Source organism: Leopardus geoffroyi, chromosome D3 (assembly GCF_018350155.1).
Source record: "Leopardus geoffroyi isolate Oge1 chromosome D3, O.geoffroyi_Oge1_pat1.0, whole genome shotgun sequence".
Classification (NCBI taxonomy): domain Eukaryota; kingdom Metazoa; phylum Chordata; class Mammalia; order Carnivora; family Felidae; genus Leopardus; species Leopardus geoffroyi.
Window position 1 is genome coordinate 38,118,620 of NC_059339.1, and position 72,089 is coordinate 38,190,708.

The 72,089-nt window shown below is 43.2% G+C and overlaps 1 protein-coding gene and 2 long non-coding RNA genes across 3 annotated transcripts; 1 reads left to right on the forward strand and 2 right to left on the reverse strand.

Moving 5' to 3' along the window:
- Positions 1 to 24,769: 24,769 nt before the first annotated feature.
- Positions 24,770 to 26,012, reverse strand: LOC123588154. Its single transcript, XR_006707735.1, has 2 exons — positions 25,625 to 26,012; positions 24,770 to 24,957 (listed from the first exon to the last, which is right to left on the reverse strand). It is a non-coding gene; the product is annotated as an uncharacterized LOC123588154 (long non-coding RNA).
- A 291-nt stretch (positions 26,013 to 26,303) lies between these two features.
- On the reverse strand, positions 26,304 to 29,446 carry LOC123588156. Its single transcript, XR_006707736.1, has 2 exons — positions 27,066 to 29,446; positions 26,304 to 26,835 (listed from the first exon to the last, which is right to left on the reverse strand). It is a non-coding gene; the product is annotated as an uncharacterized LOC123588156 (long non-coding RNA).
- Positions 29,447 to 30,080: 634 nt separating this feature from the next.
- TMEM200C (transmembrane protein 200C) lies at positions 30,081 to 36,266 on the forward strand. The gene is made up of 2 exons (XM_045458493.1): positions 30,081 to 30,551; positions 33,446 to 36,266. The coding sequence occupies exon 2, from the start codon at positions 33,541 to 33,543 to the stop codon at positions 35,443 to 35,445; it is 1,905 nt and encodes a 634-aa protein (XP_045314449.1). The 5' UTR covers positions 30,081 to 30,551; positions 33,446 to 33,540; the 3' UTR covers positions 35,446 to 36,266.
- Positions 36,267 to 72,089: the final 35,823 nt, after the last annotated feature.

Sequence of the window (72,089 nt, forward strand, 5' to 3'; positions counted from 1 at the left end):
TTTGTAGCTTATAAGGCTTTAGTCTTGCAGTTTATCGAAGTAACAGAGAAACCTATTTGCTCCTCAAATGGAAATTTTACAGAACTGCTAGTTAAATTGCCTGCAGTAAGACTGACAGCAATTTTCTATTGTTTATGTGTCTTGATCGTGTTGCCATGAAGCTTTCTTAGGTCTTGGCAAATAAGTTCAGAGTCTCACGTGGCTTGGAGAAGCTTAGAAAAACGGACTCTTCCATAGTTGGGGGACAAGGAGCTACCATTAATCAATGTCAGACCCTGTGCTAGGTATTTACATCATTGCATTATTAAATTCAGTATGCAGCTCTTTTTGAGAGATGTTCTAAATACATATGTTTAATAACTATCTCAGGATATATGAATGGGATCAGTTTTAGTACCAAGTAGCCTGTTTTAAAAAAATGAAGTGACCCTATGTAATAATTATTTTTCTTCCATACTGGAATTCATCCTTTTTGTAACTTTTTAAGTATCAAGACTAAATTTTAATGTCACACACTTTGTTTTTTTTAATATTTATTTATTCATTTCTTTATTTTGAGAGAAAGATCGAGTGAGGGAAGGGCAGAGAGAAAGGGAGAGAGAGAATCCGAGGCAGGCTCCATGCCTAGTGTGGAGCCCGATGTGGGGCTCGATCTCATGACTTCATGACCTGAGCTGAAACTAAGAGTTGGACGTTCAACTGACTGAGCCACCCAGCTGCCCCAACGTCACACACTTTCATGGATGACTGTTAATTGGGAAAAAAAAATATCCAAATGATCAAACCTTATTATGCCTTTAGGAACATTTTCAAGTTGATGTGAATTTGGTTAATCACAATGGTATTTATACTAGCTACACAGTCTTGGTACATTGGATTGTCAGGAGGCCCCTCTTGAGGAGGTGATACTTGAGCTGAGACATGAAGAGACTGTCATGGGAAGATCGGAAGAATGGCAAGCGTAAAGGTCTCGAGGCGAAACACACTGGGATGTTGAAAGGAGAGAAGAGGCCAGACTGAATGGTGTACTGAGCAAGGGCCAGTATTTGAGAGGCTGGCAGGGACCAGGCGCCACAGCGCTGTGAAATCAAGGTAGGAAAGCTGGCCTTGACTCTAAGTGCAGTCGGAAGTCATAGCGGGACGGAAGCAGGGCTTTAGGTTTTACTCGATCGCTCTCACTGCTGTGAGGATAAAGATTGTAGGGGACAAGGGAGAAAGCGGGAGGTCTAAAAGGAGGTTCCTGCCCTAGTCCAGGGAAGAAATGATGGGGCTTGGCCCATAGGAGGAGGTGACCAGGGAGGAGGGCAGAATGGGAACATATGCCTTACAAATGCGTACCATGCCACACCAGCACCAAATCAAATGTGCGCCATGATGATGCTACATGCATGGCAGCAACCACTATCCATTTGATGTCGCTGGTTATTTGTATGGAAACATAAGCTCCTTTCAATAACACCAGGTCCCTCTTGAGAACCACTGTGCTAAAATATTGCAGCAGTCATGGTGGGAGCCCCATTTGCTCCTTTGCATCAGTAGGTGAACTTTCAGAAGTATCACATGAACTATTTTCATCTGCAGAATATAGGAGGCAATTCTTTCGCATCAGTGCCTGATGAGGCTTAATTAGTTAATGCTTACAGGGTGGTTAAAATGAAAAATGAAAAATGTTTAAATGTCAACTATGACTCTGCTTAATTGTATTGTAAGCACTTAGCTCCGAAGCTTGCTGAGAATTCCTCTTTAAACCAATAGCTATTCTCGAGGGATGGGAAGAAGGCAGGAGCAGCTTTTTCTAACTGCAATCAAAAGTCCATCTATCACTTCACATTCTTTTCCAGAAAGGATGTAGGAATCAAGTCCTGTGGAGAGGTTCTTCATTATCTTCTAGAAAACCATGCCAGAGGGTCATTTTTATGAGAAGACTAGATGCCCACAGAAATACCACACTATTCGATATCATTAGAGAATAAACGTTTCCAGAAAATGTCTACCTCATAGCACCAAATCCTTTTTATTGTAACTCATTCTGATGGATATCTCTCTTAAATGTAGGGCGCACTTTCTTATATTTAGGGCTAGGTGTTCAGTATGACTTAATCTTTTTTCCACATTTTTAGGTTCATGATTCCAACAATGAATACTATGTTGTGTTGTGAGTGAGTGATACTTAACAGGACCTGCCACATTCCTTAGTGGCCATTCATTAAAAGGTCTGCCCTTTGTGGCTTTTTGGGGGGGCGGGGGGGGGGAATCTTCTGTTTTACAGTCAAGCCAGCTATTGTAACCATTATTACTTTCACTCCGATGACTCCTCATTTGCTGTTGTTAATCCGCTGCAAGCCAGATATTTAGTTACTGAAGTTCTGAGAATTCTGTGTGAAATAACAAGGGAAGGGGTTTGAAGTGAGGAGATGAGGCTGCTCTGTTTTGAGGGCAAGGGTTTTGAGTTTTATTGTCTCTATTGGGACCATGTGGAAGACTAGAACATTGGCATGGCTTTGTAAATGAAAAAGCAAACTGAGAAAGGATTTGTCATTGCCACTCACTCTCAAGGTGAGTTGACAAACTCTTAGTTTCCTATTTGCTGCTACAAAAAATGACTAGAGATCTACTGGCTGAGAACAACAAAATGTATGATCCTACAGTTCTGGAGATGAGAGGTCCCAATGGGTCTTCCTGGCTCAGGTCAAGGTGTCAGCAGTGCTGGTTCCTCCTGGACTCTGGAGAGGAGGCCCTAAAGGCCTTGACTCTTCCAGCTTCTAGAAGATGCCACTTTTCTTGGCTTATAGTTTCCTTCCATCTTTAAAGTCAGCAGCAAAGCATCTTCAAATCTCTCTCTGACTCCCACACTCCACTTTTGTTATCACCTCTCCTTCTCTGACCCTTTGAAGGACCCTTGTGATGACACTGGGTGCTTTCAGATAACCCAGGAGAGCATCCCCATCTCAGTGTCCTTACCTGCACCTGCCCTGTAAGGTAACATAATCACAGGTTCAGGAAGGGATTAAGACATGGACATCTTTGGCAGGTCGCCAAATCTGAGTCTTTTTAGGATGGTGTTGGGCATGGAAATAGGAGGCTGTTTATCATGTTTTTAAATAACCAAATTCCTTAAAGCTTACAAGGATCTAACAATCTAAACCATGTAAGGAAACTGGAAGATTTATTCCCTTTGTGTTTAAGTCAAGATGTGGGGATTCATTTACACCTGCTGTCAGGGCTAAGAGATTCCCCTTCACTTCCTGGCAGGGATAGGAATTCATCTACACTTCCAGTCAACTGTAGGGACTCAGAGGGCTCTCTTACCTCTATTAGATCCTTAGATGTCCAATCAGGGAGGCTCATCTACACACAGGTGACCACGGTGCTGTTTGGAGTGGTTTCCAGAAGCAAACCCTTGACTGCGTTGCAGAGAGAATTGGGTGCTGGGCACAGGCTCCTTCCTTCGGACGAGCAGCTGGCCAGAGGCACCTGTCTCCTATATTCAAAATATATCTGGCTCCTTGTTATACCTTCATGTCGTGCAGAGATATAACATGTATACTTGTGTTAAATGAATAATGAGGTTCTTATAAAAGTTGGGTAATTAAATAAAAAAATATTTCTATTTACTCTGAAAGAGGACAGAAGTTCAGCAACACAAATCTGGAAACATACTTCCATTTATTCACACATCTGCATGTTGAGAAATAGAGATAAACAAGACAGATGAAGTCTTGGCCCCTAGTGGGTTTATATTCTCATTTGGAGAGGCAGGCTCAAATAACCAAAACAAACACAAAAATTTTAATGTGATCGGAGATTGTCATTAGGACCATAAAATAAACACGGCTGAGACTGTCAACTAGTTGAACCTCAGGGAAAGCCGAAGGCAGGATAGTTACTCTGAGCTCTGAGAGATCTGGAGGCAACCATGTGGAGATGGCTATAGGCAGAAGGAACAATGCAAGACCCCCAGGGTGAAAAAGAGCCAATCAAGTTGAAAGAATGAGTACAAGGTCATTTCAGCTAGAGTACAGTGTGTGATGGGCTAAGGGTTATGGGACCCAGATCAAACAGGGCCTGTTGGTTTCAGTTTTATTTGAAGATTAACGGGGAACCATGAAAGTTTCAGGCAGACTATGATGTGAAGAATGACATTTTCTAAGACAGTTGTATGGAGGATGTGAAGGCGATCTGGCTGTGACATCTGTCACCCCATTGATCGCCAGGGTTGATTCGGCTGATCTGGCTGGCTTAGGCGGGTGTCCCCTTCCTCCCTCACCGTTCCATGTGCGTCCCTCCGGAAGCTGTGTGCTCTGTCGAAGAGGACCACCTTCCCCGATAGAGGAGGACCATTCTTTGATCAAGGGTATATGAGTAGCTGCGCTCCCCTGCTACAACCTCCAAACAAGCTCTTAAGACAGTTGTATGGAGATTAGATAGGATAAGAACAAGAATGGAAGCAGGAAGACCACTCAGGGAACCAGCACGGTCCCCCGGGCAAGATGGTGGGCGGTGTCCAGGAGATGAACCAGAGGGGATAAATGGCAAGATCATGTTCTGAAGGTGGAATTGACAGAAAGGCATCATGGATTAGATGGGGTGGGTAGGAAAAGCAAAGGGTTCAGAATGATTTCTCCTTCTTTTTGGCTTATTAACTGGATGGATGGTGGTGACATCTATCAAGGAGAGGAAAATCAGAGGCAAAACAGGTTTGTGAGAGAAAATGAAGAATTCCCTTTTGGATATTTATTATTCAGAAGCCTGCTAGATACACAAGTTGAAATGTCAAGTAGGCCGTTGGATGGGGAGTCCTCAGCACTGGAGGAAAGCGAACACAAAGCCGTGTTGGCTGTAGCACTATCTTCCATGACAGGGTTGCCCTTCCCCAGGCACCACTGTTGGCCCTTGGAAGTTTCCAACCAAGTTATCCCCACTTCTTCAGGTGACCCAGGTTTGCTTCTTGATGACGAAATATCCCTGAGTTGTTAAGAATGTGTTTGCCTCTTAGACCTCAGAGTGGGCGGTAGTCCCCAGAATTAATGAACACCCAAAGCTGTGACTGGGGACTTATGTATAAGGTGTAATGAAACAAACTACCAAATGTCTAGTGCACAGAGGGTACGTAAAGTTTTGTTGAATGAATGGTTTCCTGTAATGTTTTTACTTTTTATTGGGGTTAGCAAATATGAGTCTAATTTTCCCTCAAGTAAAAAAAAAAAATTATTTATGGGTCTGCAAGCTAGACCTATGTTTCTCAGACCTTAATGAATTGAAATAATTCTATTAATCATTGGGGGTCTTATTTTTGTTGTTTTGTTTTTTTTTTTAATTTTTTTTTTTTACATTTATTTATTTTTGAGAGAGAGAGAGAGAGCACAAGTGGGGGAAGAGCAAAGAGAGAAGGAGACACAGAATCGGAAGCAGGCTCCAGACTCCGAGCTGACAGCACAGAGCCCGATGCGGGGCTCAAGCTCACAAACCGTGAGATCATGACCTGAGCTGAAGTCGGACGCTCAACTGTCTGAGTCACCCAGGCGCTCCTGGGGGTCTTGTTAAAGGCAAGTTCTGATTCAATCAGTCTGGGCAGTGCTTGGAGATTCCTCATTTCTTTTTTTTTTTTTTAATTTTTTTTTTTTAACGTTTATTTATTTTTGAGACAGAGAGACAGAGCATGAACAGGGGAGGGGCAGAGAGAGAGGGAGACACAGAATCGGAAACAGGCTCCAGGCTCTGAGCTGTCAGCACAGAGCCCGACGCGGGGCTTGAACTCATGGACCATGAGATCATGACCTGAGCCGAAGTCGGACGCTTAACCGACCGAGCCACCCAGGCGCCCCATGAGATTCCTCATTTCTAACAAGCTCTCAGGTGTTGCTGAAGCTGTGGGCTCTCAGATCACACTCTGAGTAGCAAGGAAATATACTCAACCTACCATCTTCTATTTCATCAGGCAACTTGTCCTGAAATGGACATGATCAGGTAGGCAAGGCTCCCACAACCAAGTGTGGCCAGTGATGTTTTTGTCTCCTGTGGACTTCGACAGCACTTATTTCTGATTTAATCATTTGACACCCAGTGTTTATCACCATGTTGTTGGTTATCATTCTATGCTGTCTTATTTTCCAAACAAAACTAAAAGTGCATAGAGAGCAAGAATAAATCTCTGTCATTTTTTCTTTTTTTTTTATTAGTGGCCCCAAAACTCCACTTCCATACCTGGACAAGGTAATGGCTCAAGCAATATTTGTTGACTGATTAATGGATTTCCCCAGTAGGGATGGACCCATTAGCATTAGCTAGACTCATACCGAAATAGCAATATGGCTTTTTCTATGAAGCCTAAAATTGAAATCAGATAGATTTAGAGTCATACTTACACGTAATAAAGACACAGAATGCGTACATCTGTGTTAACAACCTGGGTTAATTGCAAAACAAGATTCTTCTAAAAGTTGGATAATTGAATAAAGAAGTATTTCAGAGCACCTGGACCCTCTAACTGCTTCTCAATTACAAAAGGATTACATAAAACTGTAAATCCATATTAAAAACAAATTAAACAATAATCATGAATATTATCCAAAATAATAAAGTAACAGTGAGTAGCTGCTTGAAGTGAATTATCGGGAACATTTTCATGATTATTCTTTAATTAATTGCTCCCTAATCTGAAAGCTTCTCTGCCTCTCAGTATGCATGGCAGCCTCATATCGTACTTTCCTCCCCAGAACTCGCCAGCAGCTGAACAGTTTGTTCGATACATCATGGCAGCGAAAAGAACATCCAGTTGTGTGGGATAACACTTATGTGTGGCTGCCACTTGGAATTCAGTATGAATTACATACTGCAATTAATACGAAGACCGCTGTCTGAAATGACAGCCGGCTCTCCAGGGGCCATCACTTCCCCCTTTGTGCTCACTGGGAACAGGGTTCCTGGCAGCCAGACAAGATTGCTCCAGAACGATGAGGATGGCCAGCTCTGATCTCTGCCCAGCAGTGGATCTCGGAGATGCTGCTCCAAGGGGTGGCCCGGTCGCAGAGACAGCTGAGAGGAAGTGTAACCACAGCTGACTTTTCTTTTCATTTTTCAGAAGTGTCAATTACCCGGTCAGTCATTCTTTAATCAACACTTTTCAAAGCGTCTATTCTAGGTTAAGCACAGTGCTCGGCTCTAGATAGAGATACGGGGACAGACTCTCCGTCTTTACGAGCTTGTCGTTCACTAACATGTAGCTCCGAGAGGGCTGGAGCTTTATCTGGCTCGCTCACGCTCTATTCCCCAAATCCAGGAGAGTGCTTGCTTTACAATAGGGCTTCAAAAAATATTTCTCAAGTGAATGGATGGGTGAATGAATGGGTTTGGTGGGGGCGCCCAGATGTATAAATGGTTAACGGAGTACCTTGCATAAATTATGCCAAAACTATAATTTACGGAGCCTCCACTAAGCCCCGGGCCCGGTACTCTCCTATCAGTTCTGCACATGATCTATTTTCATCCTTAACAATCACCTCTGAGTAGCTGTGACCAGCACACCACCGCACACGTAAGGAGCTGGTGCAAAGGAACAGCCATGCATGGTGCTACTCTGTTAGCGATAAAGAGAGAACTCAGATTCAGGTCTGCTGACCCTGGAATTCTTAACTGCGGCCCTGCACTGCTCTCTCTCCCAACTTCAGACAGTCAAGAGCCTCCAAGTTGTGGGTCCAAATCTAAAAAGGAAAAAGGAAAAGTGTGAGTAATTTTCTGCCATGGGAATGCTCAACATGATAGCAAAAGCAATCTCTATCCTGTTGTGAAATTGCTCTGCTTTCCTCGGGGGAAACTCGGTTTTTTTTTTTTCTCACAGCCTGAGCTCAAGGAAAATGCAGGAAGAAGACCCGAGCCGACTCATCCATTGGCTAGACGAGTCAAGATGGCAGTGCTCACCTCGAAGAGAATTCTAATTTTCATGAGCAGACAGAAGTCAGGTGGCACTCCCTCTTCAAGACAAGCTGCAGCAGAAAACCTCACCTTCAGCGGCTTTTAATACAGGGAATCTGCTATTGACAGCAGAATCGGAGGGTGAGGGCCAAAAACAGGTCAAGATTTTTTTTTAAAGTGACTTTTTTTTTCAGCGCGTTAATTTCCAGGTAGTATCGCAGCAGACAATTCTAAGTTAAATGACAAAAGAAGCAGGCTTCTGGATCACGATGTTTGACATCAGTCACAGACTTGTAAATTCTGAAGATTCCCTTTTCAGATTATTTACCCCACCACTGAAACTGGGAGCTGATTACAGAGCTGCCGGTGTGCTGGGGAAGGAAAGTCTGTGTGCAGAGCCAAAGTTGGGACAGTCAGAGAACCTCCAAAGTGCAGAGCCCTCAGGATGGCAGGGAGACAAAAAGCTAAAGAGAGGTGGAATGACACCCAAAACAAATGCCTTCCCCCTTAAAATTGTGCTGGGGGCTAATCATCGTATACTTTTATCGTTCGGTATCATACACAGAAAATCCCTTTTCTCTATACTTCCCAAAAAATCCTCAGGCATTTGCCCCATTCCACTCCACTCCACAGACTCCAGGCCTGTAGTGAAACATTAACACTGAGGAGTGTGGGAGTAGGAGGGGTGTTTAATTGAGAGCCACTGAGAGCAGTGGTTCTCAAAGTCACCCCCAGAGAAGCGGCACCTCCCAGAGCAGGGGTCTGCAAATATTTTTTCCGTAAAGGGCCAGAGAGTAAATATTTTAAGCTTTGTGGCCAAGAGGCAAAATTGAGGATATTGTGTAGGTACTTACAGAACCAGAGAGGAAGTCAAAATTCCACAGTTTTGTTGATGAAATTCAAACTATAATGAGTATAATTTCTTCGTAATACGGATTTGCTAATGAGAAGAATGTAATTCTCTTTGTAGGGGATATTTCACTTCATTGGGGCTCAAAGCTAGTGTTGCCTATCGTGGAATCAAAGAACCACGATTAGCTTGTGAGTCTTACAAACACAGGTTGCAACACAGATTTGGCTCTTGGGCTAGTCCTGAGAACTTGCTAAAAATGCAAATCTTAAGGCTCTACTCCCTACCTACTGAATTAGAAAATCTGGGGGTGGGGCTAATTGTGTCTTAACAAGCCCTCCAGGTAATTCTGATGCACCCTAACATTTGAGAGCTACTGCTAAAGGGCCAGCTAGCCCCACCCACCCTGCTGTTACCATGGTAACAGCCAGTTCCCAGTCCTAGTCTTCAGCCCTACCTTCCTATTGACATCATTTTAATGACTTGGATGTGTATTTTTGTTTCAAAATAACCTTCTGGGGCTTGGGCAACTCATTTAAGAAACATGGCCTCCCATGCCTTCTCCGAGATTTCTGAGCAGACAAGCAGGACTCCTTTGGGAAGAGGCTCAAAGCCAGTGAGCGGAAACCAAGGTGCCAGAAGGATAAATCCACACTTTGTTTTCCATAGAGATTCCGAATGGAAGTTGTGACCTTTCACCTTTTCACTCGCTACCTCAGAACTACCTTTGGCCAGTGAAAAATAGATGGAGGGGCATCTGAGTGGCTCAGTTGGTTGGGCTTCGGACTTCGGCTCAGGTCATGATCTCACAGCTTGGGAGTTCGAGCCCGGCGTCGGGCTCTGTGCTGACAGCTCAGGGCCTGGAGCCTGCTTCAGATTCTGTGTGTGTGTGTGTGTCTCTCTCTGCCCCTCCCCCACATTCATCCCCTCTCTCTCTCTCTCTCTCTCAAAAACAAATAGATGGGAAAGTGGGTGATGGGCATTGAGGAGGGCACCTGTTGGGAGGAGCCCTGGGTGTTGTATGGAAACCAATCTGACAATAAATTATATTTAATATTAAAAAAAAACTTAAAAAAAAGAAAAACAGATGCAGTTACAATATCAGCACTGTTTCCTGGTTGAATTGGGAGACTTGGCGGGATAATCAGTTCACACAATTCCTGAATAATATTTTTGCAGCCAACTCAGAGGGAAGAATTATAGAGACTGTCCCCTGGGTTCATTCTTATTGGCTCATCTTCTCTAATAAGCCACCTCAGTTTCTCCATGTGTACAATGGAATTAATCAAACCATACTAACAGAATTGTCTTGAGAATAAACAGGTTTGTGAAGGTCTCTGAAGTTGACAAATGCCCAGAATTATTAGTAGGTATTATTATCCTAACAAATTGACAAGATGATGTTTATGCTGACAGAGAGTACAGAGAACTTATTATTCACACAGTATCTCTCCTGTGGCAAAACTGATCACTTTATTGTCCATCTGGCACCTTTGAGGCATAGGGAACTTTCTGCTAAAAATTCAGCTCTTTAGACCCATTGGACAGGCTATCTCTGTAGACATTTTAAATACGTTCCACACTGGCCTGATCCCCCCTCCATTCACTATCTGAAACTCAGATCAGAAAACAAAGGGAGAAGTGGAAGGGATATCGTGTCTGGAAGGGCTTTGGTAAGTCTTCCAGGAGCAGCTTCCAGATGTTTCCCATTAATATCAGTTAATTGATCGAATTAGGTGGATGACTAGGAAGCCATAGAGATCCAGTCCCAGGTGGACAAGAGGTGGGATTTTAATTTTCCTGTTTTCGAATTATGGGGGTAAAGCCAGGAAGGCTGTAGATGTTTGAGGGGGAACCCTGTATTCTCCTACTTTGCAATGTTTGCCTAAGACAAGCAAGGAACTCAACTCTGAGGGATCTCAGCACCCTTTTCCTCATCAGGAATCCTAATCGAGCTGAGCTTCAGTTCAGTAGATGCAAAGGAAAGACCCACCCAACTACACACCCGAAAATGTTGGTGGATTACTGGAAGGCACATTGGAAGGAGAGTTTAGAAAATGGGTCCCAAGGCAAATAAGCAGCTCTGCGTCTACTTTAAAAATCTAAGACCTCAGAAGACAATTTGTTTTCACCAGCACTGGAACAAAGAAGGAAGTAACAGGGATAAAAACAAACAAACAAACAAAAACAACAAAAAAAAAACCCATAACTGATTAGAAGAAAGCAAGCCTTGGAAAGAACCCCATAGAATCGAGAGAACTATGTAATATTCTTAAAAAATAAAGATCAAGGGTGCCTGGGTGGGTCAGTCTGTTAAGCGTTTGACTCTAGATTTCGACTCAGGTCACGATCTCACGGTTCCTGAGTTCGAGCCCCACACCGGGCTCCACGCTGACAGTGTGGAGCCTGATTAGGATTCTCTTTTTCCCTCTGTCTCTCTGCCCCTCCTCTGCTCTTTCTCTCACAATAAATATTTAAACTTCAAAAAATAAGTAAATAATAAAGATAGAATGTATACAGAGTTGAATCCATAACTGTCTCAAAAACTTTTACGTTGATAGATGATATTGTCAGTTGTTATTTTTAATCCCCACTTCATGCTGTGCTTGGCACTTAGATTATTTTTACAGTGATGTATATTTTTCATTTTCTATTCTTTGGTTAGGAAGCCAAGAATTCCGGGGTGCCTGAGTGGCTCAGTTGGTTAAGCCTCCGACTTTGGCTCAGGTCATGATCTCAAGGTCCCTGAGATGGAACCCTGTGTTGGGCTCTGTGCTGACAGCTCAGAGACTGGGGCCTGCATCGGATTCTGTCTCCCTCTCTCTCTGCCCCTCCCCTGCTCGTTCTCTCTCTCCCTCTCTCTCAAAAATAAATACACATTAAGAGAAATTAAAAAAAAAAAAAAAGAAGAAGCCAAGAATTTCAGATGGAAAAGTACCTCAGTCTATTTCCATAAATAATCCAGGTGGCTTTTAGATGTTAACTTGTTGAGGCCAGTTCTATCAGGCGATAGTGGTTCTGAGAATCTCCTAGTTCTGAGCCTCAGGTAAACAAAGAGGTGATTTTTTTTTTAAATTTTTTTTTTAACGTTTATTTATTTTTGAGACAGAGAGAGACAGAGCATGAACGGGGGAGGGTCAGAGAGAGGGAGACACAGAATCTGAAACAGGCTCCAGGCTCTGAGCTGTCAGCACAGAGCCCGACGTGGGGCTTGAACTCACGGAGTGCGAGATCGTGACCTGAGCCGAAGTCGGCGGCTTAACCGACTGAGCCACCCAGGCACCCCAGCAAAGAGGTGATCTTAATGTGCTTCCTAACATACTTTCAAGTAAGGATAGAGGCACTGGTTAGAACCTCTAAAGGGGCACCTGGGTGGCTCAGTCGGTTGAGCATCTGACTTTGGCTCAGCTTATGATCTTGTGGTTTGTGAGTTTGAGCCCCTTGTTGGGCTCTGTGCTGACAGCCTGGAGCCTCCTTCAGATTCTGTGTCTCCCCTCTCTCTGCCCCTTCCCTGCTCACTTTCTGTCTCTCGAAAATGAATAAACATTAAAAAAAAAGCTTTTAAAAAAAGAACTTCCAGAAAAACGCTTTTGCTAGAACTTACTTCTTTTCTGGAAGTTTTAGGCACAGGATAAGTAAGCTTTGCTTCTCTCCCAGATTTAGAATCCTAAAATGACTTTGGCTAAACTACAAAGTTCCATGTGTCTCCATTTCTTCTTCTTTTCTTTCTTTTCTGTTTTTGTGAGCGGGGCCGGGGGCACGAGGTGGTTAAAAACCTTTTTGTTTTGAAATAATTACCAATTCACAGGAAGTTGCAAAGGAATATATAGACAGCAGGTCCTATGAACCCTTCACCCAGCTTCTCCCAATGTTTACAATCGCATCATTATATCACAATATCAAAACAAGGAAACTAACATTGGGACAATCCACAGAGCTTACTCGAAGTTTACCAGTTCTCTATGTACTTATTTGTGCATGTGTGTGTGTGTGTATCTGTATACAATCCTATCACATGTGTAGCTTCATGGAACCACCACCACAATTAACATGCTTAACCATCACCAGGAAGTTACTTGGGGCAACTGCTTTATGGCCATACCCACCCTCACTCCACTCCATCTCTGACCCGTGGAAATCACCAATCTGTTCTCCATTTCTATAATTATGTCCATTTCTTCATTTGTAAATGGTCTTGCCATCTCGTATCTTGTGGTTAGTTCGACATTTCCTTCACCAGAGCTGTTCTTATTAATATTTTCTTGTTTACTATATATAATTATAAAAAGTATTCACGGTCACTTTGAACATGAGTGGCAAAAATAAATAAATAAATAAATAAATAAATAAATAAATAAAACATGCAAAGAAAAGAAATGAAAAAAGATATCACCTCTGGAATCCCATCACTCAAAAGATAAGTGCCATGCAATTTTAACATGTTTTTCTTCACTCTCCTAGATTCTGGCTTCATCAGATGGAAAACTAAAGTTCTCAGAAGTCGGGGCTTGTCTGAGGCAGCATTGTTAATGTAGAATTTCCTTTCCATTTTGTATGAATTAAGGAATGCATTTGGACTCACCGTATAAAAAACCCAACCAATAATGCCCTGATCATATCGGGGGGCGGGGGTTGTTTCTCACATACAAGACAGCGGCAGGGTAGGAATGAGGCACTAGCTTAGGGATGCACCAGGGACGCAGGCTCTTTGTGTCCCACTGTCCTGAGCAAGTTGGATATCATCCCCAAGCTTGTAAGTACCCTTTAATCAATAACATTCAAAGTTTTCTCACTAACCATCCTTTGTAGACTTCTGCTCAAATCAAGTAGGCCAGAACTGGGTTACACAGCTACTTCGGGCTGCAAAGCAGGGCAGGACGAATATCTGTTTTCCCCGCGTCTAGAGAAAACAGCAAGGAGAAGGAGGTTAGTGTCCACTTTCAGGCAGCTAAACAGCAGTATCTGTCACCTTTCATCAAACTCCAAAATCATTTGCATTTGAACTTTAAATACATGTTTCCATGTGCGTAAAAAAAAATTCTGGTCTGCCGTTTTCACTTTCCATATATTTCATGTCAAAATCTCATGCAGTTACTGTACAGCAGGGGTCAGCAAACTATGACATGCATGCAGGGTAAAGCCGTCCCACCTACTGCCTGCTTTTCCCAGCAAAGTCTCACCGAAGTACAGCTACGCTCATTCATTTCCACACCGCCTATGGCTGCTTTCGCCCTAGAAGGGCAAGCTTTAGTACTCTTACAGAGACCAACCACATGGCTGGCAAGGCCTGACATGGTTATTATCTGGCCCTTGACAGAAAAAGTTTGCCTACCCTAACTCCACAGCACCTTTAATGAATGCTGATTTTCAATGCAGTGGATGGATAGCCCCGAAGTTATCAAACCAGTTCTCTACCTTTCAATATTGACATTGTGCTACTTTCCACTAATGCAGAGAAAGCAGCGAGGGACATCCAAGCACATAATTTTGCAAAACTCCTATTTCTTATTGTCATAGGAAGAGAGAAAGTATGATGTAGGAGTTAACAGCATCTTCTCTGGAGCTTGACTGCTGTGTGCAGATCCTGGGTTTACCTATCATTAGCTGTGTGACCTTGAGTCTACAGGACTTAACCTTTATGAACCTCGGTTTTCTCACTTGCAAAACCTATCTTGGAACTCTTGTGACGATTATATGAGTTAATATGTGCCTGGTGCTTAGAAAAATGTCTGTACATACTAAGTGCTGCGTTTATTAGTTAATATTTTTGTTGACGTTAATTTTTTGTCCTTAGTATCATTAGTAGTCATGGGTTAAATCCCTAACAGTGGAATTGCCCGAAGAGCAGGCAGATTTTAAAACTTGTACAAGTTTGGAAGGAAATACGTTTTCCTATTTCTGAGCAACAGTACGTATTACCTTTTGGAAAGAAGAGTTTTTTTGTTGCTTTGTTTTGCCATATTGAGAGATGTTTAATTGTATTGAAATGCAACTGTTATTCTTAAATTTGTTATTCTTTCATTATCAGTGAAATTAATCGATTTTTGCCTATTTGACATTTGAATTTCTTATTTTGTGATTTGTCTTTGTTTTTTCTCCTTTACCCATTATTTCTAATTAAGATCTTGTTTAGGTATTGGAAAAATTTTTTATACATTAAGGATATCAACTCTTTGGTACCTAGACTTTTCAATTATTCCTTATTTTGTCTTTGTTTTTGAATTTTCTTTTTGATATTCATTAACTAAAATATTAAACTATAAGCAGTACAAACTATCAATTTTTTTTCTTTATGATGTTAGTCTTTAATTCCTGATTGGAAAGCTTCTTACTATCCTGGGATCCAATATGTATTCACTCACATTTTCTTTAATTTTTTAACAGTCTAATTTTTTGACTTTTAAATGTTTAATTCACCTGGAATTCATTCTGGAATATAGTGAAAAGCAGCAACCTAACTTTTTTTTTTTAACTGAATATCAAACTTCACAGGATTTGTTTAAAATCTTGGCCTGCTGACAAGAAGTATCACCTTTCACGTATGTTAAATCTCTTTGATTGATTTACCCATGTATGTATGTATATACACATATACATATGTATATGTGTATATACATATACATATGTATATGTATATGTGTATATACATATACATATGTATATGTGTATATACATATACATATATATGTATATATATTCTCTATTAATTAATAGAACTTTAATAATTTAATTATAACTTTATAATATATTTGTGTCTGTGTAGTTATTTTTTCTTCACCAATTTTTTAACTTTTTTATTTTCAAATAGTCATAGATTCACAAGAAGTTGCAAAGATAGTAGACAGAGGTTCCCATGTACCTTTCACCCAGTGTTTCCCAGCAGTTACATCTTACATGGCTATAGTACAAGATCAAAACCAGGAAACTGACGTTGGTACAATGCGTGTATGTAATTCTATGCCATTTTATCACATGTTTACATGCCTATAATCACCTCTGATGTGCAGATTTCTGCAACTACCACCGCAATCAAATTGAAAAGCGATTCTATCACCACGGTCATCTCCCCTGTTCTACTGCTTTATAGTTATATCCCAGCTCCTTCCCTCCCCACTAGCCTGACCCCTGACTACCATCTCTAACTTCTGAAAACCAGCAATCTGTCCTCCATGTCTATAATTTTGACATTTAGGGAATGTTATAGAGATAGAATTATACTGTATGAACCCTTTGAGACTGGCTTTTTTTTTTTTCTTCACTCAGCCCAATGCACTTGAGATTTATCCACATTGTTGCATCTATCATTAGTTTGTTTTCTTTTATGGTTGAGTTGTCTTCCGTTGTAGGATGTACCACAGTTTAACTATTCATTTATTGAGGGACATTTTGGTTGTTTCCAAATTTTGGCTATTACATGTAAAGCTATGAACCATCGTGTACAGGATTTTGTGTCAATATAAGTTTTCATTTCTCCGGGATAAATGCCCAGACGTGTGAATGCTAGGTCATATAGCAAGGCTATGTTAATTTTTCTTAAAAGCAGCTAAATTATCCTAAGAGTGACTATACCATTTACATACCCAGCTGCAATGCATGAGAGACGCTGTGTCTCCTCCATGTCAGAAGCATGTGGTATTGTGATTTTTTTTTTTAATTTCAGCTGTTTTAGGAGAAATGTAGTGAATGCTCATCATAATCTTAATTTGCATTTTCCTATTGGTTAGTGTTGTTGAACATCTTTTCTTGGGTTTGTCATCCATACATCCTCTTTAGTGAAATGTCGGTTTATGTCTGTTGCCCATTTTCTTTCTCTTTTTCTTTTCTATTTGAGAGGGAGAGAGAGAGCACGCAAGCTGGGGAGAAGGGCAGAGGGACAGAGAGAGAGAATCGCAAGCAGGCTCCATGTTCAGCACAGAGCATGATGCAGGGTTTGATCTCATGACCCCGAGATCGTGACCTGAGCTAAAATCAAGAGTCTGACGCTCAACCGACTGAGCCACCCAGGCGCCCCTATTGCCCGTTTTCTGATTGGATTTTTTTTTTTAAGTGTTGAGTATGTAAAGTTCTTCATGCATCATAGATAGGAGTCTTTTGTCTGGACATGTGATTTATGTGATTTACAAATATTTTATCCCAGCCTGTAGTGTATCTTTTCATCTTCTTAATGAGTCAGTCTTGCACAGAGAAAAAAATATATACTGATTTTGATGAGGTCAAGTGTATGGATTTTTTTCTTTTTATTTATTTATTATTATTATTATTTTTTATGTTTATTTTTGAGACAGAGAGAGACAGAGCACGAATGGGGGAGGGTCAGAGAGAGGGAGACACAGAATCCAAAACAGGCTCCAGGCTCCGAGCTGTCAGCACAGAGCCCGACGCGGGGCTGAACCCATGGACGGCAAGATCATGACCTGAGCCGAAGTCGGACGCTTAACCGACTGAGCCACCCAGGCGCCCCTGGATTTTTTTCTTGTAAGGATTGTGTGTGTTCAAGAACTCTTCACCAGGTCCAAATCTGGTCCACAGAGTTTTCCTCATGTTTTCTTCTAAACATTTTTATAATTTTACAATTCACTTTACCATCTACTATATCCTAGGTTACATCTTATGTATGGAGTGAAGTTCTGATCCAGGTTTATTTGCTTATTATCAATATAAACTCATAAGCTCTTATTTACATAACATATTCCTCATCCCTTTTTCGGTGTACTGTTCAGTATTTTTTTTTTTTTTTTTAGCATATTTACTGAGTTGTGCGGTCATCACCACAGGCTCGTTTTAGAACATATTTCACCCCCAAAAGCAACCTTGTACACATTTACACCTCGGCCCCAGCCCTAGACAACCACAACTGTACTTTCTGGTTCTCCGGATTTATCTTCTCTAGGTTTTTCATACAAATGGAATGGAAGATTCAAATATGTGATCTTTTCCCCCTGGTTTCTTTCATGGAGTATAGTGTTTTCTAGATCATCCATGTTGCAGCAGCACTTTATTCCTTTTCACTGCTCACCAGTATTTCTTTGTATGGGTGCAAATTTTGGTTATCCCTTCACAAGCTGATGGGCATTGAGCTGTTTCCACTTTTTAGCCGTGATGAATAGCGCTGCTAGAAATGTTCGTGTACAAGTTCTTTAAAATATTTTTTAAGTTTCTTTCCTTATTTTGGGAGAGAGAGAGAGAGCGCGCGAGCACACGCAGGGGGAGGGGAAGAGAAAGAAGGAGAAAGAGAATCCCAAGCAGGCAACTCGCTGTCCATGCAGAGCCTGATGTGGGGCTCAAACTCACAAACCATGAGATCATGACCTGAGACAAAATCAAAGAGTTGGATGCTTAACCAACTGAGCCATCCAGGCGTCCCTCGTTTACAAGTTTTATGCGGAAATATATTTTCACGTCCCTTGGGTAAATCTCTAGAATAATTGTGGATATGGTCAGGTTTGTACTGGAATTGTTTTAAGCTAAGGGAATGATTCGCATCTTTGCAATATTCAGTCTTTACATCCAGAAAGATGGTGTGTTACTTCATTTATTCAAATGTCAGAACCTCCTTCCAATTCTTCCACTTATGTAGGCCCCTCGACTAATGGAATGCTGTACAATACTTCTAATTAATTTTTGTAGACCTCCCTTTTGCCCACAAATCCATTCACTGTCTTGTACATGGAAGGTGCTTGCCAGGCGCTTGCCAGGCACTTTCTTTGGTGTTCAGGACGCAGCAGCAAAAAGATCAAGTAGCGGCTCTCATTGAGCGTACTTTCTAGTCAAACAAAGGGACAACTTGCCTGAAATCCTACAATAGCTGGCAGAATGGCAGCACAAGTTAGCATAGTTAGTGAGCAAGACTGGGAAGTGGGGGACTTAGTGTTCCAGGCAGAGTCTGGGGCCATCTTTCCAATCCAGAAGGCCTCTGAGATGCAAATGACCCACAGTTTTTAGACTAACCCACCCCTGAGATTTTGTCCCAAACTGTCAGGCTTACAGCGCTAGGAAGAAGGCCTGTCAGGAAGAATGGGTAAGTGCAGTCTTTGCTGGTTGTAGGGCAGGAGATCAGGACTCTCAGATATCAAATGACCTGTGACATAGCCAATGGGACATGCATTCACAATCTCATCAGTGTGAAGGATCCTGTAATCCCTGTAAATTCCTAAGGTGTATTATTTACATTATGCTGGCTATTGGCCCAAGGGATTGACAGCAAAACTCTAAAGAAATGTTGGGCTGTTTGGAGGGAGTGAGAAATGTGATAGGAATAAACATCCCTCTCTGAGCATGAGTTTGGAGAGAGAAATATCCCAAGCAGGAGAGAAGAGAGATGGCAGTGGCTACTTGTAGAAGACAAGGCGTGGGTTGCCTCCGTGGCTCAGGCAGTTGAGCACACAACTTTGGCTCAGGTCATGATCTCATAGTTCCTGAGGTCAAGCCCCGCGTTGGGTTCTCTGCTGTCAGTGCAGAGCCTACTTCAGATCCTCTGTCCCCTCTCTCTCTGCCCCTCTCCCACTCATTCTCTCCCTCCCTCTCTGTCTTCCCTCCCCCTCAAAAATAAATAAAACATGAAGAAGAAGAAGGAGAAGGAGAAGGTGGTGGTGGTGGTTGGCGGGATCTCTGAGCCCTGCTGAGCAGATGACGAGGAAAGCCCAGAGAGGCTGTATAGATGAGGAAGGGCCTCCAGCAAAGGGAGAAGAGGCACTTCCTTCCAGAGGCACAGGGCTCATGCCCCTTTCGCCTGAAAATCCGAGGAGACTCAGGGTGGAAGCAGGACCCACCTGGAAAACCGCCAAGAGGATTTTGCAAACGGCTAGTCCATCACCATCAACCTCATACAGAGACGCTGTGATGAGAAAGTGTTAAATAATCTGCACGATGAACACTTCTGATGTGACACTCAGGATGGAAATGCAGAGGGGTGTTTGAATTCAACGTGAGTTTATTAGCTGAATTACGGAGAGAAATATTGCATGAAATGTTTCTTCAAAAACGGACTCAGGGGCGCCTGGGTGGCGCAGTCGGTTGAGCGTCCGACTTTGGCCAGGTCACGATCTCGCGGTCCGTGAGTTCGAGCCCCGCGTCAGGCTCTGGGCTGATGGCTCAGAGCCTGGAGCCTGTTTCCGATTCTGTGTCTCCCTCTCTCTCTGCCCCTCCCCCATTCATGCTCTGTCTCTCTCTGTCCCAAAAATAAATAAACGTTGAAAAAAAAATTTTTTTTAAAAAAATAAAAAAAACAAAAACGGACTCAAAGTGGGTTGAACTCTTGCTCTGTCTTAAAACAATATAGGTCTCTAGGTACTGATCCCTCTGAGAATAGTGAAGTTCTGAATACAAATAACCAGAGGAGAAATTCCCCTGGTGATCCTGAACCTTCTGTGAGTTCACTAATGATCAGGAGAAGGGAGTAAACAGTACCCTAACTAGGGCTGAGACAAGCGAAGGAAGTATTATAGACACCCATAAGGATAGAGCATGATAGCAGAAGATTTGCTTGGATAAGGAAAATGTGCTAGGGTGAAAAATACGAGGTTCAACTGGGGAAAAGTGCCAGCTAATACCTCTGGGGCATTGTCCAGAGAAACAAGGTAGTTAATGAGCTAGAGAAACCTGAAAAGCAGTGTTGCTGAAAGAGGCCAGAACAGAGAGAGAATAAGCAGGTAGGTGTTTGCTGTGTGATCCTGAAGGTCAACATGTTAAGTGGCAAAAGCAAAAATAAGAGCCAAAGACAAAGATCCTGGGTTGGCCAACCATGACGATAGCTAAGAGCATCTCTGAAAAATTATATTCTTGAAGAATACTGGTCCATAACTAGGTCAAGTTGTCCCCTGGCTCAAATAAACGAGTGTGTTCTTTTCCAGTTTTTAGGATGTTATCACACAAGCGTTCCTAGTTTCAAGGTTTTCTTCCCTAAGAAATTCCTGAAAATATTTGCTGCTTGCTATATTTCTATGTGAGAATCTATGTTAGAGGATTTGTGATGCAGTCCAAAATCATCTTTATTTTAAGTTCGGTATCTCAAAATGTTCCCAAGAAGAGCTCTGAGATTTTCAAATATGCCACCTCCTGAAGAAGTTTGCGAGTCACTAATCCAAGTGAGGCAGAGTGCAGAGCAGTAGAAAGCCAAACTCAATAGCTTCTCAATGTTTTGGGACATTTTAACGTTACTGTTTTGTACAAAATGATGTTTCTGGTTACACAAGAGAAGTAGAAAGCACAGTGGCCTATTGACATTACGTAAAGGACCTGTCTCCAATTTCTATGGCCTTAAGCAAGAATATGAGGGATCGGAAGACAAGAAGGAATCTTTCAAAGCCATCTAGTACTCCCTTCAAATCACATCATTCAATACCAACTATTCAACATTATGCATCATTTAAATAGCACATTAATATGTATTGTGTCCAAGAGGTTATGCAACATGCCCTTGAGATTTTTATGGCTGCACACACAAAGAGGGAATCAAATTATCTAGTTGACTTTCTACATCCTTTGTATAAATAGGACATTCTCAGTCTCCACCTCACCTTGCGAGGTGAAGCATCACCCAGGAAAAGAGGATGGTAATTACCATTTTGCGGTGGTTTAGAAGCCATCTTGCTCAGAGCTGGCAGACTACAGAGACTTTTGATGTCTCCACATGCCAGTGGAGACGGGCCCAGATAATCAGAGAGCTGGTTCCATTGATGAAGTCCTGGAGCCTTTTAACTTCCTCCCAGCTGAGAAGCAGTGCTCTCGCCCCCCACCCCCCCAACCACTGCCCCTCCCCAGTGCCCTCTGCATTAGCAGACACCCTGCAGAAATTCCCTCAGGGCTTACAGAAGGACCTGGCAGATTGTCTCTGAAATCTAAGACTTCTCAAGTAAGCCATTAAATATACGTTCTAATGTGCGGGCTCTTAGAGTGATGGCTGCAAATTACCGTCTCTTCTAATTCCCCTCCCTTGGGTCAGATGCTCAGTCTTCATCATAATATATTTATCTCTGTAAATGGGAAAAACATAATTTCATGGGGGGGGTGTAGGGGGGAAATGGAGCTTTAACACTGATTGATATCAAAATTTTCTATCATTTCGTTAATATTAATGTCATCAAAGCCAGAAGTTTTAAGTGATTGGGAGGAATTTAAAGGAAATGTGTGACAAAGCCTTCTCACTTTTGTGAGGTGAATATATTAAGCTCTTATACAATTTGCTGTAAGTACTCAGAACTCCACCCACCTTTCTGTAGCCAAACCCTGATCTTTGGAGAAAGCAGCTTTGGAAAATAATAAACATCAGGTATATTCTGAAACATTATCTCTGCTTTTTCTACGTATCATTTTCCAACATACCATACCAATATTTCACCTCTGTAAAAAGCTGTGTAATCAGTTTACTGTGCCTGTCAAGAAGTGATGTTGGCATCTTTCTTGACAGAAAAATATTTGTGATGCTTTCCTAAGGTAATGATACTTCAATCTTCTTCAGTATAAAGAAGCCAGTTTAGAGAGTTATCAGTAAGACTTTACAGAAATTCAAAACTAAATTTAGTGTAAAAACTGTTGCATGATTTTCACCATCAGACAGAAAACTTACATTAAGGTTCTTTTGAGCTCATTTTAATCATTGAACATGTCTTTTGTGGTTCTCGTAAGATCAGGAAAGTTCCATCAGGTACAAATATGCTATTAGTGCCGATTTACTGGTTTTATGTATTTAGACATATGTTTGCTTTGTGATGGTAACCTGGGTGATTCGGTTTTCTCTTTTGCTATGACTCTTAATACCTCGAAGAACAAAAATGCATTGTAGATGTTACGATGAGGTCATCTGAAAGATATGTGTCATAAAAAAAAATAATCGAGTGGCACCCTCTTCAGATGTGAGATTTAATTCTCCATGTAGCCCTCTGACTCCTAAGGATCTTGAGCCCCGACCATTAAGATTCCATGTTCAGTAACTCAGCGGTGGGGATGCCAGAGCCTTATGAGGCTCAGAGAGGCCCGCTACCCAAATTCCTAATAGTGGAGCACATTATTGGACTCACGCAATGGTCACAACGGCATGGCTGGGGGACTGAGGAAACCCACGCTTACTTCAAAACATAATTACCTAGGAGCTCAGAAGGGAAGGGGGTGGGGCACCTGGGTGGCTCAGTCGGTTGAGCATCCGACTTCGACTCAGGTCATGATCTCACACTCATGGGCCCAAGCCCTGTGATGACAGCTCAGAGCCTGGAGCCTTGCTTCGGATTCTGTGTCCCCCCCCCATCTCTCTGCCCCTCCCCCACTCTCTCTCTCTCTCTCTCTCTCTCAAAATAAATAAACATAATAATGAAAAAAAATTTTTTAAAGAAGGGAAGGGGCTGACAGAGTGGAGGCCAGAAAGCCACTGCCGTGTAGAATACAAAGCAATTTGAGAAAATCTCCCTGTCTCTTGTGGATCTGACCCAAACTTCATAGGTAGCCTTTACCCTCCGTCGCATCTCCAGTACCCAGCTCAGTACCCGACACATGATAAGGACTCTGTAACTATTCACCGTTACCATCACGACCGCTAACATCTGAATACAGCAGCACAAGCCTGGCTGCCTGTATCCCAAGAAAGCCCTACAGTGGCGGCTCCAAAATTTCGGCACAGAATATGCTTAGGGACAGTCATAGGCTGTGACGAGGAACACTGAGGTAGCAAGTACTCTTATTTTGCTTCTACACGTTCACTTAGGGGCACTTTCTGGGGTAGCAGAGGTAATGGGATCAGAGCACCTCTTCCTCACAACTACTCGTCTAAAGTGCCACCGATGATCTCGTCTCTTGCTCACAGCTACCTGAAAAGAGAGGAGTTATAAATCACCCTTTACAGACAATACAATTACATCCAGACACTTAAGTAACTTGCTCGATATCACATGGCCAGAGGGGGCCAAGTTACTCGAGTAGCAACAGGTAATCCAAAAACAGAGTAATTTGGCCTTTTACAAAGCTGGATCCAGGGCTCAAATCCACCAAAGTGATTTCTTAGACAGATGCATACACCTGAAATGTGATGGAGTCTAATTTCCTCTTCAGTGTGAGCTAAAACACCATGCTGGCTGCCCTACGGTAAGAAATGCATATCTGGCCACAGATGTTATACACCTCTGGGTTCATTATTTGAAAATATCAGTTAAAAGCAAAATTCTCTCTGTGTCACTCACGTATGCACACACACGGGCAAAGATGGGGATCTGGTCCCTCATCCCTAAAGTGGGAGGTCTGGACCAGAGCAGGGTCTCGCAAAGTTTGATGTGCGTAGGAAATCATCTGGGCATCTTGTGAAAACGCACATTCTGATTCAGTAGGTTTGAGACGGAGCCCAAGATTTTGCCATTTCTAGCAAGCAAGGTGCTGCTGCTACCGCTCCACAGATGATACACGGAAGAGGCCCCTTCCTGTTCCAAGTGTCTTGGCATGTCTACCAATGGCCTCTCGGCCCCTACTCCCTGGTCCCGGCACCTATCAGAGGGATCATGTCCATTACTGCTCCCCTGCCCAGCTGCAAGCCTTCACTCCACTTACCCACTTATCCAAATCTCTTCCAGGCCTGGGGTGGGCTCCACATCCGTGAGGTACTCCTTAACTCCTTTTTTTCTCCCCAGTGGTCATTTTCTTCTAAAGACCCCAGCATTAGAGGTTTACTCTCTTGCCTTGCATTGGTCACTAACGATTTCTGGATGAGATCTAACTAAATTATAGGCTAGTAAGGACACGTCCCTTCATTGTTTTCTCTCAGTAAGAATCCTTTCAAATGGTCACCTTTTTTTTCAGTGCTAGTTCTCCGTACACATGTCATTCCTTGGTGGCCTTCCCTGAATGCCCAATCTAAATTACTATACATCTCAACCATGATCTCGCGGTCCAGGGGTTTGAGCCCTGCATTCAGCTCTGTGCTGACAGCTCAGAGCCTGGAGCCTGCTTCAGATTCTGTGTCTCCCCTTCTCTGCCTGCCACCCACCCCCCCACCCCACCAAGTCACGCACTCTCTCTCTCTCTCTCTCAAAAACAAACATTAACATTTTTTTTTAATTAAAAAACAAACAAACAGAAAATGCTTTGTGGATCCATCAGAGACCTGTCACCGGAGCACTAATCTTGGGACTCTCGCGTGTCTTTATTCTTGAAAACCACTTCCTTGTCTGTGTTCCTTCTTTCCTGCTGGGTACTCACAGCAGCGCACATCACAACTAATTCTGAAAGGAGACCAGACATGTGAGCTCCTATCAGTTTCCAGTAAGTTTCCAGCAGGACAAATCTCTTCTCTCACAGAGCTTGTAGATTCTAAGAAGTAACAGGAGAGACATACCTGTGGACATTTAGGATCCGTTTGGGGAACACAGGGCAAATTTAGATGTCATCTTTCCTTGGCTTCTCCACTGACAGAGCCCTCTCTGTAAAGCCCTTTCCTAGCTCAGCTTTGATCTGCTCTCAGGCCTGCCAACACACCCGTTTCTCATCTCAGACCTCAATTATTTTATAAGACATACAATCTGGCTTTGATAGCGTACACGGAAAACGGTAGAAAACGCAGGCTGCAGGGGGAAATCTGAATGTGCAAAAATGAACCCACTTATTAGAGAAAACCTCCCCAGTTGGTCTCTAATCAAGAGCTTAGTGATTTGTAACGTTAAGAATGAATGAAGCCGAAGGCAGAAGCGAAGGCTGCTATTGCCATATGCCATCTATCTGCAGCGGAGGTAGAGACCCCGTCTCCTGTGTGCTAAGGAATGCTCTGTAGACTTTTCCTGATCATCATTTCCTTTCCTCTGTAGTGAAAGCTTTTGGGCTTGAACTCTTTGACACCCTTCAGACACACAAGAAATAGGCTTGATCGTGACCTTGACACTAGCATGAGTTTACCTGTTTGCAGACTGAAGTTCTAGAAAGTGGCACTGAGTTCAGTCTCTCGGGGGTTCATCTATGGGACTCGGAGGTGGAGGCAGGCACCCGTCCCTCCCCCAGGGCAGTGTTGCATGGGGAAGGGCTAGAAACGCCAACCGCGGAGCCTCTAACTGTGAGAAAACCCAAGAGCCAGGGCCGCCTGGCTGTGGAAATGCTGCTCTTGCTCCCTCCAGGGTCTGCTCAAGCTTTTTCTGCCTCTTCTGTTCCCAAGGAACTCTAACGAGGCCTTAATGTACTGTCGCATTTCACATTTTCTATCAGGCTCGTTTATCTTTTACACACGCCATGAAAAAAACCTGTGAGGCTACCAAGGTATGTTGTGTTGAAGTTGCAGATAGAAGGCAGGCGGCCCGGTATGTTGTGTTGGAGTTCCAGATAGAAGGCAGGCGGGCCCAGGGTGCCTGGGAGGCGCAGTCAGTTAAATGTCCGCCTCTTGGTGTTGGCTCAGGTCGTGGTCTCACGGTGCTGTGAGTTCAAGCCCCGCACTGGGCTCCACACTGTCAACCTGCTTGGGATCCTCTCTTTCCCTCTCTCTCTCTCTCTCTCTCTCTCTCTCTCTCAAAATAAATAAATAAACTTAAAAGGCAGGAGGCCCAGTTACATCTGAATTTCAGATAAACAACAAATCATTTTCAGGTTTATGCCCCCAGCAATATTTTTATTTGCTAAATCTATTGCTTAGCTTATCGCTTTCTTTTTTCACGCTTTAGTCTGTCATGTTGTCTCTTACTGGCAGGTGTACGAGGAGGGTGAAGGAGCAAGAAGGAAAGAGGAGGAATTTTCTGCCTTGTGTCCAGCCTTGGGATCACAGGTTCCTTCTTCTGCTTTCGAGATGCCAGAAGAGGGCTTGAGAGGCCTTCCTGTGATATCCTCAAACCTTCAGGCCAAAGAATGTTCTCTTGGTCGTGTTTTCACAGACTTCGAATTTGACTGTAGAGTGGTGTGAGTTTGAAAGCTGGGTTCTCCAGCAAAGTGAAATTAAAGGGTCCCGGTGAACCGCAAAGCAAGGAAAGCAGCCACAGAGAAAGGGTCTCCGTTCTCCTGGACACAGCAGGCTTTCGTGAGTGACACTGGTCCCATGCCACACGGATGCCACAGTTCACACTCGGCAGCTGATTGTGTAACTCCGTTCCGTGGAGGTTAAGTGCAGATACGGTCCCATGTGGATCCTGGCGAATAGGAACAGAATGGGAGAGTGAGGAAAACAAACTGGGAGAAGACGTTAGGACTAACAAGGTTGAAAGCTAAATTTAATGAGTGTTTACCGCGTGCTAGGCATTAATTTACAGGAACTAAACTTGTTGATTCCTCACGATAATGCTGTGAGGTAGGTGTTGGTGTCATTATCCCCATTACAAATGAGGAAACTGAGGCAGCCGAGATCAGGTCATTTACTTACTTAAATGAAGTAGCTGATTAGGGGAGGATACAAACTGGTTCCAGAACCCACTACACCAAACTACCTCAATCTCCTTCCTCAGCCTGAGCCATCTGTGACAGCAGGGCATGCGGAAAGGTCCCAGTTGCTGAGCTGTCGACACAAGCAAACCTGTTCCCCCTGCAAGCTTCCGGAGACCAAGAGGGGCCTGTGTGGACCCCTGGCCGGGCATCTTCTCCACTGAGCAGCCCCGGGAGCCCAGATAGGGAAGCCAGGCCAGGCTGATGAAATGATCAGGGGAAGCAAATGGGTTGTGAATAAATGATGAAACTGAAAGAATTACATAAGGATTGTTTTTAAGAAAGAACAAGACCAAATGACAGGTTTCAGGTCAGAGTTTAATCCAACTAAACGAAGCTCATCTGTTTCCTCTTCTTTTTTTTTTTTTTTTCCCAAGGCCTTCATTGCCCTCTTGCTACAACATGTTTCAAATATTGTCCTGAGCTCCGAGTTCTTGAGAAGCCAAGGAATGACCACGATTAGGTAGCCTTAGCCTGATAGTCCTTAGCAGGGTGACAGGGGTACCCCACAATCCCAGAAATCATCTCTACTGAAATGGCCAGTGAACTTAGGGAGAAAATAACTCCAGAAGGGCCAAGATCATCACTGTTGCTTTAAAAATAACTCTACGTAACTCAGAAACCCCTAGGAATGTATGCTGATACCATATTATTACAGAGGTTAAAGGACCCTGCTGGAAACAGATGGGATCTATCTGATTTCCTCTGATGCCCTGAGCTAACAACAGAGAAAATTACTGAAGGTGGTAACGCGCGGGTTAAATCGAACAGCGCGAAGTTCCAAAGAACTCGGTCTGGAAGGACGCCTCTGAGTAAGAAGTCATAAATCTTAATGCAGTCAGCAACATAGCTAGAAAAACTAGCTATGTCCAAGGCCTGTCCGTCTAGAAAAGGATTCTTCTCCAGATCACTCAAATGAGTCTTCAAGGTACAAATGATGGCTATAATATACGCAGAAATTAGAAACTGTTAATGACTGAATCCCTCTGAACTCCTAATGAAGTTCTGCAATATTATCCTCTGTATACAGCTTAGTGAACGGAGGCCCACAAAGGATAGGAGTCACCACCCGTGGTCCCCTGGCAGCCAGCTGTGTAATAAAATGAGATCTCAGATCCTGTCTTTGTACAAAACACCAGCTTATTATTGACATTCAGGAAATCTGGAAGCTTGGGGCCCAAAACCCTTTAAAGATGACAAGCTAGACTTAGTTATTTCTCCCTTGCAGTGATTTCTCTAAAGGGAAACAATCCAGTATGGAATTAAAACTCTCCCTTTATATGGCTTGTTTTCTAGCATTCAAAATCTGAGCAGGAACAGAGAGGTGGAAAGAGGTGTGCTGGGAACACTTTGATCGTCATCCAGATGCATTATTTGCTTGGAAAGGGTATCAGAGGTCACCTTTCAAACAGGCAGGTGCAGGGTTTCCTTTAAGGAAACACTTCTCCTTCAGCCCGGCCATCACTCCACAATCTCCACCTCGTATAACATGGTCCACATTTATATCATTGAATCTGTAAGTGTTAGTGTCCTTAGTGTTCTTTTGGGAAAGTGTCTGCTTGAGCTTTAAACACAAGTGAATGCTGTGTATGTGAGGAGGAACAATCTTGCCACCGGAACTGTGGCCAGCAAAGCCCTCCTGTGTGGGTTCTGTGGATCCTTAAACAGCAAAACTCAGTATATCCAATACCCACTCAAAACCACCATCATCACAAGATTTCTGTCTGGACCCCAAAGTTCAGACCGCCCTTGTCTGTCGTCTGCTCTTCTCTTCCTTTCTTCCTGAATCCTGGCTGCCTCACTTCAATAGATAATTAAAATCTTTCTTACTTTCTCAATACTCCGTGGGGAAATTCCACTTTGAAATTCTCTTTTCCCTGTCATTTTTACTTTACAGTTGGGAGGACAGGGATGAGCTAGGAAACAGGATCTCTCTCTCCCTCTCGCATTTTTAAAATGACGTAGAGAGTTTGGACATCCTCCCTACCCCCATCTCCCCTCTTTGATCCTAACCCTGATTCCTGGAGAATTATAGTTTTCCTTTTAATGCTTGCTGATTACCGCACGGGGTGGGAGCAGGACCGGCTGCCCAAGGAAGCGCCCCGGAGAGCCGATTCTAATCTCCGCGAAGCCCCAGCTGCCCCGCGTCGGGGGGGGGGGGGGGGGGGGGGGGAGGGGGACGCCGAGGTCCCCAGGAGGCCGGTCACAAAGCCCGGTTCTGCCGGAGCGCGAGAGCAGCAGACACTGGCTGCCCCGGGCCCGCGGTGCGCCCAGCGCGGCGGGGGCGGCTCCACTCCGCCGGCCCGAGTTCGCTGGGGGACAACTTACTGTGCTCGCTGTGCGTCCACACTGCAAACTCCCAAGCGGGAGGGGGAGAAACAGCCAAGGCTGTGTCGTGTCCGAGAGTAGAGGCAACAAAAGAGGAAAGGGGAGAGGGAGGAAAGGAGGGAGGGCGGGCGGGCTGGAGACGCGGGCACTGCCCCCTCTCCACCCAGAGCGCCCCTCGGATGCTGATGGGGAGACCCTCCAGGAGAGACGGCCCTTTCTTGGGGCCCCCGCCGGCCCGCTGCTCAGACAGGTAGTTGGAGGGAAAAGAACAAAGCTCCCAGGGCAGGCGGGCGACGGTCCCGGGGCGCCCCGGGGGCGGAGAAGGCAGAGGCCGAGGCGCCGCGCGCCCCGCGATCCCAGCCGGCGCCCCCCGCCTCCCACCCCGTGCCCGGGGCCCCTCGCCGGCCCCCCATCCGCCTCCCCTCGCGCCTCCGGTCCTCCGGGAAGCGCTTCCCCCGAAGGCACCGGCGGCCGGCTGCGGAGGAAGTGGGGGGAGCGCAAGGAGGGCGGCGCGGCGAGAGGGGGGGGGCAGCGCCGGGGAGGAGGCGGGGGGCGGGGCGGGGGGCGGGTGCGCCCCCGAGCAGCGGAGTCGGGCCGGGTACCGACTGCCATCCTGCCGCAATTTCCCTGTGTCATGGCTCCGGTCTCTTAGCAACAGCCACCAGTCCGGCCGCCCCGAGCAGCGCCAGCCGCCGCCGCCGCCGCCGCCGCGGGCTCAACTCCACCCGGAGGAGCCCGGCGCGCCGCAGCCACACAAAAGAGGCGCTGGGGCCGGCCCCGGAGCGCCGCGGCGGGGCTCGCCGAGAGGCGCAGGAGGAGCGGCGGCGGGGAGCACGGCTCCGAGGCAGGATGCGGGCTGCGGAGGACCTGACACTTCTTGGAAACTCTTGGAAATGGCTCCCGCCACGGCAGCGGGGGGAGCTGCGAACCTGGGGCGGACGCTCGCCCCCGCTGGGCTGCTGAGCCGCGCTCGGCTGGAGGGCCCCGAGGCGCTGTGCCTGCGCCCCGCCGTCGGCTCGGGCTGAAAAAGTTTCTCCATGGTTCCTTTGTGTCGCCCGAGCGCCCGTTCGCCGGCCCTGAGCTGCCCCAGCCTTCCCGGGTAAGTGAGCGATATTGTTTGCTTTTAGTGCTGCCATTTTGAGCAATTCCGTGAGTCCTCAGCCCCCGAGCCGCCCCTCCCCTCCCCTGCGGCCCCAAGCCCCGGTCCCCGGGCTGCTGCTGTTCGGGGAGAGTCGTTTTCCTAGGCGGGCTGCACGGGATGCGCTGCCCAGAAAAAGCGAGCTCGGGATTGCCCTCACTTCGCTCCTGCCTCTGTTCTTTCCAGAGGCGGACTCCCAGCTGCTGCACTCATGTGACTCCAACAGAAATAAGCAGACCCAAAAGCAGGGCAAGGGGTTCGCTGTCCAGCCAATTAGGGAGTGGGGGTCGAGGACCTGGATTGAGTCCCGGGCAGGGCAGGGCGCTCCCAGCCTGTGGGCTGGGAGTCTCAGACGCCGAGTGGAGCTTAATCCATCATGAGCAGAGAAACTTGAATGTCTCTCTTGGAAGCAGTTGTATTTTTAGACATCCCTCCTTTGCTTTCCCCCATGCTCCATTCCTTAACCACGGAAAGACCAGCACCAGGCAGTAAATTGCGAGGGCAGCCAACCTCGACTGCCAAGTTTGTTTCCCTTCATTATGTATGAAGAAAAGCCTCAAAGGTGGGTCTTCCTTGCCATCTGACTTTTGTCAGTATTTCACGTCAGATGGCAATACATTACAATGGAGTTCAGCTTTCATCAGAGCTGAAGGAATAAGAAACTAGGGAGTTAATTACTAGCTATTAAACTAATTTTAAAGATCTGTAAACGATTGTTGAAATCCATTCCAATTTTCCTTACATTCTGTCTACCCAAAGCCAAAGCCGCCTTATTGGGGAGAAAAACATGTGGATACCTTCTTTCCCAAAGATGCTCAGCATTCTGGTGCACCTTAGCAATGCCCAACAAAACGTTAGCCCTTCTCTCCTCTTGGAGAGCCACTGTGCCAACTGAGTCTAGGTTTGTTTCTAAAATGTCTGGCTGCTAAAACCTTAAAATAACTGCAGATCTCCAGATTATTGCATTAAAGATGCTGTAGTCTAGGGATCACTTAAAACAGCAGTCTCTATGTTACAACTACACAATAAATGTGCTTATTTTGGGGGATGACAGATGAACAGTAGCTACTCTTTTTTTTTTTTTTTTACAATCTGTTTGTACTTACTGGTGCAGCCTCTTTTTAAAACAAAATTGTAAAGGCTTATAGATGTATTCTCTAAGAACCCCTCTAACCTACCTAGTATTTCTCTTTAGTGAAAACCAACTAAGTTCCAAGGAGACATTGATTTGCAAACATTGCAAAGAGCTGATTACCATTTGCTTTTCCACCAGTGGAGAAAAGATTCTGCCTATGTTGATGTAATGGAGGGGATCAAGGGCCAAAGCTCTTTACCCAGGCACCAATTAAAAGCAAAATTCTTCCTAAGTAATCCCACATATTCAAAGGGTAATTTATTCGAAAACATGAATTATTTCATAAAGGGCAAAATACCAAAAGGCTTGTGAGTGGTATCTGAGCCTTTCAAATTCATACAATGCCCTTAATTTTAGCATCTCTATTATAGGAGAGAACACAACCAATGGAACAGAAAATGTTTTACTCTGGGGATCCAGCAGGATTGAAATTTTTAGAAGCTCACAGATATCTGCAAAGACACATCTGTGCATTTACCTACCTGGGCTTTATTATATTAAACAACCAACCTTTCTATAGGATAGTCCATGGATCCTTGCCGCCCTCCCTTCCTAAACACGACCTCATGAGAGAAAGATGAAGACAACAGCTCTCACTTGGGGAGAGGTCATTCTACAAATCATCATTATTATGTAGACTGCTGCACCTAATTAATTGCCTATTCATTTGAATATTGGGAATCTGAAGAGTGCTGTTGGCACATTAATAAGGGGTCAGAAAGCTATTATGGCAGCGTGGCTATTTTTTTTTTTTTTCTTTTTAAGATTGTAATTTTCCCACAGGAGGAAAAAAAAAAAGGTCTTTCTCTTAGAGATTCTAGGGGACTTCTTAAATTCCCTGATGAGGTTTAGCACATGATACCTTTAAGGGAGTTCCTCTGAGGGAGGAGAGGAGGCCAGAAGGAAGAGCTCAGTTACATAACCAGTTACCTAAAACTAAATATTCCACCCCAAGAAGCTGTCCAGATGTTGCAAAAAAAGTGATGAGGAAAAGGCTGCTTGTCTTTAGCTGTAGGAACATCAAGAGGTGGGAGACAACTTTGGAAAGGGATTTATTATCAGAGGATTGACGTAGTTCTGGTGTTCTCCCCGAAATGAACTCTCCATTAATTATCTGCAGTATATAAGCCGTCTGCCTGCCAGTATGTGACCTTTCGTTTTCATCCAGTGATGAAAATTGCTTTTGTCATTATAAAACAGTAACTTTTGTGACTGTTTTAGTGACTTTGAGCTAAACATTGACAAATTCCTCTGCTTAGAGACTTGAACCTCCTGAACTGCTCCCTTGGGCAATCTTCTATTCCCACAGGACAAAGGGAAAGGCTTTTGCCACGAAAGTCCTCAACCACCTCTTTGAGCCCCCACATTTAGTTTCTACTAATGGTCAGCCCTCCCTTCAGCTGCCAGCTGGGAGGGTTTGAAATGAGCCTTGCTGGAATATCACCTACAGAGTGTGTGGGATGAGGGAGGGGGAAGAAAGAAGGCGTTCTCTCAAATTGTTTTATCACCTCCTATCAGTGATTGCAACAGCGTTTCTCGGCCCTAATCCATCTACCCCACCCCCTGGCCTCTACATTCGGCACTCCAGTTAGTGGGTAGCCCTGGGCTGGGGGGGGGGGGGGTACACATGTGGCGAGACCTGGGAGCGGGACAGTCGCAGCGCGTGGGATGTTGCTGCAGCCAAGCCTATACCCTCTGACTGTCTTCCTCTGCTTTGCAGCAGGAGGAGGTGGCCGAGCAGCTAGTGGGCAGTTGGCGCCCCCCACTACTCAAGCCTCCGCCCCAGAAACTAGCCGCGCACCGCACCGGCTCACCATGATTGCCACCGGTGGCCTACTGAGGATTTCCGCCAGAAAGCAGGATCCCCTCCGGCCCCCAAGCCAGGTCCCCAAACGCAAGCGGAAAGCCAAGAAAAGGCGCAAGAACGACGTGGTGGTGGTGAAAGGCAAGCTAAAGCTGTGCTCCATCTCGGGGCTCATTGCCCTCTGCGGGATCCTGGTGCTGCTGGTGGGCATAGCCATGGCGGTGGTGGGCTACTGGCCCAAGGCCAACGGGGCCAATAGGGAAGGGGGTAAGCAGCTGCCGCCCGCAGGCAGCGGCCACCGCGTCCCGACCACGGCCAGTAGCAGCAGCAGTGGGAGCAAAAACCGGTCCAGGAGCCACCTGGGGACTCCAGGGGGTGTCAACTCCAGTTCGGTGGGTGCGCCCCGAAGCACCCCTCCAGCGCGGTCAGGCTCCCCTTCGTCCTCCTCCACGTCCGTGGGTTTCTTCTTCCGCATCTTCTCCGGATACCTGCACTCCGACAAGCTCAAGGTCTTCGGGCCCCTCATCATGGGCATAGGTATCTTCCTCTTCATCTGCGCCAACGCCGTGCTCCACGAGAACCGAGACAAGAAGACCAAGATCATCAACCTGCGGGACCTCTACTCCACCGTCATCGACGTGCACAGCCTCCGCGCTAAAGACCTAGCGGCCGCCGCGGCTGCGGCCGCCGCCGCCGCCTCCTCGTCCTCCGCCCCCACCTCGGCGACCCCCGGAACCGCGCCGCTCAATGGCTTCCTCAGCTACGTGCAGTCGCGGGGCCTGGAGCTGAAGCCCGGGAGCTGCGGCGGCGGCTCAGGGGACGCCTTCGGGGCGGCGGCGTTGCTGGCCAGGGGCTCGTGGCCTCACCCCGCGGCGCTAGGCGGGGGCGGTGGCGGGGCCAAGGAAGCCGCGTCCCCGCCGGACCTGGCCTCGTCTCCGCGCTGCCCGCGGGAGACCCCGAGCCTGACGGAGGCCGTGTACAGCATCTACCGCGAGCGCTCGGGCGTGGCTGGCCGTCGCCGGGCCGCCGCCGCTGCCGCCGCCGCTGTGGCCGCTGCCGCCGCCGCCACCGCGGCCGCCAGCAGCGGCGGCAGCCCGGCGCCCTGCAGCCCACCCGAGAGCTGGGGGCGCCAGAGCACCGCCAGCTCCCTCGTGGGCTCTTCGCTGAGCGCCTTCGCGTTACTACCCTTGCAAGGGGACCGCGACGGGGATGGGGACGGGGACGCGGAGGGCTTGAGCTGCAGCTGGCAGAGGCCGCCTGGGGAACGCGGCTCCCGGGAGATCCCAAGGGGCGAGCTCGACCTGAGCTTGACCGACCTCCGCGGCGCCCCGGGCTGCTCGCGTTGGGCGCCCAGCGAGCTGGAGGAGCCCGAGGGCGCGGCGGCGGCGGCGGCGCGCACCGCCAGGGGGCAGGGTGGCCGCCTGCCCAGGACCGGCAGGTACGCCGCCCTGCGGCGCCGCAGCACTAGCGGGCTCCCGGACTACCGGGCGCCGCCGTCCCCCGAGCCCCCACCCTCCCCGCGCAGCGCGGAGCTGGACTCGAGCCTTCTGGCCCAAGCTGCCTCCTCCTCCCCGCCCCTGCGGCTGGAGGACTCGCCCCCCGCCAGGCCGGACTCGCCGAGCTCCCAGTCGGACGACCCTTCCTGCTGCAATAAGGGCTACAGCCCCCTGCGGGAGGCTGGCACCTCTTTGGAGTCAGTTGTGCAAGCAGTAGCCAGTAAAAGTCCAGACTGCGAGGCCGCCACGGCCCCGGGTGCGGAGCCGAGCCCCCCGGAGGATCCCAGCCAAGGGCCACCTAAGGCCCAGCCACCTCAGCCGGTGCAGAGGCAGTTTACAAACAAGGAGAAACTCTTTATGATTTCCCGGTCTCGTGCCATAGGGGTAGAGGATGGAGAGCTGGAAAGTACTGGCATTTAGGGCAAGAGGGAGCAAGGGGGCGGGGGGGGGGGGGGGGGGAAGGAGTGAGAAAACTGGGGAAATGCCCACTTCAATCGGCGAATTTAACATTTCCCTCTTTCCCTGTGGACTCATCCGAGGAAATCGTCCAATACCCAAAGAGCTGCAGAATGTTATCCTTGAATTGCGTTCACAAGATTCCTGTAGATAACTCCAAGCAAAATTTTTTTTTAAAGCCAGCTAGTCTTTTATGTCCGATGGTGATTGTACGTTCCATGAAAACCAAATGTATTAAAAAGTCAGCAATCTAGTTCATTAGATAAAATTCTCTTAATTTTCTTAGGATCAAAATAATATATTTTTGACAGTAACTGTGCACTTTACTCCAACTTCCCACCCCCCCCCCTCCCCCTTCATTTCCCTAACCCTGTACTCTGCTGCTGGTTTTGTCCATAGCTGCTTGTGAATGACAAGCTTTCTTTCTCTTATGCTTTTGTGGAGCATGGAAGGGGTTGTCTGCAGTTCTTTTAGAACTGGCCTTACTAGAGGAAGTCAAAGCCAGAAGCAGGAGTATGTCAGGAAAGAGCACTTTCCTTGCCCTACCCCACACTGCTCCAATAGCCCAAAGGCCTCTTTATTTTTTAAAAGGGTATTTACATTTTGCTACTAGGGTATCTGATGGAGAAGGGGAGGGGCAGCATCTAGATGGACTGTTACATTCCTAAATTCACTCTACCAAGTACACGATACTTTCTTGAGTATTATCACACGTGTATTGCAAATAGCGTTATTAAAAATCTTTTTTTAATAAAAGAAGTTTCCAAACAAACAGTTAACCATAATATTGCCTCCTTTTGCCTTGGAACTAATGCTTCTAACACATTAAACATTTAACAGTTCAGCTGGTAAAATCTAAAATATTTTGCTATGACACTGTAATATGATAGTAGGTATCCGCCCCCAAAGTGCTCTGTGCTATCATGACTCCATCCATTTCCAGTATATTTTTAACTTTTAAATACAGGGTAGTTAGTATTGAACATTTGGGAGTTTCTCTTTCAAATAGAATGAGACATTAAATAAATAGTAATTTTCTATAATACTTCTAGTTTACCTCAAAGTATTAATTTATGGAGCACCAGGCTTAATGGCCCCTTTTCATCCTCTTGGATTTGACTTATTTGGTTTTGATTTTAAGTTCATGATCTCAAATCCATGGCCTACATAGGCTAAAAAGATAATGTTTTAATAATTTGGGAGATTGTTTACAGTTGATTTTATTAAAAGTCAGCTACTTACTCTGTAAGAATAGTAGACGAGGTACCATTTTGATGCCTCTTCCTTTGAATGTGAGAGCCGAGAATCTCCAGAATGGTATTACTTGCTTTGGGCCATTTGGAAATGAGGCCTCATTGTAGGAGGCTAAAATACAGATTTTAAAGGGAAAAACAGCCAAAGATGTCATGTTTGATCTCCCTGGGTGAAGCAGTGAGTGGGTCCAGTGGAAAGAGTGCAGATTCAGGAGTGAGACTAGACCCCAGCTCTCAGCATTTGCTAGCTGTGTAACTTTGAACAGAAACAAATGCTGAGTCTCAGTCATCCGATCTATGAAATGGGGATAATGAGACATTCCTCATAAAGGTATGAGAGTGTTGGACAAGGGGTTATATGTACAGAGCAGAGTACCTGGCTCAGAGTGTATACTCAGTAAATTGTTCCTGTAATTACTATTATCATTATAATAAGTCGTCTGCATGCACTGTAGAAGAGTAACTATTCCTTCAACTTGAGCTCAAGAAAGCCTGGCTAAAATCTGGAATATCCACTTATTATCTGCATAACCTTAGGCAAATCACTAATCCCTCTGGGCTTCAGGTGGATGATAGAATCTCTCTGATTGCCTTCAGCTCTAGAAGCTTTACTTCAATTCAGGGTATTTGTTTTGTCCTAGATATAATCATATTTGTACATACAACTTTGCAAAGTGAATGTACTTCATAAACTACCATTTAGTGTAACTTTGAAAGGACCTAATTTATTTCCAGATTGGATCTGCATTAAGCTATTAACTCACTTTAAAGCTCTGGACTAATATATTTGGTTCTTCTATATAGCATACATGAGCTTCCACTGGTAAGAGTGACAAGCAAGTGTAATGATACCTCCAGGCAGTGTTAAATTTCAAGCGTCTCTATTGTTTTATCACACTCCCCCCAAATTTCTAATTTCCTTAGTTTCTTTTCTCCATCATCTTGCATATTGTGTAATACACTGAGTTTGATGGGCTGTTTTAAAGGGAAAACAGGGGCACCTGAGTGGCTAAGTCTGTTGAGCCTCTGACTCTTGATTTTGGCCCAGGTCATGATCCAAGTTTGAGATCAAGCCCCGAGTCCAGCTCTGCACTAAGCATGGAACCTACTTGGGGTTCTGTCTCCCCCTCTCTCTCTGCCCCTTCCCTACTCCTGGTGTCTCTCTCAAAATAAATAAACATTAAAAAAAAAAAAAAAAAAAAAAGGAAAATAGGCTCCAGTGCTCTGAAATACTGTTTCTAGTCCTCAGAAAAATGTACTGTAAGACATTTAGCAAATAATAAAGCCCTACCTCTTAGTTTAAACAGAGGTGGGCATAATAACATTTATCCTTTACAACCTTTAGAAAGTTCAATCCAACCAATTGACTAGACTCAACAATGCCAAGTGCCTGGTTATATGAAACAGATTAAACAGACACTTGTAGCTCAGAAATTAAATAACTTCAGGGGAGCCTGGGTAGCTAAGTCGGTTGAGCGTCCAACTTAAGCTCGGGGCATGATCTCACGGTGTGTGGGTTCAAGCCCCGCATCTGGCTCTGTGCTGACAGCTCAGAGCCTGGAGCCTGCTTCGGATTCTCTGTCTCCCTTTCTCTCTAGCCCTCCCCCCGCTTGCACTCTGTCTCTCTCTCTCTCTCTCTCTCTCTCTCTCAAAAATAAACATTAAAAAATAAATTAAATAACTTCAACAAACAATTTATCTTAGTATTAAATCGTATCTATCTTAACCATTCAGCAATTTTACTGGATCTTTTTTCTCCCCCTGAAGATAAAAAAGGCTAAGCTCAGTTTTTCTTTTTTTTTTTTTTTTTTTTTAATTTTTTTTTTCAACGTTTATTTATTTTTGGGACAGAGAGAGACAGAGCATGAACGGGGGAGGGGCAGAGAGAGAGGGAGACACAGAATCGGAAACAGGCTCCAGGCTCTGAGCCATCAGCCCAGAGCCCGACGCGGGGCTCGAACTCACGGACCGCGAGATCGCGACCTGGCTGAAGTCGGACGCTCAACCGACTGCGCCACCCAGGCGCCCCTAAGCTCAGTTTTTCAAGTCTTGGGAGGAGTCCAGGCTTTCATCGGCCCTCAGAAGGAGTCCTCTGCAATTATGCCAATGGTAATTTACAATCCTCCCTTTTGCAGGAGTGGAGATCTGCGATAATAATGCTAGATTTTTGCTCACTACTTCCTGTGGGCCATGTTCTGTTCTACATGCTTTGTGTATATTATCTCAATTACTCCTCGCAGCAGCTCTGTTGAAGTAACATTATTATCCCCATTTTACTGAGAAAGACACTGAGGTCAGGATGGTGGAGCGCTTGCCCAGGTTCAAACAGCTGGTAAATGGAGGAGCCAGGATTTATACAGAGTTTTGAGGATTCTCTGGACCTGAACCCAAACTGGCATTTCTAGAGACCATCAGAATATCCCCTACCTTCTTAGCTTCCTGCTAGATCCTTTCCCAGAAACTATTCTTAGAGACTTGCAGAGAAGTGTTAGGGTGCACGGCCAGTTTAAAAGCTGGAATTTGCATTTAAGTCTTCAGGCTGGCATCAACAAAGCTTTTCTCGGTGCGACTTACAGGGTTTGTTGTACCAAAATCAACAGGACTATTTGAAGGGATCTTGGACATCATGGAACCCTTCCCTCCTTTATTTATAAATAAGATTGCTAAGAATTAGAAAGATGACAATCTGTTCAAAGGCAAATAAAATAGCAGTGGCAGGACTAGAAAGCTAAGACTGTTGTGATTGCAACAGTGGGCATACACATCCCCCCTCCTCTACCAACCAAAACTCTGTCCTGTACGAACCAGCTGGGTGAAATGGGCAAGCTGCTTAGCCTCTCTGTGTCTCAATTTCCTTTTCCATACAATGGTAATAATAATGCTCCCTACCTCTAGGGGACCGGACTGAAGATTCAATGAATTACCGTCTGTGTAAGAGCGTTTGCAACAGGCGTGGCACGTGGAGAGTGTCATAAAAAGGTTTTTTTTTTTTTTTAGTTTTATTTAAAATAGAATTAAACTGTTAAACCAAATCATTTTGTATGACTTTCCTTTTTATTCACAGAATAATTTCAGGTTTAAAAATCTAAAGTTTAAGGCGACATAGCATAGGGGCTCAAAGTATGCCTCGGAGGGTTACATAACACTTCACCTAGGTTTCCACATCTGTTAAAGGAGATAATAAATAGCATCCGACTCGTGGCATTCATTATTTAAATGAGGGCTAGATACACTAATATACTCAAAGAACTCAGAACCACTCCTGGCACAAATAAACCTTCAGTCACTGTGAATTACTGTTATTAAGGCAACATACAGAAAATTAATTAGTAGGCTAAATTTATTACTCAGTTGTTAGGGACAGCCATAAACTTACTGTGCTGAGAAGTCTTTATAGTTTAAGTATATTGGAAAGAAAAAATAGACCTTACGAAATGAGAATCGAGGCTACTGCAAGGTCCCCAGTAGAACGTAGAACTAATGACAGGTATGTGCCCCTCAGGGTCCCATCATCATAATATGTAACAACAAATGCGAGCGCAAACTGCTTACATGGCTGCACTTGGTCATGAGTATTGCTTTTCCGCTACTGAGGCAGGTTCCATCAGAAAGGCCAGGCTAGCCATGTAGTCTGGGCCCCATTCTGTCCAAGGAGTGCCCAACATGGGCCAGATGCCTGTTCATCTATTTACATTTCTAGACGAAAGTTTTTTCCATACTAGTTTTCTCTTTCATCATTTTGGGTTCTTCAAGATGCAGTTTTGAAATTCTCTTTTTGGGTTAAGGAACTTTAAAAAAAAAAAAAAGCCCTTCAGATGGCTCAGCCAGTTAAGCCTCTGACTTCGGCTCAGGTCATGATCTCGCATTTGTGAGTTCGAGCCCCACATCGAGCTCTGTACTAACAGCTCAGAGCCTGAAGCCTGCTTCAGATTCTGTGTCTCCTCCTCTCTCTGCCTCTCCCCTGCTCACACTCGTTTCTCTCTGCCTCTCAATAATAAATAAATGATGAAAAAAAATTTTTTTAAAGCCCTCCAACAACGTAAGATTAGAACAAACTAAATCTATGAATTTGTATTTGATGGGAATAGCATTTTTGTCTAAATGCAAAAATACATTTTATGGTCAAATAAAGGATAGGATTGATATTTGTGGAGGTTGTTTTCTGTAGACCCAGGCTATTTATTTTGTATTTTTTGGCTAAAAATCATTGGGTGAATATTTAGACTAAGTTTTTGAATGACTCACTCTGAAAAGTATTTTGAGACTTTTTTTTTTTCTTTCCAGGGAAATCATCTTTGAGCTTTTTTCCTTCAAAAAGGGATGAATCTCCTTAAATGGATGGCAAATTATATGTTTTTTAAAATATTAAGTCACTACAAATTGGTGGATCCATTTGCATTAACAACTTCAGTCAAACACTGCCTATCACTCTCTAAAACCGGATGAGCTCCTTATTATGTGTGTCATCTATTCCTTTATGATGTCAGAGAAGCACTGGGCTGGTGTTGGGTCTAAATATGGTCATGAACCACAGTAGGAGTTATAAAGCCTGCCATCCTGGGAATTTTGCCTTCACTACTGAGCCGGGGGCACATTAGGGTTTCTACCATCTGAAAATACATTTATTCAATTTTAAACTCACCCCGAATCCTTACCCCATCAATAATTGCTAGCCTGTGATATGGCCCTGCATGACAAACAGGACATTTGGCTGATTCATTGCTAAGATAACAGAGGTTTTTTTTTTTTTTGCTCAGGATGTTGCCAGTCAAAGACTAAAAAACCTTATGCAGATTCACCTGGAATGTCACAAAACATGTGTCTGTTGCAATAACGTGTGAGGCTTACCTTTGCTTAGGACACCACACTGTGAATCAGCCCTACTAAGGGCAGGAAGGTTGAAAGAAAACGGGGAAGAAAACGGGGCATAAACCCAGAGGTAGAAGAAAAAGAGAATCCTGGGGAAAGAAAAGAAGAAAAAGATGAAGTCAGATTAGAGTCGCTATGAAAGCTTTTTGTTTCACAAATGAGCACGTGATCATTTGGCTTGGAGATCGTTTGTTTGTAGACAAGTGTCTTTAACTGAAACATTACAATAACTTTTATTCTTTAGAAAATCTTTCAGCAAATGCAGAGTTGGACATTAATTTGTGTATTTTTCAGTATTTAAGAAATTCAACATAACATTGTGCTATTGACACAAATCCACTCGAGTCTAAGAACTGCTGAACATCTAAAAATGTTTAATAGCAGGAAAGAAACTTATGGTCAAATTTACAAAGAATTGCTTTTATGTTGAAAAATCTGAGGATCTTTATGTCTATACTGTCAAAGAAAGAAAATATGCTAGTTATTAGTTGTAATGGTGTATTAGGACAACTGAAGCAAAGCAGGCCAAAAATCTGCTTTGTCTTTGTGTAGGACTTTGGCCATGGCTTTGTTTTACAATTGCCTCATCACTCTATTTTGTACAGACATAACTTACAAGAGAATAATTTCACCTGTAGGAGTAAACAGCTTTGTTGGAAGCAGCTGCCCTTTCAGTAAAATACATAATTCATTTTGGGTTAAATTGCTTTCTTTCTTTTTCAAGATCCATTTTAACTGCCTATCATAAGTCAGGCAGGTGCTGTGCTAGGTGGAAAGGATTAAACCTTATAAGACATAATTCCAGACCACAGGATCTTGCAGATCTCGTGGACACAGGCACATAACCAATAATTTCAATACAACGTGAGTGTCACGAGAGAGTTACGATGTGGACCCTACAGCTGAATCTTGAGATATGAAGAAAATGTCAGCGAGGTGCAAAAAAGTGGAGAACAGTGGAATCAGCATGAGCAACTATGTGGATGCAAAATGCACTTCAGCAAGTTAGACTTTCAGAAGATAACTTACACTTGACTTTTCCCCTGAACCCCCATAATCTCAGAGTGAAATACTTATTTTGAAAAACAAAACAAAAAACCAACAAAACCCATATCTATCTATCTGTCTGTCCATCTCTCTATCTCCTCTTATAAGTAGTAGAAACATATTTGGAATTAAGATGAAAGTGATTTGGGTGTTAAAAGACTCAAAATGTATACTCTTTACCATTAGATATCTAATTGCTCCCTATTTATAACTGACTTCAACTGGCAAGAATTCTTGAATACTGAGAAGTATCGGTACATGGACGAATGAACCATATTCTCGTTGGACCCACACTATCTTCATAAGCAAGAATGATTTTTGCTGAATTATATACTGCTTTAAAATGACAGTTTAATTGAAATGTTCAGGTGTGGGAAACCATTTCTCGAGATGTAGTGTAAAGGGATAAAGCTGGGTGGGGAATCTGCTATTTGGGAACGCTTTGTATGTTTCCGGCATGGTGGGTAATGTTGCATTGATCCATGTACTGTGAGGATTGGATACACTTGAGGATATTTTCGCGGGCTACAGGGCATTTTTGCAGAATCTAGACCTGATAATTGAATGTATTTCTACAGCAATTTGCAACGTCACTTATATTAGATAAAAAATAATTTATCTTTGTTAATAAAGAATCCCATCGTGATCTTTTCCCTCACTTTCATGTTCCTAGCAAAAATGAAGATTAGTTCAGGCCTAGTTATCCTTTTATGAATGTGTACAAGACATGTACAAGCATTCTTTACAAATTGGCACCAAAAGACTGCTTTCTAATTTCTAAATAGGCAATAATTTTCTAAATTTTTAATTAAACAATTTTTTTAATGTTTATTTTTGAGAGAAAGAGAGAGAGAGAGAGAGAGAGAGAGAGAGAGAGACAGGGCATGAGTAAGGGAGGGGTAGAGAGAGAGGGAGACACAGAATCCCAAGCAGGCTCCAGGCTCTGAGCTGTCAGCACAAAGCCCAGTGTGGGGCTCGAACTCACGAACTGAGAGACCATGACCTGAGCCAAAGTCATACCTTAACAGACTTGGCCACCCAGGTGCCCCTAAACAGGCAATCATTTTGGGATAGTTACAAAACCAGATTCAGCCAGAATAATTGTTTGGTACTGTATACATGCAGCCTAAATACTTCGTTTACTCACAAAGCTTCTAACTAAAAGATACCTCCCCTCCAAGAATAATCAATTTTTCAATACAAATATTCCCTTAAAGTAAAAAAAAAAAAAAAAAAAATTAGTTTTCTTCTGTTTTTTTGAATTCCCCATATTTTGTTTTCTCCAAGATCTTTTTAGAGCTTCAAACAGTGAAGGCAAAAGTATGAAATGTGTTTATTCTTTTTTCTAATCCACCAAAGTGAGAATTTTGCCAAAGCACTTTCCATTGCGCATAAAGTCCAACAGATACTGTCAATTGCGGTTTTATTGTCACAGCCGCCAAATAAATCTTTCATGGAAGATATATTTATGGGTAAGAGGCTTATAATTTGGAAATACTGATAGATAAAGTACTATGGTTAATACAGCATGGTAAATGATGTCAGGAAGCAAATTGAATTCTTGATAGAGCAAGAAAATTCAAAAGACTAATTTGGTGATCTAACTGCTAATCCTTCAGCTTATATAACCACGCATCTCGATGTGTTTGGAGCACAAACACACGCAAAATATGGAGCACAAAATATAACCTCAGTGCTTGTGCACTTGATTGTACAATTTCTTCCACTTGTATTCTTAATCATTCAGAATCATCTGTATTCACTTCAGTTTCATGCCTGAGAACGTTTCTTGATTTATTAGTCTTGCTTGCTTGAGATTACTACTTTAGAAAAAAACGAATACATTTATAATAATAGTAATAATAATAATAATAACAATAACAACAACAACGGGCTTACAGGAGAACAAAAATAATCTGAGTACATTACTAATACTATAGTAGTCGCTTGCACCCAGTTTTGTTACATCTTTTCAAATAGAGAGTGAATTGGACGATATCTTCTTGAAACATGTGCTGCCCCAAAGCCAAAACACAACAAAAATGTGCCTCTGCAACTTCCTCATTTCTTAAATCCCATGAACGTTGGACTCGAGAAAACTTTACTTTCACGGCGCGTTCTAAGTTGAGATATGGGGGTGAATGCTTTCCAAGATTTCTTTTATCACAACATGAATGGAAAGGAAACTTAATAATGCTATAGCTGCTTTTTAAAAAATGCCAGTTTTGATGAAGTTGATGGCAATTAAACATAACACTTACAAATAAATTGAATAGAGCATCTGGCCAGCCAGTAAGTATGAATCATCTCCAATGGAAGTACCAAGTAATAGTAAAATAACTAACTAACTAACTAAATAAATAAATAAATAAATAAGGTGATACGAAAACAAACAAACAAAAACGTATTTCAGGCATGATTAGAGCCATGAGTAAAAACAATCCAAGTTGATGTGTAGCAATTTCTAACGCAGCATAATTTTTGAAAATTATTTAGTGATTGTATAAATGTGACATGACTGGAAAATGTTAATTAAACTGGTTTACACAATGGTTGAGATGTATAATTATTTAGCCATGCTCCCACAGTCATGAGCAAGGCAATTGTAAGCTCCAGTTCCACAAGGCTGTTTTGGATTGTAGCCCCTGGAGCTGGTGGTTGAATGAAGAACCTTTCTAGCCACTGAAAATGAAAAGGTCCTAGGAGTGTCCACCTCATTCGTCTTTGATTTCATTTACGGATGTTAGGAAGAACAACTTCAGTGGCGAGCCGAGGATCGCCTCGCACACTGAATTATGGAAAGACAGCAGTAAGATATTTGGTGGGGGTCAGAATGAAAACTCCAGCCATTGGAAATTTTGATTCACAAGCACTCCATAAACATCTTAAAGACAGAGAGGAAGGAGAGATTGTTGAGAAGATGAGCCAGAGGAACTCTTAAAATCTGGACCATTTTTGCCACAATGTCCTGAAACTGATCTGAATGCCTGAGATTGATTTCCAGATCTTGGCCTGGAATTAGGCCTGTTGAATCAGGCTGTTGAAATAAAAACTGGGATTGATGATGGAAGCATTAAGTGGAAGGATACCTTGGATTTTGAGTTGCAAAAGTTACAGACCAGAGGACATCTCAGACATGTGCACGTGTGCATCAGTAAACCCGGGGCAACATAGAGCAAGGTCATCTTTGCGACGCACTACTTTGTTTTGAGGTCCAGGAAAAATTGCCTGGTGAGAAGGTATGGCCCAGTCAGAAAACCCTTGCTTCAAGCCTCCGACATAGACTGTCTTACACAATCCACCAACACCCAAAGTTGATTTCTTTGCCGCAGAATTCTGTTACAGATCGGGTTTAGAAATGAATCTGTTCATATTTACGCTAGCAGAGTAGATACGTAAAGCTCAGTGAAGAATCCTATGGTCTTTAGATTATGTTTTGGCTGTCATATGGCATCGTTTACGTCCTCTTGATGCCCGCTATTGTCAATATTATGAGCTAAGTAAAGACCTGGACCCTGGAGAGCTCTGGGCCTTGCCAAGTGGGCTTCAGAAGACTAAAAAAAAACAAACAAACAAACAAACAAAAACAAAAACAAAAAACAAAACCCGAACGTGAAATTGAACCAAACAAATGTCAACTGTACAAGCCCTGGAATTGATTTCAGACTAAATTTGCATATTTAAATTAAAATAAGATAGGAATAATTCATTATGCAACTCTTCTGTTCAGTTTGAATACACAGGATTTTTTTTTTTCCTAGACTCTAATTAGAAAATTCAGATGTGGTCAAAATAACTTTGAAAGAGTTTATGCTTGTTCTGACGCCAGCTGGGGGTATTTGTTAGGGAAGATTTGCTGTGGAGAGTGTTCAAAGGACTCTTCCGGAAGTGTAACGCCATAAGCATTCACTTGTAGCGATGTCATACGCTTGAAGTGAACTAGATTCTCTCTAGTTTAGACTTCATAGAACAAGTCTATGAATTTCTTCTTGCATTTCAAAGCAGAATATAATCCTTCTTCACAAAACAAGCAAAACACAGCAATAGCGACGTAAATTTTATCTTACACTGTATTATGCCTAGGGAAGCTCATTTAAAGGGTATCATTTTTCACTCCAATTTTGGTTTTCCATAGACCACGATAAAGAGTTCAAGTCTGGGCCTAATTAGCAAAAAACATGGTGGGAATTTTTACCACCCTTAAAGAATGAATCAGTTAATTTAGGTTAAAAATAATCTATTCTGTTTTATCCTTATTTGAACACCTACACCTGATCATGGCCAAATCTACCTTGAACTGTGTGCTATGATGCCAAAGCTCTGGTGAGCAATTTCAAAACATTTTAAACACGTCAGTATTTAAAATATAGCAAGACCAAAAAAATAAAAAAATAAAAAAATAATAAAATAAAATATAGCAAGACCCCATTTTCCGACTGTTTTGTGTAAAATCACTTTCTCATGCTTTTATCCCTCCATGACTCAGATATCTTCATGCTTTTTATAGGAAGTGTTCTAAAATTTTAGATTTCCCTGCATCTTACTCCCCCTACTGTTCAGTAGATGCATGTACTCCTTAAAGTAAAATTAAGCGCCCTGGTCAAAGCATACGCTTTTATACATAAAATGAATGTCCTCCCGGGCTGCCCTCACCCCTTGGTTAAAATGTGAGGTAACCCAGATAATAAATATTTCTATCATCATTATTCCATCAACAACATAATCTCACTCTGTATTCTTTCTGAATTCTTTTATGTAGAGGGGCTCACACCCTAGAAATGTTAATAAATCCATCACCAGGCGCACAGCCAATTTTTCTTGACCAGAAGTACTACGCTGGCCGCATCTTCTACTCATGTTCCTTTTATGTGTGCATTTATTCAGCAAACATTTTTCAGAAACCTTCTAATTTTCAGATTTTATGTTTAACGGTGAAGATAGTAAAAGGATGTACTTCTTGACCTTGAAATATCATATTCTAGTGGCGGACACTGATATGTAAAGGGACAATTTTTCTGCGTGACAAGTGGAGACGAATTATGCACGTAGTTTTTGAGAACATGCATTCTCAGCTCTGAGCTAGCCCCAAACACTTTCTCACCTGCAAAATAGGATGGCGATTGTAACCTACCTCAGAAGGTCTGTGTGAGGGATAAGTAATGTAAGGTAGATAAGGCCCTGGGTCTAACACATAGTCGATGTTGGGTAAACACATGCTATTATTATTACTGGCCAGTGATAGTGCTATAAGCATCAAGGGCTATCTAGGTTTCCCGGAGAAGGCATTTCTCTCAATCATGTACTACTCGGAAATGCCTTCATCAGGTTTGGTACAGCATGTTGAACCAGTCAGAATTCAATCAGAAAGGTGGAGCATTGTGAGTCCTAGGGCAAGGGATTTAGTACAGGAATGGGACCTAGGACTTTGGAGAAGGAGGTGGGGAAAATGAAGTTCCAGAAAGGAATTCGGAGTGTCAGAGAAGGAGTCAGCAGCGTGGGAAGCCAAGCATGTCCAACCACCAGAAGGGGAGACTCCCGGGATTGCTGTGGGAAGCTATGTCTCCGGGTACTACCCTCCATGGGTCCACCACCAAGCATCGGGGGTGGGACTGGGGCTGCCATTGTTCCAAATGGTCATCCATTGGGAGGAAGAGTTGGGCATGGAACAGAGGAGGGAGAAGGTAAGCTGGATCCCACTGGCCCCTCTATGTCTGCTGTAACCCCACTGCTGCTTCGCTTCCCCCTTCTGCAAATTGGTCTTTTGGCCAGCTCTAACTCAGAAGCATACAAGGCAATATATTCCGAGAAAAATGGATCCAGTTTAACTGAGTTGACACAGTTAAAAAAACACAAACAAAAAAACCCACCAGAGTCTGGGGCGCCTGGGTGGCTCAGTCGGTTAAGCATCTCTGACTCTTGATTTTGGCTCAGGTCATGAACTCGCAGTCGTGAGTTTGAGCCCCACGTCAGCTCTGCGCCGACAGTATGAAGCCTGCTTAGGATTCTCTTTCCCTCTCTCTCTTTCAAAAACAAATAAACATTAAACACACACACACACACACACACACCAGAGTCCATCTGTCACTAACTTGGCATCCATACACACCCCTTTAGCCATATTTAACTTACAAATAAAGACATGAGAAAATCACCTAACGTGATACAATGATCTCTCACACAACTGAAAACACACGAAGGCTCTCTCTAAAAAAGACTATAAATTCAGCGCGTTCTTCTTTGAGTGATGTTCATTCTTCTCATAGCCAACCCTCTGCCATCCTGTAGCTTAAATACTGAGATACGACAAAGTTAACCACTGTTACCCTATCTTAAATTAGACAAATGAAGAGCCGAAGTGGGGGAAAAAGACAAGGACAATGTTTATATTTCATATTCCCTTCCCTTTCAGCAAGCAGACTGGCTGGTTGTGATTCTCTTTGGGTGATCCAAACCTTCATTCCTGAAAGTTCTGTGCCAGGAGCATTCCTGCCTACGTCAGGCTGTTGTCATTTTACATCAGAGGACATAAGAATTTGAACAGGCACCATCAGGACCTCCTGCATTCCAGATAACCTCGTTGCTAGCATTGTGTAATAGCAAATTTCCCCTTGACAGTCAGAATCAACAGCATCACCTAACTCTCATCATTGCCTGCAGGTTCACTGGCACAAAGATCCCAAGAACCCGCATGGCAATCTTAAATTCCAGCTGACTGGAACCAAAACGGTGTCTCTTGTTGAAAGCATTCCTTCCCTGAGAACTAAAATCTTTAGACCCAGCAGAACCCAAACTTGCAGCCTCTCAGAAGCAACCATGTCACTAGTAAGTCATTAGGGATGATAGTGAGAGGAATCACTCCCATTTCTGTCCCTTGATTATTGGACACATGAATCATGGCTATGGGAGAAACACCAACGCATACTGGCTGCTAACTCAGAGAATATGACACATTCTACAGTATATTCTCCAGGCCTATAAAGTATTGCCACATAGCTATTGCTGTGGCTTAGTCTTCAAAAGGCCATTCTACTGTTCTGTCAGGCCAGTTGTTTAATATTTTTTAAAAATGTTTATTTGTTTGGACAGAGAGAGAGAGAGAGAGAGAGAGAGAGTGTGTGTGTGTGTGTGTGACTAGGGGAGGGGCAGAGAGAGAGGGAGACAGAAACCCAAGCAGGGCCTCATGTCGTGAACCATGAGATCATGACCTGAGCCAAAATCAAGAATCTGACTCTTAACCGACTGAGCCACCCAGGCCTCCCAAAACTCTATAGCCGTTAAACAATAACTCCCTATTCTCTCCACATAACCCTTGACAACCACCATTCTATTATATATCTGTATGATTTTGACTACTTTTCAGTACCTCATATAAGTGGAACCATACAGTATTTGTCTGGATTGTTTCATTTAACATAACGTCCTCTAGATTCTTCCATGTTTAGCATGGGTCAGAACTTCCTTCCTCTTTAAGGCTGAACCAGATTCCATTGTTTACATTTTCCATATTTTGCTTATCTGTTCATCAATCAATGGACGTTATGTTTCCATGTTTTAGCTATTGCGAGTAATGCTGTTATGACTATGGATGTACAAATACCTCTTTGAGACCCTGCTTTCAATCATTTGGGGTATATAGCCAGAAGTGGAATTGCTGGGTCATATGTTAATTCTATTTTTAATTTTTTTTGAGGAACCACCATACTGTTTTCCGTAGCAACTGTACCATTTTAAATTAGCACCAACAGTGCAGTATAACAAGGGTTATACTTTCTTCACGTACTCACCAAAGCTTGTTGGTTTCTGGTTGTTGGTTTCTCCCTTTAGCAGCCATCCCAAAACTAAAAAATTAAAAACAAACTAACAAAGTATAGTATCCATCCCAATGGGTGTGAGGTGAGATCTCATTGTAGTTTTGATTTTCATTTCCCTACTTATTAGTGATATTGAGAACCTTTTCATGTGCTTATTAGCCATTCCTGTAACTTCTTTTGAGAAAGTCTATTCAATTTCTTTCCCATTCTTGAACTGTTTTTTGTTTTGTTTTGTTTTGTTTTTTTGTTTTTGTCTTCTGTTGTTGAGTTTTAGGAGTTCTCTATATATTCTGGATACTAATCCATTGTCAGATATATGATTTACAAATATTTTCTTCTATCCTGTGAGCTGCCTTCTTACTCTGCTGATAGTGTCTTTTGATGCACAAAAATTTTAAATTTGTATAAAGTCCTCCAATACATCTATGTTTTCTTTTGTTACCCATGTCTTTGGTGCCTATCCAAAAAATCACTGTTAAATCCAATGTTTTGAAGCTTTTTTTCTTATGTTTTCTTCTAAGAGTTTTATTGTTTTAGGTCTTACTTTTAGGTCCTTGATCTATTTTGAATAAATTTTTGTGTAAGGGTCCAACTTAATCCTTTTGCATGTAGATATCCAGTTTTCCCAGTACCATTTGTTGAAAAGGTTGTCCTTTCCCCATTGAATTGTCTTGGTGCCCTTGTCAAATATTATTTGACTGTATATGTCAGGGTTTATTTCTGGTCTCTCTCTTCTATTTTATTGGTTGAGATAGGCCAATATCATACTGCTTTGATTACTATAGCTTTGTACTAAGTTTTAAAATCAGGAAGTATGAATCTTTCGGTTTTGTTTTTCTTTTTCAAGATTGTTTTGACTACTCAGGGTCCCATGAGATTCCATATTAATTTAAGGGTCAGTTATTGTATTTCTGTGAAAAAATGTCATTGGGATTTTGAGAGGGATTGCATTAAATCCGTAGTATTGATATTTTAACAATATTAAATCTTCCAATCCATGAACATGGGTTGTGTTTCCACTTATTTACATCTTTAATTTATTTTGGTAATGCTTTTGAATTTTAATTGTACAAGTTTTCATCTCCTTGGTTAAGTTAATTCCTAAGTATTTTATTCTTTGCAATGGAATTGTTTTTATAATTTCTTTCTCAAATTGTTTATTTTTCATGTGCAGAAATACAACTGATATTTGTATGTTGAATTTGTACCCTGCTGCTTTGCTGAATTCATTTCTTCTAATAATAATAATAATTCTCGTGGAATTCCTAGGGTTTTCTACAGATAAGATAAAATCATCTACAAACACATCATTTTAGTTCTTCCTTTCCAATTTGGATGACCTTTATTTATTTTTCTTGCCTAATTGCTCTGGCTAGAACTTTTGGTACTACGTTAAGTAGAGGTGAAAGCAGACACCTTTGCCTTACTCCCCGTCATAGAGGAAAAGCTTTTAGTCTTTCACCATCGAGTATGATGTTCACTGTAGGTTTTCATATCTGTCTTTTATTATGTTGAAGTCGTTTCCTTCTATTCACAGTTTGTTGAGTATTGTCATTAAAAGGTATTGAATGTTGTCAAGTTCTTTTTCTGCATCAGTTGAGATGATCCATGTTTTTTCCCTGCATTCTGTTGATGTGGATCGTGTATTACTTTGATTTTCACATGGTGAACCACACTTACATTCCAAAAAGAAATCCCTCTTACTTAAGCTATACAATTTTTTTAATTTGCTGCTGAATTTGGTTTGCTAGTATTTTGTTGAAATTTTTTGCATCAATATTCATAAAGGGTATTGGTTTGTACTTTTCTTGCAGCGTCTTTGGTTTTGGTATCACAGTAATAAGATTTAGTAATACAATAAGTTAGGCAGTGTTCTCTTCAATTGTCTTAGAAAAGTTTCAGAAGAATTGGTATTTGTTCTTTAAATGTTTGGTAGAATTCACCTGTGTAGCCATTTAGGTTCAAGGATTTTGCTGTTTTCATTGGGAGATTTTTGATTACTGATTATAGGTCTATTTAAATTTTCTATTTCTTCATGAGTTAATCTTGGTAGGTTTTATGTTTCTAGGAATTACCCATTTCATCTAGTTTATCCAACTTCTTGGTGTACAATTGTTCATAGCACTCCTTTTTAGTATTCTTATGATCCTTTTTATTTCTGTTGAATGAGTACTAATGTCCTCACTTACATTTTCTATTTTAGTAATTTGAAACTTCGCTTTTTTTTATCTTAGTCCATGTCACTAAATATTTGTCTATTTTGTGGATCTTTTCAAGAGATACGCTTTTAATTTCATTTTCTTTCTTTCTTTTTAAAATTTTCTGCTTTATTTATCTCTGCTCTCATCTTTATAATTTCCTTCCTTCTGTGACTTTGGATTTAGTTTGTTTTTCTTTTTCTGGTTCCTTAAGTTGTAAAGTTAGGTTGTTGACTTGAGATTTTTCTTCTTTTTTAATGTTAGTGTTAAAAGTTGTATTTTTCTTTTTTAGCATCACTTTCATTACATCACATAAGTTTTGAAGTGTTGTGTGTTTGTTTTCATTTGTCTCTAAGTATTTCTAATTTCCCTTGGGATTTCTTCATTGATTCATTAGTTGTTTAAAAGTGTGTTGTTTAATTTCTACAATTTTTTTTTAATTTTCCAGTTTTGCTATTGATTTCTAACTTCATCCCACAGTGGCCAGAAAAGATTCTTTGTATGATATCTATCTTGTAAAATATATTGAGACTTAATTGGTGGCCTAACATATGGTCTGTCTTGGAAAATGTTCCACATGTACCTGAGAAGAATATGTATTCTGCTTCTGTTGGGTGTTCTGTATGTGTCTGTCAGATCTAGTTAGTCTATTACACTGTTTAAGTCATCTATGTCCTTACTTATCTTCTGTCTGGTTGTTCTATCCATTATTGTAAGTGGAGTAAATTCATGCTTGGCTTCTCAGATTGGTTGGTGACTTCTCTGATCTGCTAACTTAGCTTGCAAGACTTTACTTGCCCCAGCTCCTCCCACAATTATGTACAACCGACTTTCTGCATAAATACCTTATTCTAGAACTCGTGGAAATTCTGCTCCTCTCACTGAATCCTGATTGATGATTATTGGCACTGGAAGTGGTTTCAGGGGAGGAGAACCTAAATGATGAGAATCTGGAATAAGTTCTCTGACTCTATTAGATTTAAATGCATCACTGACATGTTTCCAGAAGTAGAGGGGGCATTGGTGGTCCACACACTTCCCGCCCCCAAGCACCTGTGTGCATATTCCTGGAGCAACTTGCAAAGAGCTTGCGGGAGCCATGGCGAGCTCCTCTGATTATCAGAGATCTCTGTTCTGATCACTGATTGCTGCTTCTGAACACAGAGGTGCAGACAAAGAGGCAGGTAGTCCTGTTGCCCCTCCCCCGATTGTCACGAGCCCCGGTCAATCCAAGAAACCAAGCATGTTCAGCTGCCAAAATGGTACTGAGGAGGGATGGCTCTTGGGACAGTCTATGGAAAGCTGTGACCTCTGTTTAGTTACTGCTTCCGTAGGTCTGCCACCGGCCACCTGGGGCCACTGTTGGAAAACAGGGTCAGTAGCTGGGAAGAAGAGCTGACCATGGAGTGGAGGAAATCACAGACAAACTGGAACCTGCTGGCACCCCTACATCTGTCTGTCATCATAACTTTAATGACCTTCAGGAGTAACTGTGGATGCCTTATTTCCACCTTCTGCACTTGGCTCTTTAGGCTACTCTCACCTGGAACCAGACATGGGAGAGGATCCTGAAATATCATTCAGAAATGTTACTGACGTGACATAGTATTAATTTGTGACCATGATGACAGTCCTTACTAAAAACTACTAAAAACCTAATTTTAGAATTTGTACCAAGTTGATTTTTACTTCTTCTTGTCTTAGGAGACATGTAGTTTTGTTGCCTTTTCCACTAGAAGAAATAGTCCACGTTTTCAAGAGCAATTTTGAAGGCACTGGCAAGAACCATCTTTTTTTTTTTTTTGTCATCAATCATAACACATAAAATGAGTCAATGAACAGTTTGAAAATATTCCTTGAAAAGAAAATCCCTTGTAATATTTTTTTAAATTAGCAAAGCGTTTGGTTAACATGCAGGAAAGGAGGAGGTGGATAAATAGGAATTACATAGTAAGGTAGGTGTGATGTGTTTTCAGACGGCAATTACAATTATTACATGAAATTATTACTAGGTATCTTGAGCTATTTAAACGGTCTCTCCCTTGTGCCATCATTGCGGTGATACAAAACAAACCCAACTACAGTGGACGCTGTGTTACCTAGTATTTTGTCAGATGAAAAGCATGCAAACAAGTCCACGTAGAATCCCCCATCTGAAGACATGGGATAGATACTACTGGTATTATTTGGCAGCAAAGGAACGTTTAATTCTTTCATTTCCTACCCTCCATTTGTCCTGAGATTTCATGAGTAGACATTATTTTCTTTGACTTCTTAACATGGCACACTTAAAAAAGACATTAAACGTTTGCCCATGTTTGTAGGGAGCACTATTCACAACAGCCAAAAGGTGGGAGCAACCCAAATGTCCATCAACAGATTGAACAGATGAACTTTTGTGCATATACATATAATAGAATATTATTCAGCCTTAAAAAGGAAGGAAATTCTGACCCATGCTAAGTAAGCATGGATGAATGTGCGAAGTGAATGAGCCAGTCACAAAAAGGCAAATACTGTATAATTCCACTTATACAAAGTACCTGGAATAGTCAAATCCACAGATTCAGAAATCAGATTAGAGGTTGCGAGAGCAATGGGAAGTTATTGTTTCATAGGTAATAGAGTTTTAATTGACGAAGATGAAAAATACTGGAGATAGAAGGTGGTGATGGCTGCACAACAGTGTGGATGTATTTAATGTCACAGAACTGTATACTTAAGGTGATTAATATGGTAAATTTTGTTATGTTTTGCCACAATTGTAAAAAAATAATAAAAATGTATTGAGCAATGTTATTCACTGCTCAGTGTAAGTTAACCCAGGCTCATTCATATACGTACTGAGCATTAGGAATGGCGGTCATGACTGTTGAGGAGAAAACAAAGGCTGTAAACTTGGAGCGTAGGACACTGACTCTGGAACAACACCTTAAGAGAGGTGATGATGTCGAAAGGAAGTGTAATTCACCAAAGACTACCTGGGAAGTCTTGGGATGCAACGTGAAAACGGTGTGCAGGGGATACAGTGTGGGATAGCTGCCCCACTTACAGCAATTCCTTCCTCCATGAGGCCACCACTGATAACAGGAGTCCCCACTGTCCACACCTACATGACATGACTTTAGCTTCCTGGCCATAGCTAATTGACCCAGGGGTAGTCACCTGCCCTGAGCTTGCCAGTCAGATTTTCTCTGCCATGAACTTAAAATGTGGAACGGGGAGAATCAGAGACCAGCAGCTCTTGAGGTTGGATCACATTACGTGATCAGCAATACAACACACAGAGGGTCCCCAGGATGGTCCAGTCGCAGAAGTTCTTGGGGTTCCCCTGGCTCCTGCAGTGGTAAGCCTGTTTGGTTTGGGTTTGGGTTAGATCCAACAGGGTCATTCCAGTCCCCCTTGCCTTCATTTCCCATTTTTGTTCTGTTTTGTTTTCTCTTGTTAGCTAGCATCGGCTACTGTGCTCACAACCAGAAGAACTTAAACCAACACGGGAAGGCACGGAGGAGCCTGATCGCGGCGGTCAGGGGGCCTTCTCTCTCTGACCTGTGCCGCCCTCACATTTCAATGTCAGGAAGGGAGGTACGTGGTGCAGTCGGTGAGTACTCTCAAATCCCAACTAACAAAGAGTTTTTGACAAATTGATACCACTCATTCTTACAACATAGACTTTTACTAATATATTAAGTATTGTCACACACACACTCAAAACTTCCAAGTCACAATCAAAGGGCACTCAGTTAGCAACTGACATAATAACTCTTACAGAACACTCTCTTCCATTTTCCTGTGATAACTACTACGAGCACTTTCTTTGTCTCTCTCAGTGGCTCCACAGAAGTTCAATGCTTCAAAGTGAAGAGTAGATACCCTACAAAAATGTAATTCTCATGATTAGTTTATCAATCACCGTAGTAGGTACATAGTTTCCTTCCCTTAAGGCTTACTCTCACCCATGGAGAAACATAAATAAATACATAAGACTTAAAGAAGGCACGTGATAGCTCACTGACCTCAAAGAAAAGCTCTTGCTAAATGGAATTTTCGAATATCTTCATCTTGGATACACCTGGCCTGTCAGAGACTTCATTTGAGGCAAATGTCATCACAGCATACACTCTTTCCTGATACCCTCTGTGACAGCATCTACCTCAACAGAAGCCTGATTTAAAACATAGGTACAAACATTAAAAAAGAAAGTCTATCCCACCTGCTGTGCTGAGCAAGGGTGGCTTGGAAGGGAGCCAGAGAAGTGAGGACTAATGATCTGTTTTCCCTTTGTGCCAGCCCCCACATATACAGGTCCCTGAGGCAGCAACGGCAGATGATCCAGGAATTTGTTAGCAATGCAAATTCTCAGGCCCCACCCTAGAGCTCCTGACTCTCCAGAAACTCAGGTCAGCCCAGCAATCTGTGTGTTCAAGAGTTTTACCGAGCCCCACAGCTGATTCCGGATGCTCGGTTTGAGAACCACTGCCCCAGGCTCTACCTATCGTCAAGCCTGCTCAAGCTCCTTTCAGGTAAGTTACCCTTTGGTTCTGAGGAGGCTCAGACAAGAGAATGTGGGTGGGTGGAGAAACAGTCCCCTCTGAGGAGGCAGCAAGATCAAGGACAAAACTGAACCTGTATGCCTTCTCCGGGGGGAAAGGAGGGCAGGTTTGGGGGAGTGGGGAGGGAAAGGTTGTAGGGGGGGGGCTGTTACCAGAATCCCCTGAATTCCAAGGTCCTTATTATTCCATCACGATGACTCAAGGGAAACTCAGACTTACTGGAATGGTTAGGATGCTAAAGGGATTTCGGGATGCTGAAGTTCATCCCTGCCTTCTTGCTTCAAGGTTAGGAACCACAGCCTCATCACAGCCCCTGCGGCGACTTTCTTCCATTGCTCTGAGTGGGAAAATATAAAGCAGACCTTTCCCACTGTATGAGTTTGCTAGAGCTGCTATCCCCAAACCCCGAAGACTGGGGCACTTCAACAGCAGAAGCTTGGTTTGTCGCGGTTGTGGAGGTTGGAAGTCCAAGGTCAAGGTATTGGCACGCTTGGTTTCTTTTGAGGCCGCTCTGGCTTTAGAGGCCGCCTTCTCCCTAAGCTTCCACGTGGTCTTCCATCTGTGTCTGTGTCCCAGGGTCCTCTTCCTCTAAGGACAGTAGTCAGATTGGATTAGGGCCCAAGCCCAATCTCCAAATACAGTCACATTCGGAGGTGTGAGGGGTTAGGGCTTCAGTTATGACTTCAGGGGAAGAGCATTCAGCCCATGACACTCAGAGAATAAGCACTGACTGGGCAGCCTTCAGTGACGTCCCTTCGTACCTTTGTCACTCCAGATACTGCCTCCCTGTCCTGCCACACGCTGACAACAAAACCGGAAGGAGCTCTTTAACTCAGGGCTTTATCAAGACAATTAAAAGACTGTAAATGATTGATCTCATATAATTCAGTAAGAAATGGGCTTTTCAGTTTACGTAGTATAGTTATACTTACATATATACATTTGAAAGGGCTGTGCAGTAAAGTTCCAGTAAAAACACAACCTAATAAAAACAGGTAAATCTTTAAACTATTGTGGCTAAGTGCATTTTTTTTTTCCTCTCCGGATTCTTTAGGTCATCATTCAGATAGAGCAGCCAGCTCTTGTCGTCTCTTTTCTGTGCCTTTTATTAGAGCCGCCACCACAAATTGCAAAAAGGCACCTTGCTTCAGGCCTCTCTTTGCTCTAACTACAGACTGTAAATCCTCATACCTGCTTCCTGCCAGGAAGTTTTGTTTCACCAGGAAACTGCTTCCTCCAGTGGACAGAAGGCAAAATGCCTGCTGTCAGTCACTGATCACCCAGGAAGGCTGCCTCCCTCTGTCTGGACGTCACTCTAAATGCTTTCTCTATCTTATGCTGTTTGTGGGGGTTGGGGTGCTTTGGGTTGGCAGGGGGACTATCCTGGCCTCAGTAACCCCTTGAAAACAGAGCCTGAGACAAGGATTTGCATACAGATTCTTCATCACCTTCTGAGACCACTGCTTTCTGGTGAAATGACCTCACGTGTCCAAAGGGTAGACTCCTTCACCATTCAAAAAGCAAGGTGTTCAAAAGTGAAGCCCAGGGGCGCCTGGGTGGCTCAGTCAGTTAAGCACCCAACTTCGGTTCAGATCGTGATCTCACGGTTTGTGAGTTCAAGCCCCATGTTGGGCTCTGTGCTGACAGCTAGGAGCGGGGAGCCTGCTTCGGATTCTATGTCTCCCTCTCTCTGTCCCTTCCTTGCTCGCGCGCTCTCTCTCTCTTTCAATAAATAAACATTAAAAAAAAATTTTAAAAAGTGAAGCCCATTTTTGCTTAAAGATTAGGGCTCCAGGTCTCCCGGGACATCTTTAAATGTTAAATTATTTTCAATCAACATATGTTCCCTGGCACTAGGTCCTCAGATTCTCCAAGTACGATAAGAGGTATGTGGCTTTCGAAGAGCCAGTCCTCACCCCTTTACCATCACACATGTAAATCAAAGATCTAGCGTGCCCCTGATTTCCAGACCTTACCACTGGGGTGAACCACGTTCGGGAATGGTACGCCACCCCTGAGAAGGTAAAGAAGGCCTGTTTGGTGATTTCAACACTCGAGGATGCTCCTGCCCCATAGAGCTTAAGAAACTAAAGCAATGCATTATTGACAATGACGTTTTAAATCCTACACACCAGAACTTGTGAAAGCCAAGGCCACTACTACCCTGGCCCAGTATTGAAGAAAACCAGCAGTGACCAAATATTGCACTAACCGAATTGCAAACCTAGATTAGGAGATCATTCTAGGTCTAAGGAGGCAGGGATATATGAATCAGCAGAAGGAGCTGATGAGGGGTGAAGGGAAACGAGAGAAAGAAAAGAGAAAAGGCTTTGCAGCTTCCAAAAGGAAGCGCTTATTTGCTGTAACTATTTCTATAGCTGTTACATTTCCGCCGTGTTGTGATTATTTATAGACTGTCAAAGGAGTCTCTCTTTTTCATGTGTAGGTTCCAATTAAAATCTGTCAGCAGCTCATCAGCCCTGTGAAGGTAGCGCTAAGTCTGTGTTCGTGTCGCAGAAAACTCACGCAACCTGGCTCCCGCTTCCCCAAATCAGTTTCTTTTATGATGAGAAATAAACGTTTGGAGCCCCTTATTTAAAAGATAAGCGGGGGGGCGGGGGGGTGAGTCTGGGTGGCTCAGTCAGTTAAGCATTCGACCCCTTGATCTCAGTGCAACTCTTGACCTCAGGGTCATGAGTTTGAGTCGTGCGTTGGGCTCCATCCTGGGCACGAAGCCTACTCAAATAAAAATAAAAATAAAAGATAAGCAGGGAATGGGCTTGGCGGTGATTTTCACTACCGGCCTCTCCATGTGTTCCATTCCATAAGCAGAATGCTCTACCTCAGTGTTTTGTTCCTCCTTAATGGAGCAAACACGGTTTTGTTTTGTTTTGTTTTTTTGTTTTGTTTTGTTTTTTTCCTTTTCCTGTGGAATATGAATTTCCTCTCAGCGTCTCACAGTTCAATGATTCCTGGCAACATCAAAGAACCGAGACAACAAAATGGGATGCTTTCTGAACATAAAGATGCTGGGTCCTCCAGTCTCTCTCAAGAAATAATGGTGTCAGCAACACCTCTCAGCCAAGATCATCATCATCTCAAACAGCCTTGAGGAGCTGGAAAAAAACTAGATTGTTATAGCATGGGTATATATGCCATTTTCAAGCCAGAAATGCATCATTTTGTAAGGATTACTGAATCTCAGGTATTGGGGGGTAGGGAACGATGAAGCATAAGAAAAATCTGGAAATTCAAAATGGCTCGGGAAGAAACTTCTGTTTAAATAATAAAAGGCAGCCATAAGGAATGCTACTCCACAAACATTACTCCGAACCACAGCTTAGGAACATTCGAGGTGGTAGATTTTCCTTTTATGTGAGAACAAAATAAAAGTAACTCAACTCCCAACAAACTGTAACATGCCTCCTCCGTTCACATCCGTCTGCTGAACCCCTCTCCCCTTCTCTTCGGAGGCGGCCGCCACTAGCTTGTCCTGCCTGCGTAAAGCCCACGACAGGTCGGTGACCGCACCACGGGAAATGACAAAAAGGAAGGCTGATTGCTTCCTGATGCTTGGAGTGTCTGTATCAGATGGTGCGCCTGACACGGCCCAGGAGAGGGGTCACTGAGTCCGTCCGCAAACAGGCCTGTGAACCTGTTGTTCGGGCCAAATGAGTTAGTCCAGATGGGGATATCCATTTATACAAGCGGATTTGAGTCAGCGTTGTTCCAGAATAGTAGGTGCTGATACCAAGTCCTAAAAACCAAGACTCCGTTTTTAGTTTTTAATCGACACTTGCAGTAGGTCAGTGGTTCTCTAATAGGGGTGATCCCTCCCCACCCCCAGGGGACATTTGGCCACGCCTGGGGATGTTGGGGTATTTGGGGTTGTGACAACTGGGGTGTGTGCGCGCTACTGGCCTCTAGTGGGGAGAGGCCCGGGATGTTGCCAAGCATCCTCTAATGCACGGGACACCCCTCCCCAACTCTGCTCCACGAAACAAAGAGTTAACTGGTTCCAAACGCGGTAAGAAATGCTGTGATACGTTAAACGTGGCCACAGACGCCTTGCCACTTCTTCCATCAAGACATGGAATCTCTCTCCCCACTTGGGGCCTGCCTGCACTGACTGACTGGGTGCAGGGGACACGATGTTCAAATTCCAGAACTAAGTGTCCAGAGGCCTTTGAGCCTGTGCTCCCCGAGACCATGAAGCCTGAAAGAAGCCCAAGAGGCAAGATCAAGGTGACAGAAAGACCCTGCTGTTCAGCTACACCCACAAGGTCAACAGGCAAACACCCCCAGCTACTCCACGGCGTGGTAAGAAAAAATAAACAGCTGTTTTAAGTTACTAACATTTGCGCTGTTAGGCCAGGCAGCCACAGGTAACCGACATGGCCGGAATGAGAGCTAACCTCGCTGTGGAGAGAGCTGAGTCTCCCCAGCGTTCTCCAAAGCCACGGTCCCTCAGATTTTTACAACAGTCTCCGGAGAGGGCACATCTCCTTCGCTTCCACTGACACAACCAAACCAATGAAATTCTGGGCATTTCTGGAGAAATCAGCCTTTCCTGGTGCAAACATTCTAACTACCTGCAGAAATGAGAATCCCAGTTAAACCACTAAGCGGTTGCATGCTTCTTGAATTCCACACGACGTCCTCTGGAAGACCCCAGAGGAGACATAGTTCTCCTCACAAGCGGTGGAAGGACTAATGGCCTGCATTCCTGAGGAATGCTCTCCCTTTCCTGCTTCCTGAGCAGCAGAGTTCTCTAAGCCAGCCAGCTCACACCCAAGTGTGCATGCAGCACAAGAAATCAGATTGCGGGGGTCCCTCCACCCCAGCCTCCTGGCACTGTTCTCTGTGGCACAGGACCAGGGCTCGTTGACTCCACCCTGCCAAGGAATCTGTAGGTAAAGCTCTCTGTCTTGAACACAGCACCTTCCAGGGCTTGGTAAGGAAGAAGGATGCCTTTGCATTGGGAAAAACTCATTGTGTGCAGCGTCTGAAGGAAGCAGGATTGACTGTGGTCTGTGGGGGAGCATCAGCCCCGTCAACTCCGTGCCTGCTCTGTGCTCCGGGGCTGGTGGAGGAGACCCAGCAGCCTAGGTGTTTCCCAGGGTGGGCAAGGCAGGGGTGGGAAAGGAGGGAAGAAGAGCCAATGATGTGGATTAGGGGGCGGATGGGGGCCCACCGCAGCAAGTGGACCACATCTTTGAGGGAGTGAGAACTACAAGCTTATCTCCTCCCAGTCCTGCATGGCACCTGGGATCAGGTCGCTTTCGGCTTCCTTAGGGCATCAGAGATTTGCCACCCTGGCTGGGCATTGGAATCATCAGAGAAACGTATTTCTTTTTTAAACCGATGTCGGGACGCACCTGCAGAGAGTCTGATAAAAATTGTCTGGGATGGGATCCTGGTATCAGTAGCTCCTAATGTGCAGGTATTTGTTTGTAGTTTGGAAGGAATCTACTATTTCATTGTCTTGTGGGGTTGAGGCTCTTGCCTTCTTCAGCCCACCTGGGTTCCAGCCTCAGCGTTGGCGCCAGAAGAATCTCACAAGCGCCAGCGCCCTCTGGTGGCAGCCAGGACCTTGTACAGTTCTAAGAAAACCGTTTATCATGCTGGTCGTTAAGGATTAAAGAAAGAAAAATGAGAAGATACAGATACACAGAAGAAAAAAATACACAAATAACCTGAACTACTCAATGTTAACTTGTGTAAGTATTCACAGAATTTCTTTGAAAAATTTGTTCGTTACCAAAATAGAACTAGGCTGTATATGCCGTCTTGTTAACCCTTTACTTAATATACTATGGATGCATTTAAGCAAATACATTCAACTGCTACATTGATATAAAGTGAAATTTATCTGATTTTAATTTCGCACACAGTAATAGGAAAAATATTTAATGTTTATGGAGCACTTACTATATGCCAGGAACCACTCGAAATACTGGAAGTGGATAGTCTCGTTTTATATTCACGACACCCCTATGAAGTGGATATTATAATTATTCCCATTTTATAGATAAAGCTATGATGTCACAGAGTTTTGATAATTGGAACCCAGAATCAGGCATTAAATATTTTACTTTATGTTGCCAGGTATTGGGTATTAACTATGTTCCTTCCTGTGGTCATATTTGTGGTTTCCTTTTGGGGGGGGGGGGTAACAAATTGTATTGTGTAACACACACACACACACACACACACACACACCTGTGGTCATAGATTGTTTCCTTACCCCTTATGCTAAATTCCTGGATGAATTTATGGTAAGCATTTTAATGGTTTTACATCTATTATCAAACTTTTCTCCAAAAATGCTCTACTTAAAAGGCTAAGGGGATGTGTGCTGGTATATTCTTGTGTTTACAAAAATTTCTCAGCCTTAATTTCTAATATAGTGCGTGCACACACACACACACACACACACACACTTACACACAAGCTTTTTAGGGCCTCAGTAATTTTAAGAAAGGATTCCTGAGACCAAAAAGTTGGAGACCCTCTGGGCTAAGAAAATCAACCTAGGGAAATTTCTTTGGGGGGCACTGCCCTGCCCCCCATCTCCTCTATCCCTCTCCTCTCGGTTCCGGGCTGTCCCTTGGCTGCAGGACCCATTCTTTCCCTTTCAGTAGTTTCATTTTCATGTTCATCCTTCACTCCTTCTATCATCAAACCCAAAGTCTCTGTTAGCAGTTGGTCTAAATACCACGTGTGCCCCATAGACACGGCAGCCATGCAGCCCAACACTTCCAGAAAACACCCTCTTCCAAACATTCGTCTCTCTTACTCCCTGTCAACGCCCACTCCCAAGAATGCTATGACGGGCCAGCCTGTGTGTTAGGAGGGGCGACACAGTCCTGTGCAAAGAGAATTGCGTTTGAATACCACCTTTGTTTGGTGTCACAGTACTTTGGTAACCACGCGTAACTTCCTTAACCTCTCTGAGCCTAGCTTCCTTATCCGTAAAACATGAGAACATCACCTACATTTTTAGGGTTCTGAAATTAAATGAAATAAAGTGTCTAGAACCATGAGTGGCGGAGAATAGAAATTCAACCGTGTGAAGTAGTTCCACGATTTCTCTCCACATCCCTTTATTTTCAAGGTTTCCTGCCTTTGTTTCATAAATAGATCTTAGAAATAGCACATATCTGGATTTTTTAAAGAATCTAACATGACTGGGGTGCCTGGGTGGCGCAGTCGGTTAAGCGTCCGACTTCAGCCAGGTCACGATCTCACGGTCTGTGAGTTCGAGCCCTGCGTCAGGCTCTGGGCTGATGGCTCAGAGCCTGGAGCCTGTTTCCGATTCTGTGTCTCCCTCTCTCTCTGCCCCTCCCCCGTTCATGCTCTGTCTCTCTCTGTCCCCAAAAAAAATAAATAAACGTTGAAAAAAAAATTAAAAAAAAAAAAAGAATCTAACACGACAACCTCAGTCTAACTAGAGAACTGAATCCATTTAGATTTGTGATTCTAACATAGTTGGACTTGTTTCTTTAAATTTGCGACGCGAACTATGTCACACACACAAAAGTAGAGAGAACAAATGCTATGGTGTAAGGAATAACTAGAGTATCTGTGTACTAACGCCTGGGGTTAAGAAATAGAATTTATCATGACTCTAGGTATTTCAATCCCCAGTTACAACTACTCTTCCCACCTCCCTGCGGTAACCAATATCCTACTTTGTGTTTTAAACATTGACTCGCTATTTTTAGTTTAATCTCCGATGCATGTGTTTCCATATATTGTGTAGTCTTATTTTTTTGAACTTACAAAACTGCGATCATATGGAATTGATTCCTCTGTAAACCGGCTTTTACCAGCACTCACCATTCTATTTTTAAGATGATCCATGCTACCATGTGAAGCTAGTTTATTCAATTTCTTTATTTTTTAAAGTGTATTCATTTATTTTGAGAGAGACAGAGACAGGGGCAGAGGGGCAGAGAGAGAGGGAGAGAGAGGATCCCAAGTAGGTTCTGAGCTGCCAGGGCGGAGGCCCTTGAGGGGCTCGAACCCACAAAGCTGTGAGATCAGGACCTGAGCCGAGTCGAGTCCATTGCTTAACCGTCTGAGCCACCCAGGTGCCCCGGGTTTATTCAGTTTCTGCTATGTAGAGCGTAGACCAAAATGTGTCTACCCCTTGTGTTGATGACACTCGCATTGCCTCTAGCATTTGTGCATAATTTACATATCCGTTCATTCACTTATGCGAGTATGATCAATGCTCAAACAGAGTGTCTCCCAGTGCAGGATTTTTTAGGAGTAGAATTGCGGCCCCATATGCATACACATGTTGTTTTCCCCTGCGATGCCAAACTGTTTCCCAAAATGTTTATACAAATACACATTCCCATTACAATTGACGGAAGTTCCCTTTTTTTCCCAAATCCTCAAAGCATTTGGTATCTGGATTCTAAATTTTTTGACAGTCTGAAGGACGGGACATAGAATATTAGGATATTAATCCAACTTGCCTGATTAATTATAAGGTTGGGTATCTTGACATCTGCTAATGATCTTTTGTGTTTTCTGTGAAATGTTTGTTCGTGTCTCTAGCCCATCTTTTTAGGCAGAAGCATTCTGGATGATCTTTTTTTTTTTTGTCCACTGTGTATGCATCAAATTTATTTTTATAGCATTTTCACTCATTTTGGATGTCCTTTTATAATAAACATAAGTTCCTAATTTTAGTGGACTCAAATTTGTCAATCTTTTCTTTATAGAAATATATAATCTATTTAAGAAATCATTCCTTGGGGCGCCTGGGTGGCGCAGTCGGTTAAGCGTCCGACTTCAGCCAGGTCACGATCTCGCGGTCTGTGAGTTCGAGCCCCGCGTCAGGCTCTGGGCTGATGGCTCAGAGCCTGGAGCCTGTTTCCGATTCTGTGTCTCCCTCTCTCTCTGCCCCTCCCCCGTTCATGCTCTGTCTCTCTCTGTCCCAAAAATAAATAAACGTTGAAAAAAAAAATTTTTTTAAAAAAAGAAATCATTCCCTACCCAAAGCCACAAAAATAAGTTTTCCTATATCATCTTCTCAACAGTATATAGTTTTAACTTGTACATTTTCATCCTTAATGTGCATGTGGAAATTATTTTGTGTTTGGGAAAGTGGGGATCCCATTTCTTCTTTTGTCTGTCCTGTCTCCACTTATCTGGAAGGCTTTTTATTTATGTAGGCGGTCTTCGACATTTTTCAGTAAAGTTTTATCATTTTTTCCACACATATCTTACACATATTAGATTCAATGCAAAATATTTAAAGTTTAGTCTTATAAACAGCATATTTAAAAATTTCATTTTCTAAATTGAATTTTTTTTAATTTAATGCTTATTTATTTTTGAGAGAGATAGAGAGAGAGAAAATGCTCGCGAGCAGTGGAGGGGCAGAGACAGAGGGAGACAGAGAATCCAAAGCAGGCTCCAGGGTCTGAGCTGTCAGCACAGAGCCTGGTGTGAGACTCGAACTCACAAAATGCAAGATCATGACCTGAGCCAAAGATGGATATTTAACTGACTGAGCCACCCAGGCACCCCTCATTTTCTAAATTGAAATTTCATTTCAATTGTTGCTTGTATGTAAAATGTGATTAACAATAATATATTGATTTTGCCTCCAGCAGCTTCGCTAAACTTACAAATATCAACCTTTTCTATAGATTCTTTTGGATTTTCTTTGACAATGCTATCATCTGTCAATAATGAGTTTGTATTTTTCTTTCCTAAAATATACATTTTTTTTTTTTACTTGCCTCATTGTATTCACTGGACTCTCCTGTATAAAGTGTAATAAATGATTGAGGGCATCTTTGTTTTCTTATTAATTATAAAGGGGATATTTTCATTATGTGATCATTAAGAATAATGCTTCCTATAAGTTTTTTTTAATGTCCTTTATCAGGTTATGAAATATTTGCAGAACTTTTCCTCAAGGAAAGAGAGTTTAATTGATTGCTTTTTCTCTACCAATTGAGATGATAGGATTTTCTCCCTTTAAACTTTTTTTTTTAAACAATTTTTTTTTAAGGTTTTTATTTATTTTTGAGACAGAGAGAGACAGAGCATGAATGGGGGAGGGTCAGAGAGAGAGGGAGACACAGAATCGGAAGCAGGCTCCAGGCTCTGAGCTGTCAGCACAGAGCCTGATGCAGAGCTCGAACTCACGGACTGCGAGATCGTGACCTGAGCTGAAGTCGGACGCTTAACAGACTGAGCCACCCAGGCGCCCCATCCCTTTAAACTTTTAATGCCATGATATCAATGAATTGTTTTCTTAATGATTTTTAAATTTTTTTAATGTTTATTTATTTTTGAGACAGAGACAGTGTGCGAGCAGGGGAGGGGCAGAGAGAGAGAGGAAGACAGAATCGGAAACAGGCTCCAGGCTCTGAGCTGTCAGCACGGAGCCCAATGCGGGGCTCGAACTCACGAGCCGTGAGATCATGACCTGAGCCGAAGTTAGACCTTAACTGACTGAGTCACCCAGGTGCCCCTTGTTTTCCTAATGTTAAAGGAACCTTGAATTCCTCAGATAAACCCATCTAGGCCACGAGACATTATTATTTATTTTTATACACTGAATGATTCCATTTACTAAGATTCTGTTAGAATTAAGAAAAAATATTTTTCCTTTCTGGTCATTAGGTTTTGGTATGAAGATTTTACTAGGCTTTATTTTCAGGAAGAGTTTGTATAAATTTGCAGTGAAATGTTCCTTGAACTTATATCTGTAATGTCAGATAGACCTCAAGGTTTCTTTGTTGGAACATTTCTGCCTACTAATTCAATTTCATTAGTGATTATAAGAATATTCAGATTTTCTATTTCTTCTAGGGTCAGTGTGGTTAAGTTATATTTTAAAAATCATGGGGCGCCTGGGTGGCGCGGTCGGTTAAGCGTCCGACTTCAGCCAGGTCACGATCTCGCGGTCCGTGAGTTCGAGCCCCGCGTCGGGCTCTGGGCTGATGGCTCAGAGCCTGGAGCCTGTTTCCGATTCTGTGTCTCCCTCTCTCTCTGCCCCTCCCCCGTTCATGCTCTGTCTCTCTCTGTCTCAAAAATAAATAAACGTTAAAAAAAAAAATTTTTTTAAATCAATCCACTGTAATATTACTCAACCATAAAAAAGAAGGAAATCTTGCCACTTGCAATGAAATGGATGGAATTAGAGGGTATAATTCTTTTTTTTTTTTTTTTAATTTTTTTTTTTCAACGTTTATTTATTTTTGGGACAGAGAGAGACAGAGCATGAACGGGGGAGGGGCAGAGAGAGAGAGGGAGACACAGAATCGGAAACAGGCTCCAGGCTCTGAGCCATCAGCCCAGAGCCCGACGCGGGGCTCGAACTCACAGACCGTGAGATCGTGACCTGGCTGAAGTCGGACGCTTAACCGACTGCGCCACCCAGGCGCCCCTAGAGGGTATAATTCTAAGCGAAGTCAGAGAAAAACAAATACCATGTGATTTCACTCGTATGTGGAATTTAAGAAATAAAACAAATGCTCACAGGGAGAAAAAATGAGAGAGGCAAACCAAGAAACAGACTCTTAACTCTAGAGAACAAACTGATGGTTACCAGACAGGAGGGAGTGGGGGGGGGAGGGAATGGGTGTAAGAGGGGATAGGGATTAAGGACTGCACTTGTCCAGACGAGCACCAACTGACGTATAGAAGTGTTGTTGAATCACTACATTGTACACCTGAAACTAATATTTACACTGTATATTAACTCACTGGAATTTAAATAAGAACTTTAAAACAAGAAAAAAAAAATAAAGATTAATCCATTGCATCTAAGTTTTCAAACTAATGGCCTTAAAACGGGACGTAGTACATTCTTACCTATTAAATCCTGAAGTACCTGGGGTCACTTTCTTTACTGCTATTCCTTGTCTTTGCTCCTTGATGAACTTTTCAGAGGTGCGTCTGTGTTTTTGAAGTTTATTTATTTTGAGAAAGAGAGCACACGCACAAGTGGCAGAGGAGCAGAGAGAGAACCCCAAGCAGGCCCCACACCACCCGCGTGGGGCCTAACATGGGGCTCAAACCCACGAACCATGAGTTCATGCCCAGAACCAAGAGTTGGACACTTAACCGACTGAGCCACCCAGGCACCCCCAGAGGTGTGTCTATTTAGTTCGCCTGTTTTCAAAGAACCTACTCATGACAATAATTTTCTCTTTTATGTCTGTTTTCTGTTTCATCAGTGGTGGCTTTTATCTGTAGGATTACTTCCCTTTATCCTTCTTCCTTTGGGATTTATTTGCTGGCCATATTTTGTTTGTTCTCATTTTTCATGACGGATGCTGAGTGCCTTAATGTTGACCCTTTTTCTTTTAAATGAAAGTATTAGAGGTCACAAATTTCTCTGTGTATATCACAAGTTTTAACACAATATTTTTGCTTCTCCTTTGACCCATGAGTTACTTAGAAGTTAGAGAAACTAGGGGCAGCTGTGTGGCTCAGTCGGTTTAGAGGCCGACTCTTGATTTCAGCCAGGTCAGAGTCTCCTGGTTCGTGAGTTCGAGCCCCACATCGGGCTCTGCACTGACAGTGTGGAGCCTGCTTGGATTCCCTCTCTCTGCTTCTCCCTGACTTTCTCTCTCAAAATAAATAAACTTAAAAAAAAAAAGAAGTTTGAAAAACTTGCAAACGTATGGAACTCCTTTAATTTTGTTTTTATTCCTAGTTGCACAGTGGTCAGAGGATGTGGTTTCTGTGACATCATTCCTTCGTTTCAGTTGAGACAAACTTAATGACCTTACAGACGATCAATTTTTGAGAATGTTCCCATGTGTTTTGAAGAATGTGCATTCTTTTCATTGTTATATGCAATTCTGCACGTGTCTAAACTGTGCTGCTTAAACCTTCTATATTATTACTCGGTTTTGTCTGCTTGAAGTGCTAATGTCTGAGAACAACGTGTTCCAATCTCCTACCTGTATGTTTTCTCCTTATGGTTCTATTTAAAAAAAAAATTTTTTTCTTAACGTTTATTTATTTTTGAGACAGAGAGAGACAGAGCATGAGCGGGGGAGGGGCAGAGAGAGAGGGAGACACAGAATCGGAAGCAGGCTCCGGGCTCTGAGCCATCAGCCCAGAGCCTGACGCGGGGCTCGAACTCACAGACGGCGAGATCATGACCTGAGCTGAAGTCGGACGCTTAACCGACTGAGCCACCCAGGCGCCCCTGTTCTATTTTTTTTTAATTAAACTATACTATTGGGGCACCAATAGTATTTTGTCATTTTGAAGTGAGTCTCTATCTCTGGTAATACTTTTTGCCTGAACTCTTTTATCAGATATTAACTAGCTATGTCCTCCCAGGCCCCGAGTCTTTGACACCAGAGACAGAAATCCTACACTCATCCCCAGTTCTCTTGTTTGTATGCTTTTGGTTTGTCCTGCTGCTTGTTATTCTTTCTTTTTTTTCACCTGTTTTGCCTTTTCCTCTTTTAAATTGTCCTCTGTTTACTTTTTTTCTTTTTTCCCTATCCTTTATTTGTGACTCATGATTTCCATTCTTTTAGGATTTACCCTCAAAATGCGACCATGTATCACCATCTCAACCTTCCCTTTGAGTAACAATAGGGCCTTTGGAGACCAAACCCAATGATTCTGCTCCAACTTATATGGCATTTAAAAAATCAGTATTTTAGCACATTAATTAACCCCACAACTTTGGTTTTTTACTTTCACATAGAAAATATTCATCTAGATTGAAAAACAGGCTTACCAATTTTTTGCTAACCATTTCTTACTTAATCTCAGACCTTCTTTCTGAGATCAGTTTCCTTCCTGAAATACATTTTTATGTTTATTTTGAGAGAGAGAGAAAGTGCTCCTCCCAAGTGGGGGAGGAGCAGGGAGAGAGAGAGAATCCCAAGCAGGCTCTACACTGTCAGCACAGAGCCCAAAGTGGGGCTTGAACCCATGAACCACTAGATCATGACCATGGCTGAAATCAAGATTCGGGCCCTTAACCAACTGAGCCACCCAGGCTCCCCTAAAGAAATACATATTTTTAGGAATCCCTTTGACAAAGTTCTGTTGTTCATAAACTCTGGTTTTGTATATATGACAATATCGATCTCATCCTAGTTTTTAAAAGAAAAATTTTAAAACTGTATGTGGAGCATACAGTTCTGAATTGTTGGCCATTTTTTCCTCAGCATTTTGATTATTCTCTAGTTCTTGCTTCTATTATTTCTGCTAAAATCTATGCAAATTGTTTTTTCCCTTCTGTCTCCCCTGTTCTATTCATTTTCTTTCCAAACACCAACTAAGTTTATGCTAGGCCTTTTTATTCTGTCTTCCACATATATTAATGTCTTATTTCCTCCCCCCCCCCGCCCCAATCTTTTTCTTAAGGCTGTATGCTAGGTAACTTCAATATCTTGATATTTATTATTTTTCCTTTTTTTTCCCAGGAAGTGCAAGGATTACTTCTTGAATTCAAATATATTAATTCTTTATTTGTGTATAATATGCCGTTTAGATTATTTCAAGAATTATACTCTTCATTTTATCTGCATGCTATTTTTGATAATCCTTTGTTCCTGTTTTTTTTTTTTTTTTAAGTTTTTTGGGGGGCGCCTGGGTGGCTCGGTCGGTTAAGCGTCCGACTTCAGCTCAGGTCATGATCTCGCGGTCTGTGAGTTCGAGCCCCGTTCGGGCTCTGTGCTGACAGCTCAGAGCCCGGAACCTGCTTCAGATTCTGTGTCTCCCTCTCTCTCTGACCCTTCCCCCGTTCATGCTCTGTCTCTCTCTCTCTCAAAAATAAATAAATGTTCAAAAAAAATTAAAAAAATTTTTTTTGAACATTTATTTATTTTTGAGAGACAGAACGAGTTAGAGCACAGAGCCTGA

Coding starts and splice junctions, on each gene's coding strand:
- TMEM200C (XM_045458493.1), top strand. CDS start 33,541: ATGATTGCCACCGGTGGCCTACTGAGGATTTCCGCCAGAAAGCAGGAT.